Here is a 67572-nt window from a genome sequence, read left to right as displayed (position 1 = left end):
GAGGGGGGGCTCGGGCCCGGTCGGGACGGAGGAGAGGGCCGGCCTCGGGCCCTCGCGGGCCGGCGGCTGCGGGCGGCGAAGCGGTCCCCTCGGGGACACGTGGCAGCTGATGGTAGGTCGGCGGCGGCGGGCGGACGCGTCCGGCTCCGTCCAGACGTGTCCGATGGCGGCGGAGACGGATCTTTTTTAGGGTTTGGACGGGGGAGATCCGGATTTGGAATGGGGAGGTATATATAGGCATAGAGGGAGCTAGGAGAGTCCAAATGAGGTGCGGTTTTCGGCCACGTGATCGTGATCGAACGCTCTAGATGATGGAGAGGGTTTTGGTGGGTTTTGGGCCAAAATGGAGGGGTGTTGGGCTGCAACACACACGAGGCCTTTTCGGTCCCTCGGTTAACCGTTGGAGCATCAAACGAAGTCCAAATGGTACGAAACTTGACAGGCGGTCTACCAGTAGTAAACCAAGGCCGCTTGGCAAGTCTCGGTCCAATCCGGAAATGTTTAATCCCCACACACGAAATAAAGGTAGAAATGACCACCGGAGGAGAACGAAGCGCCGGAATGCAAAACGGACAACGGGGAAAATGCTCGAATGCATGAGATGAACACGTGTGCAAATGCAATGCACATGATGACATGATATGAGATGCATGACAACGATAACAACACACGGGGACAAAGACCCGAACCCGAGAAAATAAAATAACTTAAAGCCGGAAAAGGCAAGAGTTGGAATACATATTGGGAAAGTTACATCCGGGGTGTTACAACCCCCCTCATTATATTATATTCCACCCATAGTGCTATATCCATGGCTCGCGCTCATGTATTGCGTGAAAGTTTATGAGTTTGAGATTACTAAAGTATGAAACAATTGCTTGGCTTGTTATCGGGGTTATGCATGATGAGAGCATTCTTGTGTGACGAAAATGAAACATGACTAAACTATATGATTTTCTAGGGATGAACTTTCTTTGGCCATGTTATTTTGAGAAGACATAATTGCTTAGTTAGTATGCTTGAAGTATTATCATTTTTATGTCAATATGAACTTTTGTCTTGAATCTTATGGATCTGAATATTCATACCACAATTAAGAAGAATCACATTGAAATTATGCCAAGTAGCACTCCGCATCAAAAATTATGTTTTTATCATTTACCTACTTGAGGACGAGCAGGAATTAAGCTTGGGGATGCTGATACGTCTCCAACGTATCTATAATTTTTGATTGCTCCATGCTATATTATCTACTGTTTTGAATGTTTATGGGCTTTATTATACACTTTTATATCATTTTTGGGACTAACCTATTAACCCAGAGCGAGTGCCAGTTTCTATTTTTACCCTGTTTTAGGGTTTCGAAGAAAAGGAAAATCAAACGGAGTCCAATTGACATGAAACTTCATGGAACTCATTTTTGGAAGGAAAGAAGCCCAGAAGACTTGGAGTGCATGCCAGGGGACTTATGAGGAGGCCACGAGGCAGGGGGCGCGCCCACCCCCCTGGGTGCGCCCTCCACACTCGTGAGCCCCTCGTGGCCCCCCTGACGTATTTCTTCTGCCTATATATCTCCATATAGCCTAAAAACATCTAGGAGCACAATAGATCGAGAGTTCCGCCGCCAGAAGCCTCCGTAGCCACCGAAAACCAATCTAGACCCGTTCCGGCACCCTGCCGGAGGGGGAAATCCTTCTCCGGCGGCCATCTTCATCATCCCGGTGCTCTCCATGACGAGGAGGGAGTAGTTCTCCCTCGGGGCTGAGGGTATGTACCAGTAGCTATGTTTTTGATCTCTCTCTCTCTCTCGTGTTCTTGAGATGATACGATCTTGATGTATCGCGAGCTTTGCTATTATATTTGGATCCTATGTTGTTTCTTCCCCCCTCTACTCTCTTGTAATGAATTGAGTTTCCCCTTTGGAGTTATCTTATCGGATTGAGTCTTTAAAGATTTGAGAACACTTGATGTATGTCTTGCGTGGGATACCTGTGGTGACAATGGGGTATTCTATGATCCACTTGATGTATGTTTTGGTGATCAACTTGCGGGTTCCGTGACCTTGGGAACCTATGCATAGGGGTTGGCACACGTTTTCGTCGTGATTCTCCGGTAGAAACTTCGGGGCACTCTTTGAGGTCCTTTGTGTTGGTTGAATAGATGAATCTGAGATTGTGTGACGCATATCATATAATCATACCCACGGATACTTGAGGTGACATTGGAGTATCTAGGTGACATTAAGGTTTTGGTTGATTTGTGTCTTAAGGTGTTATTCTAGTACGAACTCTAGGGCTGTTTGTGACACTTATAGGAATAGCCCAACGGATTGATTGGAAAGAATAACTTTGAGGTGGTTTTGTATCCTACCATAATCTCTTCGTTTGTTCTCCGCTACTAGTGACTTTGGAGTGACTCTTTGTTGCATGTTGAGGGATAGTTATGTGATCCAATTATGTTATTATTGTTGAGAGGACTTGCACTAGTGAAAGTATGAACCCTAGGCCTTGTTTCCTAGCATTGCAATACCGTTTACGCTCACTTTTATCACTTGCTACCTTGCTATTTTTATTATTTCAGATTACAAATACCTTTATCTACTATCCATATTGCACTTGTATCACCTTCTCTTCGCCGAACTAGTGCACCTATACAATTTACCATTGTATTGGGTGTGTTGGGGACACAAGAGACTCTTTATTATTTGGTTGCAGGGTTGCTTAAGAGAGACCATCTTCATCCTACGCCTCCTACGGATTGATAAACCTTAGGTCATCCACTTGAGGGAAATTTGCTACTGTCCTACAAACCTCTGCACTTGGAGGCCCAACAACGTCTACAAGAAGAAGGTTGCGTAGTAGACATCACTATTCGTTCTGATATGTCGCATGTTATTGATGATGCTACTTCTGCTATACATGATACTTATGATGAAACTACTTCTATGATTGATACTACTATGCCACTTGGTGATTTTCTCGAGGAACGACTTGCTAGGGCTAGAGAGATTGAAAATATTGAATCTGATTATGATGATGAAAGTGATGATGAAGAATCACTTGTTATTCCTGAGGGTTATTTATTTGATCAAGAAGCTTCTTTAGCTATTTTAGCTTGCAAAGATAGATATGAACTCAAAAGGTTATTAGCTAAATGGAATAAGCAATCTCTAAATGCTAGGATGAAACCTGACCCTGCTTTTGCTACTTCACCTATCTTTGTTACTGATAAGGATTATGAATTCTCTGTTGATCCTGATATAATTACTTTGGTTGAATCTGATCCTTTTCATGGCTATGAATCTGAAACTGTTGTGGCACATCTTACTAAATTAAATGATATAGCCACCCTGTTCACTAATGATGAGAGATCTCGCTACTTTTATATCCTTAAAATATTTCCGTTCTCATTAAAGGGTGATGCTAAGATATGGTTAATTCTCTTGATCCTGGTTGTGTGCGTAGTCCCCAGGATATGATTTACTACTTCTCTGCTAAATATTTCCCTGCTCATAAGAAACAAGCTGCTTTAAAGGAAATATACAACTTTGTGCAAATTAAAGAAGAGAGTCTCCCACAAGCTTGGGGGAGGCTTCTCAAGTTACTTAATGCTTTTGCCTGATCATCCTCTTAAGAAAATGAAATACTTGATATCTTTTGTAATGGACTAACCGATGCTTCCAGAGATTACCTGGATAGTTGTGCTGGTTCTCTTTTCAGGGAAAGAACACCAGATGAAGCTGAAATCTTATTGAATAATATGTTGACAAATGAAAATAATTGGGCACCTCCTGAGCCAGCTCCTGCTCCAATTAATGATCCTATTCCTAAACCAACTCCGAAGAAGAGAGGTGTTCTATTTCTCAGTCCCGAAGATATGCAAGAGGCAAAGAAATCTATGAAAGAAAAGGTATTAAAGCTGAAGATGTTAAGAATTTACCTCCTATTGAAGAAATACATGGTCTTAATTTACCGCCTATTGAAGAAACATATGATCTTAATCCTTTATTTATTGAAGAACCTCCAGACCTCGATAACCCGACACAGGTAGTAAAGGTAAATTCTCTCTATAGATATGATAGAGCTGAAATCCTCCTACTAAAATTGCTAGTCAGTGCTTGGATGAGTTTGATAATTTTATGTTTAAGATAGAAGACTTCAATGCTTATTTTGGTAGACAATTAAAACAAGATGCTGATATGATTAAATACTTGGGTGATTATATGGCTAATATTAGAGGTGAACTTAAACTTGTTAGCAAACATGCTTCTATGGTTACCACTCAAGTAGAACAAGTACTTAAAGCTCAAAAGGAATTGCTCAATGAGATGAATAGTAAGAAAAATAATTATGTTGTTAAAGTGGCTACTAGAACTGGTAGAATGACTCAGGAACCTTTGTATCCTGAAGGCCACCCTAAGAGAATTGAGAAGATTCTCAGAGAAATAATATTGATGCAGCTAGTTCTTCTAAAAGGAAGAAAAGAAAAATGATAGAATTGTGCAAACTTCTAGTGAACCTATTGCCGAACCACCTGATAATCCAAATGATATCTCTATGTCTGATGCTGAAACTCAATCTGGTCATGAACCTGAAACTAGTGAAATGTTAATGATAATGTTCATGATGATGCTCAACCTAGTAATGATAATGATGTAGAAATTGAACCTGCTGTTGATCTTGATAACCCACAATCAAAGAATCAATGTTATGATAAGAAAGATTTTGTTGCTAGGAAACATGGTAAAGAAAGAGAACCTTGGTTTCAAAACCCATGTCTTTTCCTCCCAAACCATCCAAGAAAAAGGATGATGAGGATTTTGAGCGCTTTGCTGAAATGATTAGACCTATCTTTTTGCGTATGCGATTGACTGATATGCTCAAAATGAATCCTTATGCTAAGTACATGAAAGATATTGTTACAAATAAAAGAAAGATACCAGAAGCTGAAATTTCCACCATGCTTGCTAATTATACTTTTAAGGGTGGAATACCAAAGAAACTTGGAGATCCAGGAGTACCTACTATACCATGCTCCATTAAAAGAAACTATGTTAAAACTGCTTTATGTGATCTTGGAGCCGGTGTTAGTGTTATGCCTCTCTCTTTATATCGTAGACTTGACTTGAATAAGTTGACACCTACTGAAATATCTTTGAAATGGCTGATAAATCAACTGCTATACCTGTCGGCATTTGTGAGGATGTGCCTGTTGTGGTTGCAAACATTACTATTTTAACGGACTTTGTTATTCTTGATATTCCCGAGGACGATAGTATGTCTATTATTCTTGGAAGACCTTTTCTTAATACTGCAGGGGCTGTTATTGATTGCAACAAAGGCAATGTCACTTTTTCATGTTAATGGTAATGAGCATACGGTACACTTTCCGAGGAAACAACCTCAAGTTCATAGTATCAATTCTATCGGAAAAATCCATCGATTATATTTGGAGGTTTTGAATTTCCTCTTCCTACTGTCAAGAAGAAATATGATATACTTATTATTGGGGATGTGCATATCCCCGTTGAGGTAACCTAGTGTTATTCGAAATTTCTCCGGTTTCATGTTAATCGGAATGAGTTTGTTAACAAGACTTGATCAACCTTGTTAGTGGATTCCTTTTGATGAGCATGAGATGGATGAAACTAGAAGCACAACCTTTTGTACGCTCTCTATACTTTCTGTTATTTAGTTGAAATAAAGTAAAAATAAATAATTTGTCTGTCCGTTATCTGATTATCCGTGCAATATAAAAATACCTCGAAAATAAAAATTCTCCAAATGCCCTGAAAATTAAATATGAATTTTTTCTAGAATATTTGAGGATTTATGGAACAAAGAACACACCAGGGGGGCAACCACCTTGCCACGAGGGTGGAGGGCGCGCCCCCCCTTGGCGCCCCCTGCCTCGTGGGCCCACGGTGGCTCTCCTCCACTTATTCCTGCACCCATCCTCTTCTTCTTCCTCCCACAAACACGAAAAACCAACTCAAGCACGAGTTCCAGCCCTCTTTGCTGCCATTTTCGATCTCCTTGCTCAAGCACCTCTCACAAAACTGCTTGGGGAGAATGTTCCTTGGTATGTGACTCCTCCATTGGTCCAATTAGTTTTTGTTCTAGTGCTTTATTCATTGCAAATTTTTGCTGCTTAGGTGACCCTGTTCTTGAGCTTGCATGTCAAATTTATATGGTCAAAAGTAGTTTTGATGCATGATATAGGCCCTAGGCACTTGTAGGAATAGTTGCTATCAATATTATTGAGTTTGGTTTACTTTTATTTTGAAGTTACTAAAAAATTTAGAATTTTTCAGAGGAAGAAATATGCTTAGGAAAATGTTCCAAGGTGGTTCTTCAAAGAAGCAAGGACCCAGGCTTGCAATGTGTGATGCTGACGAAGAGCCACCAAGAAACGCTCCAGTGCGTCCTTGTGAGTGGCCTTCCGAAAATTTTATGGATCGAGCAGGAATTAAAGAAGAATTTAACGCATATTTGCGTAATGCCAGTCTTGAGGACTTTGAGGCAGACAAATGCCCCCAGTATCATGATCTCACAAGCTCTTTTGTGAGGAGGTTTGAGTATTCATCTTCGCGTAATTCTCCTTCAGTCATGTTTGATCTTTAGACAAATCTTATACCATGGACTTAGAGGATTTCACTTTTGCTTGCAAACTTCCACAATGGGGTAGTGTTAGGGATCCCCCTAAATCTGAATTTAGAAACTTTCTTGCTAGTATAACTATAGGGGAATCTAGAGATATAACGCAAGCTACCATAGGGAGCATTCACTTTCCTGCTATACATTATTTTGCTCTCTTCATAGGTAGGTGCATAAATGCTAAGGATGAAGCATGTCACATGTGTGTCCCTGACCTTAGCATTCTCAGGAGTGCTGTGTCAGGAGACCAATCTTATCATATGGGAGCCATTGTAGCTCGTAGGTTGCATCATAATAGATATAATGGAGATTTCTTTGGAGGAATTTATGCAACCCGCTTAGCTAAATTTCTTGAGATAGACGTTCGTGAAGGAGACATGGAGTTGCCTCCTGCTTATTTAGATTTTGATTCTATGGTTTCTCACCATTTTGTCGAGAGGAACGAATCACCTCTCCAGTACCAACTAATCTTTGACAGACATCGTGCTGTCCATATTACTCTCCCTGCTCCTGCTTTCTTTGATTATCAGGCAAGAGGAGGATATACTATTACCGGAGAGGAGGCAGATGAGTACGAGAGGAGAGCAGAGGCCGCTCGTCGCCACACTGCAGCTCAGGAGGCGATAGCCGCTGCATCCCAGTACGACCCCAACAACTATTATTATGGATATCAGCCAGGCCAGCCGTGGCCATAAACCAACTTAGACCAAAAGCCTAAGCTTGGGGGAGTACGTATTTCTCACCGACATTACATTCATGTTCACACACTCATTGCTAAATGTCGGTGTTCATACTTTTTCATTGTATCATCCATACTAGTTTATTTCCTTTTATGCTTTCTTCTTGTGTGTTTAATAAACCTTAAGAAAAACCAAAAAAATTAGTTGTAGCTTTTAATCAGTTTAATTTCCATGCTTGCAGTAGTAATTAAAAAGAAAACCCAAAAAGATTTCTTGTTCTTCTTTTGCTTGTTGGGAGCTTTCCCATGTAAATAGTTTTATTTCTTTTCTTTTCTTTGGGGGTCAGTAGGAGAAGACCATGATTAAATTGTTGAAGTGGCTCTTATATGCTTTATTGTTGATTTAACCAAGAGCCCATATTGCTTTGACTTCTCCTGTTTATTAAATGCTCGCAGATTCCAGCTTAGTCCAATGCACACGCACTCTTATTATTGTTCACATCGTTCGGTCGTGCAAGTGAAAGGCAATTATGATGATATATGATGGACTGACTGAGATGAGAAAAGCTGGTACGAACTTGACCTCTTTTGTTTTTGTAAATATGATGAGTTCATCGTTCTTGATTCAGCTTGTTATGAATAAACATGTTTGCAATGACAATTAGAGATCATATTTGCTTGTGCCATGCTTGATTAGCTATGAGTTATAATGGTTTACCTTGCGTGCCAACATGCTATTGAGATGGTTATGATGTGTTATGATGGGGTGGTATCCTCCTTTGAATGATTTAAGTGACTTGACTTGGCACATGTTCACGCATGTAGTTGAAGCAAATCAACATAGCCTTCACGATATTTATGTTCATGGTGGATTATATCCTACTCATGCTTGCATCCAATGTTTATTAATTTTAATGAATGTACATGGCTGTTGTCGCTCTCTAGTTGGTCGCTTCCCAGTCTTTTGCTAGCCTTCACCTGTACTAAGCGGGAATACTGCTTGTGCATCCAATCCTTTAAACCCCAAAGTTATTCCAGATGAGTCCACTATACCTTCCTATATGCGGTATCTACCTGCCGTTCCAAGTTGTATGTGCCAAACTCTAAACCTTCAAATAATCATCCTGTTTTGTATGCTCGAATAGCTCATGTATCAACTAGGGTTGTCTGTATCTTCCATGCTAGGCGGGTTATTCTCAAGAGGAGTGGACTCCGCTCCTCACTCACGAGAAAATGGCTGGTCACCGGGATGCCCAGACTCATGCTTTATGCAAACTAAATCAAAATAATTGCAAAACAAAACTCCCCCTGGGACCTAATGTATGTTGGAGGCACTCGTTGTTTCGAGCAAGCCATGGATTGATGTTTGTTGGTGGAGGGGAGTATAAACTTTACCATTCTGTTTGGGAACCGCCTATAATGTGTGTAGCATGGAAGATATCGCCATCTCTTGGTTGTTATGTTGACAATGAAAGTATACCGCTCAAAATATTATTCACCTCTATTTCAAAACTGAGCTCTAGCACCTCTACAAATCCCTGCTTCCCTCTGCGAAGGGCGTATCTATTTACTTTTATGCTGAGTCATCATCCTCTTATTAAAAAGCACCAGTTGGAGAGCACCGCTGTCATTTGCATTCATTACTGTTAATTTATATTGGGTGTGACTATGATTGGATCTCTTTTACCATGAATTACAATGTCTAGTCAGTCCTTGATCTTTAAAGGTGCTCTGCATTTATGTTTTGCGGTCTCAGAAAGGGCTAGCGAGATACCATCTTGTTATATCATATTATGATTGTTTTGAGAAAGTGTTGTCATCCGAGATTTATTATTATGGCTTGCTAGTTTATTATGCTATTGATATGGGTAATCATGAGACCTGAGAATTATTGCAAATGTGGTTAGTTATAATCTTTGCTGAAAACTTGAATGCTAGCTTGACATATTTACAACAACAAGAGCAAACAGAGTTTGTAAAAGTTTTTCTTTATTTCTTTCAGTTTGTCAACTGAATTGCTTGAGGACAAGCAGGGGTTTAAGCTTGGGGGAGTTGATACGTCTCCGTCGTATCTACTTTTCCAAACACTTTTGCCCTTGTTTTGGACTCTAACTTGTATGATTTGAATGGAACTAACCCGGACTAACGCTGTTTTCAGCAGAATTGCCATGATGTTGTTTTATGTGCAGAAAACAAAAGTTCTCGGAATGACCTGAAACTCCACGGAATATCTTACAATAAATAATAAAAAATCATTGCCAAAGATGAAGACCAGGGGGCCCACACCCTTTCCACGAGGGTGGGGCCCCCCTACCTCGTGGGCCCCCTAGAGACCTCCCGACTCCAACTCCAACTCTATATATCTGCTTTCGGGGAGAAAAAATAGAAGAGAAGAAATCATCGCGTTTTACGATACGGAGCCGCCGCCAGGCCCTAAAACCTCTCGGGAGGGCTGATCTGGAGTCCGTTCGGGGCTCCGGAGAGGGGGATTCGTCGCTGTCGTCATCATCAACCATCCTCCATCACCAATTTCATGATGCTCACCGCTGTGCGTGAGTAATTCCATCGTAGGCTTGCTGGACGGTGATGGGTTGGATGAGATTTATCATGTAATCGAGTTAGTTTTGTTAGGTTTGATCCCTAGTATCCACTATGTTCTGAGATTCATGTTGCTATGACTTTGCTATGCTTAATGCTTGTCACTAGGGCCCGAGTGCCATGATTTCAGATCTGAACCTATTATGTTTTCATCAATATATGAGAGTTCTAGATCCTATCTTGCAAGTCTATAGTCACCTATTATGTGTTATGATCCATTAACCCCGAAGTGACAATAATCGGGATACTTACCGGTGATGACCGTAGTTTGAGGAGTTCATGTATTCAGTATGTGCTAATGCTTTTTTCCGGTTCTCTATTAAAAGGAGGCCTTAATATCCCTTAGTTTCCATTAGGACCCCGCTGCCACGGGAGGGTAGGACAAAAGATGTCATGCAAGTTCTTTTCCATAAGCATGTATGACTATATTCGGAATACATGCCTACATTACATTGATGAATTGGAGCTAGTTCTGTGTCACCCTATGTTATGACTGTTACATGATGAACCGCATCTGGCATAATTAGCCATCACCGATCCGATGCCTACGAGCTTTCCATATACTGGTTTACGCTTATTTACTTTCCCGTTGCTATTGTTACAATCACTACAAAATACCAAAAACATTACTTTGCTTTCGTTACTCTTTTGTTACCGTTACCATCTCTATCATATTACTTTGCTACTAAACATTTTGCTGCAGATACTAAGTTTCCAGGTGTGGTTGAATTGACAACTCAGCTGCTAATACTTGAGAATGTTCTTTGGCTCCCCTTGTGTCGAATCAATAAATTTGGGTTGAATACTCTACCCTCGAAAGCTGTTGCGATCCCCTATACTTGTGGGTTATCACACACCATTACGTTGTGGTGTTCCAGGTGGCGTGAGTTGCGAAACTATTCCGCGTTGTTTCAAATGAAGTCCAAACTCATAACTCAAATATTCACCTCCACGATCAGATCATAGAAACTTGATTTTCTTGTTACGATGATTTTCCACTTCACTCTAAAATTCTTTGAACTTTTCAAATATTTCGGACTTATGTTTTATTAAGTAGATATACCCATATCTGCTCAAATCATCTGTGAAGGTGAGAATAACAATATCCGCCGCGAGATTCAATGTTCATTGGACCACATACATGAGTATGTATGATTTCCAATAACTCTGTTGCTTGCTCCATTGTTCCGGAGAACGGAGTTTTAGTCATCTTGCCCATGAGGCATCGTTTGCAAGTACCAAGTGATTCATAATCAAGTGATTCCAAAAGTCCATCAGAATGGAGTTTCTTCATGCGCTTTACACCAATATGACCTAAACGGGAGTGCCACAAATAAGTTGCACCATCATTATCAACTCTGCATCTTTTGGCTTCAATACTATGAACATGTGTATCACTACTATCAAGATTTAGTAAAAATAGACCACTCATCAAGGGTGCATGACCATAAAAGATATTATTCATATAAATAGAACAACCATTATTCTCTGATTTAAATGAATAACCGTCTCGCATCAAACAAGATCCAGATATAATGTTCATGCTCAACGCTGGCACCAAATAACAATTATTTAGGTCTAAAACTAATCCTAAAGGTAGGTGTAGAGGTAGCGCGCCGACGGCGATCACATCGACTTTGGAACCATTTCCCACGTGCATCGTCACCTCGTCCTTAGCCAATCTTCGCTTAATTCGTAGCCCCTATTTCGAGTAGCAAATGTTAGCAACTGAACCAGTAACAAATACCCGGGTACTACTACGAGCATTAGTAAGGTACACATCAATAACATGTATATCAAATATACCTTTCACTTTGCCATCCTTCTTCTCCGCCAAATACTTGGGGCAGCTCCGCTTCCAGTGACCATTTCCTTGCAGTAGAAGCACTCAGTCTCAGGCTTGGGTCCAGACTTGGGTTTCTTCACTTGAGCAGCAACTGGCTTGCTGTTCTTCTTGAAGTTCCCCTTCTTCCCTTTACCCTTTTTCTTGAAACCGGTGGTCTTGTTGACCATCAACACTTGATGCTCCTTCTTGATTTCTACCTCCGCAACCTTTAGCATTGCAAAGAGCTCAGGAATCGTTTTATCCATTCCTTGCATATTATAGTTCATCACGAAGCTCTTGTATCTTGGTGGTAGTGATTGAAGAACTCTGTCAATGACACTATCATCAGGAAGATTAACTCCCAACTGAGTCAAGTGGTTGTGGTATCCAGACATTCTGAGTATATGTTCACTGACAGAACTATTCTCCTCCATCTTGCAGTTGTAGAACTTATTGGAGACTTCATATCTCTCAATCCGGGCATTTGCTTGAAATATTAACTTCAACTCCTGGAACATATCATATCAAAATGTCGTTGAAGTCCCGGTTCTAAGCCGTAAAGCATGGTACACTGAACTATCGAGTAGTCATCAACTTGCTCTGCCAGATATTCATAATGTCCGGAGTTGCTCCTCCAGCGGGTCTTGCACCTAGCGGTGCTTCCAGGACGTAATTCTGCTGTGCAGCAATGAGGATAATCCTCAAGTTAGGGACCCAGTCCATGTAGTTGCTACCATCATCTTTCAACTTAGCTTTCTCTAGGAACGCATTAAAATTCAATGGAACAACAACACGAGCCATCTATCTACAACAACATAGACATGCAAAATACTATCAGGTACTAAGTTCATGATAAATTAAAGTTCAATTAATCAAATTACTTTAAGAACTCCCACTTAGATAGACATCTCTCTAATCATCTAAGTGATCACGTGATCCATATCAACTAAACCATGTCCCATCATCACGTGAGATGGAGTAGTTTTCAATGGTGAACATCACTATGTTGATCATATCTACTATATGATTCATGCTCGACCTTTTGGTCTCATTGTTCCGAGGCCATATCTGCATATGCTAGGCTCATCAAGTTTAACCTGAGTATTCCGCGTGTGCAAAACTAGTTTGCACCCGTTGTATGTGAACGTAGAGCTTATCACACCCGATCATCATGTGGTGTCTCGGCACAACGAACTATAGAAACGGTGCATACTCAGGGCGAACATTTATACCTTGAAATTTAGTGAGAGATCATCTTATAATGCTACCGCTGAACTAAGCAAAATAAGATGCATAAAGGATAAACATCACATGCAATCAATATAGGTGATATGATATGGCCATCATCATCTTGTGCCTATGATCTCCATCTCCAAGGCACCGTCATGATCACCATCGTCACCGGCTTGACACCTTGATCTCCATCGAAGCATCGTTGTTGTCTCGCCAACTATTGCTTCTACGACTATCGCTACTGCTTAGTGATAAAGTAAAGTAATTACATGGCGATTGCATTTCATACAATAAAGCGACAACCATATGGCTCCTGCTAGTTGCCGATAACTGTGTTACAAAACATGATCATCTCATACAATAAAATTTAGCATCATGTCTTGACCATATCACATCACAACATGCCCTGCAAAAACAAGTTAGACGTCCTCTATTTTGTTGTTGCAAGTTTTATGTGGCTGCTATGGGCTGAGCAAGAACCGTTCTTACCTACGCATCAAAAACCACAATGCAGTATAGTGATTGCTTTTTGATCTTCAGACAAAACCCTGTTCATTGAATCCGATTCAACTAAAGTTGGAGAAACTGACACCCACCAGCCACCTATGTGCGAAGCACGTCGGTAGAACCAGTCTCACGTAAGCGTACGCGTAATGTCGGCCTGAGCCGCTTCATCCAACAATACTGTTGAATCAAGAATCAGCTAGTGAAGGCAAGCAATATGAATATACCCACCCCACAACTCCTTTGTGTTCTACTCGTGCATATAACATCTACGCATAAACCTGGCTCGGATGCCACTGTTGGGGAACGCAGTAATTTCAAAAACATTCCTACGCACACGCAAGATCATGGTGATGCATAGCAATGAGAGGGAAGAGTGTTGTCCACGTACCCTCGTAGACTACAAGCGGAAGTGTCATGACAACGCGGTTGATGTAGTCGTACGTCTTCATGATTGACCAATCCTAGCACCGAAGGTACGGCACCTCCGCGATCTACACACGTTCGGCTCGGTGATGTCCCACAAACTCGCGATCCAGTAGAGCTTCGAGGGAGAGCTTCGTCAGCACGATGGCGTGATGATGGTGATGATGATGCTACCAGAACAGGGCTTCGCCTAAGCACTGCTACGATATGACCGAGGTGGATTATGGTGGAGGGGGCACCGCACACGGCTGGAAACAATCAACTTGTGTGTTCTAGGGTGCCCCTTGCCCCCGTATATAAAGGAGCAAGGGGGAGGTCGGGCGGCCTTGGGGCGTGCAGAGGAGAGGGGGATTCCTCCTCCTAGTGGGAGCAGGACTCCCCTTTCCTAGTTCAACTAGGAAGGAGGAAGGGGGAAGGAAGGAGAGGGAGGAAAGGGGGGGCGCCGCCTCTCCTCCTTGTCCAATTCGGACTCCCAAGGGGGGGGCAGCCCTAGGCCCTCTCCTCTCTCACCCACAAGGCCCATGTTGGCCCATTAGTTCCCTCGGGGGTTCCGATAACCCCCCGGCACTCCGATAAATATCCGGTGACCCCTGGAACTCATCCAGTGTCCGAATATAGTCGTCCAATATATCAATCTTTATGTCTCGACCATTTCAAGACTCCTCGTCATGTCCGTGATCACATTAGGGACTCCAAACTATCTTCGGTACATCAAAACACATAAACTCGTAATACTAATCGTCACTGAATGTTAAGTGTGCGGACCCTACGGGTTTGAGAACTATGTAGACATGACCGAGACATGTCTCCGGTCAATAACCAATAGCGGAACCTGGATGCTCATATTGGCTCCTACATATTCTACGGAGATCTTTATCGGTCAAACCGCATAACAACATATGTTGTTCCCTTTGTCATCGGTATGTTACTTGCCCGAGATTCGATCATCGGTATCTCAGTACCTAGTTCAATCTCGTTACCGGAAAGTCTCTTTACTCGTTCCGTAATGCATCATCCCGCAACTAACTCATTAGTCACTTTGCTTGCAAGGCTGATAGTGATGTGTATTACCGAGAGGACCCAGAGATACCTCTTCGACAATCAGAGTGACAAATCCTAATCTCGATCTATGCCAACTCAACAAATACCATCGGAGACACCTGTAGAGCACCTTTATAATCACCCAGTTACGTTGTGACGTTTGGTAGCACACAAAGTGCTCCTTCGGTATTCGGGAGTTGCATGATCCCATAGTCATACGAACATGTATAAGTTATGGAGAAAGCAATAGCAACAAACTAAACGATCATCGTGTTAAGCTAACAGATGGGTCAAGTCAATCACATCATTCTCTAATGATGTGATCCCGTTAACCAAATGACAACTCATGTATATGGTTAGGAAACATAACCATCATTGATTCAACGAGCTAGTCAAGTAGAGGCAAACTAGTGACACTCTGTTTGTCTATTTATTCACACATGTACTAAGTTTCCAGCTAATACAATTATAGCACGAATAATAAACATTTATCATGATATAAGGAAATATAAATAACAACTTTATTGTTGCCTCTAGGGCATATTTCCTGCACTTAGAGTGTGCCTAAAAGTGTCTTCCTCATGATTACAAAAGGTGGAAGCTAGGAGGCGGCCGTCCGACCCAAATTTCGGCCGGTTGCCCGCACGACTGTATAATCAACGTCTCTAGACTGTCCAGATATTATCCATCAAAAAGTCAGTCGTCTTCCTCCCTGAAAAATCCTCGTCTCCCCGATCCGATCAAACCTCCTCTTCCCCACGGGCGTCCTCCCCCACCCCCGCTCGCAACACCTTGGACTCGCTGCCATAGCACCCAATGACCCATGGTCGCCGCAACTCGGCCCCCACACCACCCATTGGTATGCAACTTTTTTCAACGCGGGTTCCAACTTTTTGCACCATCGGTCGCAGCAAAATCTTCCAACAGTGTCAACTTGATTCGCCGGTTCCAGCTTGCTACTTCGGTGGTAGCTTCTCCCAACGCCGTTGGAATCTTAGTGGTTGTCGATTGCAACAAATTAGTCATCCACGACACGCCTCTCTGTCGTCGTAGAAGCACTTCCCATTCCCTTGTTGCAACAAAAATGTCTGCCAGTTCCAGCTTCTACCCTACCGGCTGCAGCCCTCTTAGGCACCGCCATCTCTGCTGCAGCTCGATGATTCGATACCACAACATCGCTCTCTCCGATTGCAGCAAAATAAATGTCCAGTTGCAGTGTCATTGCCCCGTGGTTCCAACACCCCTCAACATCGGCCGCCGCGGGTTGCACCTTTGCCGAGTCTCAAAAATGGCGGGTCGTGGCCGGTACGGTCTCAGCGTGGGCGTGGGGTTGCCGTTGCAGCTCCCCGTTATGGATGAAAAAAGAGGGACAAGAGGGCACGGCCATGGCGGCCGCCTGCAGCGTGAATACCTTCGTACCATGTGTGCGACATGGACTCGCAGCATCGGTGAGCGTCACGGGCGGTTGATGTGTGCCTTACACCGGTCATCGACGACGAGCGACGGTGCATAGGGGAAGAAGGATGGCGCGCGCAGGTGATAGTGACAAGAAACTAGCGGCTGTGGTGCACATGATGCTCATGGAAAGGATAAGTGAGGGGACCAGTGGAATCTTTTACTCTTTTTCTTTGTTTATATGAGAAATTATCCCAAATGACAAATGAATAATATAAATAGTTAAACAGTTAACTAGCCTAAACTTTTTATCATAGTACTTTGATAAATTAAGCGGGTGAGTGGCTGGAATCGAACCCGTACCTTCTCCTTGGCAAGGAGATATTTTACCATTGAACTTCGCTCGCTACGGTATATATGCAAAACAGAACTTACACAAAGTATATCATATGCAAACCAGAAATACGATATGATATTGGAGCACCTGAACTTGGACAGCAAGGAAAATATGTGTGGCCTCGCCTCGCGTGCGGTCTTTCTGAGGCGTTTGGACGTATAAGAGCATCTCCAGCCGCGCCCCCAGCAGGTCCTCCCCAAGCGTTTTTGCCGCACCGGGGCCGAAAAATCGGCCCAGTCACGCCCCCAGGAGCCCGTTTTTCATCGGTTTGGGCCGAAACTAGCGCTGGCGGACCCAGACCGAACCTAGCGCTCCGGGGCGAGTGGTTTTGGCGCGAAAGCGAATGGGCCCATCGAGTCAGTGAGACGCCGCTTCATCGCCCTCATCGCCTCCCGCGGGAATCAATGCGAAGGCTGCCATGCCGGTCAGCCTCCATTGATGCCTCTCATGGGCGGCGCAGTGAACGCGCAGCGACGCACGTCCAGCCACGTGTCGCCCGTCATGCAGCCCGTCACCGCCCCGCTATGGCTATAAAAGGCGCCCTCCCCGTCGGTGGACGCCACAGCTCTCATTTCCCCCCTCTCCGACGTAGATAACAACACTCCTCTCTTCCCGCTGACGAGAAACATGGCCGACAGGTACCCAAACGACAGCGCAGCGGCGAACGACTTTGGCCGCCGCCACCTCCAAGAGTAGGAGGCGCGCCTGCTCTACGATGCCGAGTACCCGGCGCCCCCCGAACATGCAGGTGCTGGGGACGTGGCGGCTGAGCGCTGGCGGTGTACCAGTGCCACCGGTGCCCGAAGGAGCGGTGCGGCGTGCCGAGATCACCCGCATCCGCTCTTTCATGATGCAGGCGCAGAGGGACGAGTCGCGCTACGCCGCCGACAGCCACACCCTCTGGACCATGTAGTTCCAGCCACTACTAGGAAAAGGCCTACTAGTGGCGCACCTGTTTTGCCTACTAATGGCGCACTATAGGTGCGCCACTAGCACCACGCCATTAGAATTTTTTACTAATGGCGCACCACGCAGTGTGCCATTAGTATAGCCCATGGTGCGCCATTAGTATGCCTCGCAGGAGGGCATATTTACCCATGTGCTTTGGCACACTAATGGCGCACTAGTGCATGATGCGCCATTAGAGTCCTTTTTGCAGTGCGCCATTAGTGTTCTGAGTGGTGCGCCACTAGTATGAATATTAGGGATTTTTTTCTTTTCTGATATTTTTCACAGGTTACAAAATTTATTATTGGACAGAATGTAGACAACACCACACAACAACAGCAGATTCATCGAATACAATAGAAGATTAGTCTCCGAATACAATTCATCATATTAGTCTCCGAATTCAAAAGACTGAACAAAGATAGAACATTACAAGTCTCGAGACCACGAGTAGCGAGTTTGTCTTCACATTACAAGTCGATATCGATCATCTAAACTACCATCACATAGAAGAGAGTTGCGGTCATCACGATGAGCATCATCGCGATGAAACTGGTCTTCATCCGGTTCCTCCAACACTCCCTCTTCTCTCCCGCTAGATAGCGCGCGTATCTAGATTCCGTCTCCGCCCTAGTGGTGTACCCTTTGTAATTGTTACCGCTGAAACGGTGAACCTATCTCCGACACTCCTCCCAGTCGTTGTAGACTCCGGGAACCTTACCCTTGTACACGACATACGACGGCATCTCTATGCACTAGCCAAACAAAACGTTAGTAGCAATTCACAGACAATACATAAGCAATATATAAGTATGCAACAAAAGGATCGGAAGAGAAAAGCAAGACATTAACAACATGATTCATGGTCCTACTAATAAATAGCATCAATTACATCTAACTTGAATGACTGTCCAAACCAAAGAGACATACAAGTTCATTAAAGTTTAATTACAACATGAGCCAATCGATGTTTCAGAACTACACATAGCATCACTACTTTCGACTCGACTCAAGGGATCGGAGCGTGGATGAAGCCGTCGTCTCTTGTGATGGTCATGAAATCGCGGGCGTTGTCGGCCTGCATTTGTAGTGTTGTGTCTATCTCACTATTGGACGGTTGATATCTGACGTTGAACTGCCCCGAGGTACGAAGGACATCTTGATGGATGATTTCCGCAAACTCCGACTGGATACGAAAGAATTCTTGTCTGATGTCCGCGTCCTGGATTGCCGACAAGCTCGCGGCCCAATCTTTGAGATTATTTGGTAGCAGAAGGTGATTATGGTCCCGTACGATCGCCCGCATGTGATGGAGGGCGTAGTAGGCATCCTTCTGACCGCCAGGCGGCTGCTTGACGCAGCAGAACATCGTATTGTGGGCGAACACGTGCTTGTCGTACCTACAAACTGGCCTGGTGAAGGTGCCTCCAGATCTGGCGTAGCCGGGGAGAACATCATCAAGAACTTTCTTGATATTTTTGTAGTCTTTCTTCGACTGACGGTCCGAGTCGAAATACGTGGCCATGGAATATTTCGGGCTTAAGATGATGAGTGTGCAATGTGTGTCACTGCACAAAACACGAAATGTTAGAAAAAAAAGAACGATCGAAATCTAAGAAATCATATGTTACGGGGTGGTGAGGGGATGACTTACTCGGGAAAGTAAGGCACAAGGAAGTTATCCTTATCTGGGTTTGCCAGAAGGACGCCTTCGAGGTAAGAACTCGTGACTTGCCGGTCCCCAGCGCTGCCCAAGATCTTGGCACGCATGTAGAAGCGGTCGACTATCACGATGTCTGGGGTGTTGTCTCTAATGATCCGCATCTCCATACTTAGCGAAAATAGCCGAACGAAGGTGTAGTGCAGTGGATGAAGGTTAAACATAGCGAAGATGTCATCAAACCGTAGGACGATCGTACCCCCAATGGCGTTATCCACAAAGCCCTTGCCCTCTGGCACCTTGGCCACAAAAACCGGCTATGCCACATCATTCTCTGAGAGACGCCGCTTCTCCAAAGAAAGAACACTGTCATGCAGACTCCGCATAGTACCGGTTGCAGCATTGAGCAGATTAGTCGGTAGCATCGGCCTACCCGCCACATGCACCCTCCTCGAGATATCCTTAGGTGAAGGTGGACCGTCCTGAGCACGGATGGTACTCGGTGCCGGCTGGCTGGCACCCTTGTTACTCTTTCTTTTCCATCCCTTCTTCTTCTGCTGTAATGGGATCGAGTTCTGCTCACAAACCGCCTTCTTGAGTGTGTTGGGGCTGATAATATTTGGCACCTCGGCTATCAGAGGCTCGGTGAAGGCGGCAGCTGGAGGCGTCTCCTGAGAACTGAACGCCAGATGATGCCTATTGCAATTTGGTTTCTCCGCGGTACCAGCATGATCGCGGTCGTCTTTTTCAGGGTTGGGTTCTTGAGAAGGAGGCCCAAAGAATTCGTCACCGTACCCATGTTCGGCAAAGTACTTATCGACGTTGGTAAATGTACCGTCGTCGTTGTCATTGTCGTCTGGATCCTGTGCCATATGCATGTTCGGATCCTGTGCCATAGGGATGTCCGGCATGTCCGGTAGCGTTGCGGCGGTCTTGCCATGGCTTGGCACCGGCACGACTGGCGGTGTTGTCTGTGGGGTGGTGTCCCTCGTCCCCAAACGAATCTGGCTCTTCGGCCAAAGTAGGGGCCAGCTTACGCAGGCGCTGAGGGTCATCACATCATCTTCGTCGGCCCCAGCGGGTCGAATCGGAGGTAACAACTCGTTGAAGCCTGGCAGCACCCGAACCAGTTCAACCCTATACATGGTGGGTGGCATCGGATTACCGTGGAACACGGGGTTGCCCGGTTGAACGATTCTGCCCTTGGCGACATCGATCAACTCGCCGCCCACGAAGTGCAGGAGAGTGCATGGAATGTCGGCGGCGCCCTGCGAAAACATGTAGGGTGTCAGGGATGCCCACTCAAAGGCAAGGAGATGAAGTCATCGGCCGAGAGGCTTAATTAGTTACTGTGATGGCGTCGAGCTCGGCTAATGTCGAGGCACCGCCAACGGCGGGCGTGCAACTGACGGAGGGGCCGCTTGCTGCCGAGGTGCCGGCCGGCGTACACCTGGGTGCATTAAGCTCTATTGCCGTGCCGGCATCGGAGACACCAATACCGCCTCCGCTGGAGACACCAATGGCGCCGCCTGCGCGTTGTGCGAGTTGCTGGCCGTGAAGCTGGGAACCGAGGGCGGCCCCTGTTGGCCGCCTGCAATCCACGTCGTCAGCCCCTGAATCAAGGTAGGCACAATGGCGGTGAGCATCGATCCCAGTTTTTGTTGCACTTGCTCTTGGACAATCTTCGAAATCCGCGCCACTTGTGCCTTGAGTTCTTGAACCTCGCGCGACTGGCTTTCCGAGCTGGTCTTTCTCTCCTTTCGCCCACCAGCGTTATAGTATGACGACCATTTTGTGGACAAGACTTTGACGGCCACACGACCAGCTGACGACGACTTACTGAGCTTATCCTTGTTTTTCATTATGTTCAACGCCCTATTTAGAGTGTTGTCCCAAGGGGTGCTCTGAGACGACCCCGCGCTACTGCTTTCAGTCTCCTGCGGAAGGAATGTGAACCATTTAGAAATTTGGCTTCATTAATTAGAATGCAACCATATGGAACTAATTACGCGGGGGTGTATTCCTTACCAGAACAAGCTCAAGCGCCCTGGTCTTCAGATCCGTGGTAAGCTCCTTTGTTACCGGGTCCTCCTTGTACCGGGCCCTGACATAGTTCCTGGTCTGCTTGTCACGGTATTTCTCGAAGCGGGGTGGTAGGCCTTGCTCGGCATGCTCCGCGTCCTCCTTGTCCCATATAGGCTCTGCCACTCTGTAACCGCCGAGACCGAGTTTGTGTTCCCCTAAGTTCAACTCCCGCATTTCTTTCCCCCACTGACTTGATTCGGAGGTTGCGCTGCTCTCGCACCTGATCTTGAACTCCTTGTAGTCATCTTCGTTGATCGAAGATTTTTCGCCTTGATCTTCTCATAACTATCACCTTTGTCAATCATTCTCTTCACCGCGCTTCTCCAAGTAGACATGGTCGTGCTCATCGTCGTGAGGGCGGCACTGTTCACTTTATTCCTTGAGAGGCGTGTGTTTTCAAATTCAGCGGGGAACTTGTATTGTTCGTGCAGCTTCGTGAAGAGGAGGTTGCGCAAATTCCCTCGGTCCTTATGCCTTACGTTCTCGGTGTTGATCGAGATGGTGCTTCGGAGAATGCACCCGAGCCGAACCGAGTACCCCTTGACTATTTCTTTGGGCGTCGTTGGATGCCCGTCGGAGTTCACTTCAGTAAATTCCTCCTTGACGATGCGGAGCACGTTCAGGCGTCGGTCCTTCCGTTGCCTCTTCGGTTGGCTGCCATCTGTGCGTGCGCTGCCATCATCAGTGGTGGCATCCTCGGCGGCACCATCAGTGGTGTCATCCCCGACGCCACTAGGGGTTGTGTAGTCAGGATCGGTATCTTCCGCGGCGTCCTCATAGCGGTGAGGTTCTTCCTCCATCTCCTGGGACAGCTCCCAGAATGCCTTGCCGCCCGAACCGCCGGCCTCATCGTTGTGGGCCATGTTTCGCTCTAAATAGGAAAAAAGTTTGGTCAAAAAGTTGGTTATTGTCAAGGAACAAGAAGGGTTTGTGAGGAATTATCATGGTCTCATCATTTAGGGTTTGTCGACACCGAGGCATCCTAAAAGCTAAGGTTTTATCATTTAGGGTTTGTCGACGCCGAGGCACACTAAAAGCATAAGCTTTCATCATTTAGGTTCTTATCAACACCGAGGCACCCTAAAAGCCAAGGTTTTATCATTTAGGGTTTGTCGACGCCGAGGCACCCTAAATGCTAAGTTAAGTTTTCATCATTTAGGTTTTATTGATGCCGAGGAATCCTAGGTTGACTTATATATATGGGTATCTTCTAATAATATACCCTATCAAGAAAAGGGAAGCAAAATTTCTAAGTATGGCAGTTGCTTTTTCGTCTGTCCACACATGAATTCATCATATGTGTTTAATGCAGCAAGAATAAAGGGGCAGTTGATCCTACTTAATTAAGTACTCCCTCCGGTCCTTTTTAGTTCACATATAAGATTTGTCTGAAGTCAAACGTCGTAAACTTTGACCAAATTTATAGAAAAAAATACCAACATTCAGAATGTGAAATCAACAACATTAGATGCGTCATGACTTTAGCTTTCATATTGTATAAATTTAGCATTGTAGATGTTAATATTTTTTCATATAAATATGGTCAAACTTTACAAACTTTGACTTCAGACAATCCTTATATGCAGAGTAAAAAGGACCGGAGGGAGTACTAAGATACCTCGGCCCATGCATTAGTCGCAAGTACCCCATATGTCCTACTTTTAGCAAAGTCATGCTAAAATTCACGGAAAATTTCAGCATGACCTTTGCTGAAAATAGGACATATGGAGTACCTGAATTTGCCAGAATGGAAGTTAATCGACATTCCGACAAACTCAAGGGCCTCTCGGGGTACAACAACAACATCACAAGTTGACAAAATTCCCAAGTAGTACAGCAGCAGCATCACAAGTAGTACCAATGAACATATAGTCCAGCAAGTTGAAAAGGCTGAAGTTCTCAGCATGAAGAATCACACAACACAGCACCTACATTATGATGATACATTTGGAGATTGCACATACAGTTTTCACATAAGCATAATTCTTCTGGAGATTGCACATACAGTTTTTGATAGCACAGCACCTATGACAGCACATACAGTTTTTCACATTTGTAGATTGCACATACAGTTTTCACATAGAGCAATGTTCTTTTCATTTCACCTTCCATTTTTTTTTTGCAATTCAACTCACTTCCTTTTCTTATAGTTCACCAAATCAACTACACAATTACACTTGGAAGGCAGCTGTTGTTGCTTTATGGTTGGAGGCTAATTCTGTTGTCTTAATAAATCTCCCTTGCTGTAGAGAAATAAGCTAAAATGATTGTGCACAATAGAAACAATTACTAAGCTAGCAAGTAGTAATTTTATGAGCTGCAGTTAGTAGGTGTGTATATACAGCTTACCTAAAGTAGACTGAAGATTAGCACTCAATTCTCCTAACTCCTTGCATCTAAAGGAGGTCAAAGGTTAGTACTACTCTACCAATCTGCCTATATATGTGTCAAGTGAGGCCTCGTTGATTCATGCTTTTTATGATCAGGTTGTGTTCTGCGATCCGAGTGGCCCTATATACAGGCCATAGTGAAATAACATTAAAGTAGTATTCCTTTGTGAAGGGTGGACCTTGTTCGTTACTGCTCCCAAATGAAATGACACTTTGACATGGCTGCAATTTTCAGTGTCTAATTATCTATAATTTTTCAGTGTCTGCTTAGGAGAAATAGGTTTCAAACTTCAGCTTGCTTTGTATAAGGAGACTAAAAAACTATCTAAGGAGTTCTTCAAGTTCAAGTTACAGCCTGCATGACATTTTCCTACACAATGCTTGTTGTAAACAATTACTTAAAGTAAACACTTTTTTTATCTTAGCTTACTTACAACAGAATGCCTATCTTTTTGGTTTTCCAATTCCTTTTGTTTCATTTTCAACATTGCTCTATTTGTAATTAATAGCACTGTTCAAGAAAATGTGTATATGCAATCTACAGAGATACCGCTGGCCATTGACCATGAAGTAGGGGATACATGTGTGCATGATGATGCAACATTTTCTGATTAAATGCAGTCTAAACTGACTTTTAGACTGATTTTCCATCAAAATTGAAACTGAAAATTACTCTAAAACTAAAACTTTAACTGACTTTTAGACTGAATTTTTACTCCAAGAGTTTTTATATTTAGATCACTTTAACTGAATTTTAGATTGAGTTTTAGATTGAATTTTAAACTTTCTTGCAATATAAGCTTGCAGTACCTTGCATCGAGGAGGAAGAGGAGGGGGATGTGGTCGTGTGGTCCTCGCCGTCTGTGTCCAGCACCTCGGCCTTGCTCCCCTCCCTGGATGATGCAGCGTCCAGCCCCGACACGCCCAAATCTGAAGACAAGAAGAAGAGTGGCGGCGGCGGCGGTCACCGATGAGCCAATCCGGGTCTCCAAGGGGCTGACTGCACACACAAACACACTCATCGAGATTGGTCAGTCAGAGCCGCGGCCGACGAGGGGAGGGACGAAGCGGGAGGCGAATGCAGATGCATGGAGGGAGGGGAGGAGGAGGAGAGGGGCGTGGCTTACCGAGGGGTGCGATGTGGATGGCGTCGAACTTGGCGGTGGAGAAGTATGCGCAAGTGACAAGGAGGAAGCCAGCGACGAGGCCGATGCCGAAGTTGCGCGGCTCGACGGTGCGGCTGAAGGCCTTGAGCAGCCTGACTGTGTCGTGGTGGTGGGCATAGGAGCGGGGCAGGCCATCGGCGGCGAGGACCAAGAGGGCGATTGAGGAGTGGAGGGAACGAGCGGGGGAGGCCGTCGGCGGCGAGGACCGAGACGGCGAGGCGGGGTGCGGGGGTCGTCGGAGCGGCGGAAGGAGGGGGCGTGAGGGTGTGGCGAGGGGGGAGTGGATCTGGCGAGGGAGGGACGAAGGGATCGGGCGACTAGCTATAGGGGGAAGATTACTAATGGCGCACCCCCTGGCGGTGCGCCATTAGAATGTTTTTTATAGCAATGGCGCACCCCCGGGACGGTGCACCATAAGTAATCTTTTTTTAGATAGCAATGGCGCACCAGCCAGCGGTGCGCCATAAGTAATTTTATTATTATTATTTTTTGTTGCATTTAATAATTTTTTAGAAAATGAATATGAATATGAAACAGTAATAAATTTTTATAAAAACAGTAATATTTTTTTAAAAAATATCATCAAATTTGTTATTTGAAAATATTTATGAATATAAAAAAATATCATCAAATTTGTTATTTGAAAATATCATCAAATTTGTTATTTGAAAATATAATCAAATTTGTTTTTTTTGGATTTTTAGTTGCATTCATTTGTGACGGTGGAGCGGGGGAGGGTGCGGGGGGGTCGTCGGTGGCGGTGGAGCGGGGGAGGGTGCGGGGGGTGCTCGACGGCGAGGGGGGTCTGGCGAGGGGGGGGTAGCGATCGAGATGGAGGGGGATCGAGATCGAGTATCCTCATGAATATTCAATATTTTTTCATATTGAATATGAAAAAATATCATCAAATTTGAAAAAATATTCATGAATTCAAAAAGTCCCCATGAAATTTAAAAATATTCATGAGTTCAAAAAGTGCCCATGAAATACAATCGAGAAATGAAGGCTACAATTTAAATACAATCGATCTTAGCTAGCTATCAGTTCACAATCTTCTTGCCCTTCTTTTTCACAAATGGAGTTCTTCTGTGGAACGGACGTCCTTTAGGTAGAGTGGTCATGCTTCTTCTTGTGGTGTATGCTGCTACTTCATCGTCGTCGTCATGTTCCATCTTCGGGTCGCCGTACTTGTCGAAGTCTTGCTCATTGACGACTCCATCCATTCCGATGATCTCCCTTTTGCCTCTCCTCACAACAACACGACTGGGCTTTGACGGGTCGGTAATGAAGAAGCATTGGTCCACTTGGGAAGCCAGTACCCATGGCTCATTTTTCACGGTGACGTTTACGCCCGCGGTCTTGGATTTGGCTTCGGGTATAACCATGGTGGTGAAATACCGGTCTTCTTTTAGGACGCTCTTGGCCCATCTGACACGGAACATCGGGACCTTCTCTCCAGCGTAGCTCAGCTCCCAGATCTCCTTGATCCTTCTGTAGTATCTGTCCTTGTCGTTACCGGTGTAGGATTCCATCGTTACCCCGGAGTTCTGATAACCATCGCTCTTCATGTCCTTGTCCTTGGTATAGAATGTGTAGCCGTTGATATCGTACGCCTCATAGGTCATCAGGTTGTGCTCGGCGCCCTGTGACAAGGCGAATATGAGTTGTTCTTCCGCAGAAGAATCCTCATGTAAAGGGTACGACAAAAACTTCTGCTTGAACCAACACATGAAACATGAGTTGTGCTCTTTGATTATATCTCCGTCCGTCCTCTGTTGGCCTGGTCATTGTACGTCTTCTCAATAAAGGTTTTGTGCTCTACCACCCAAGGATCGACCACGTGTATGTGTTGTAGCGCGACTAGGTTTGCTCTTTCAAAGTCGGTGAGTCGACCCTCGAAGTTGACATGCATTTCGCGGCGACCCTCGCGGTGACCCCATCCAGCGAGCCTGCCGAGGTGCCTGTTGACGGACAGACCAATGGGGTTCTCGATGCCTAGATAATTCGTGCAGTAGGAGATGCACTCTTCGGTCAGAAAGCCCCTGGTTATGCTTCCCTCTGGACGTGGCATGTTGCGAACGTATCCTTTGATGACACCATTCATCCTTTCGAACGGCATCATGCTGTGCAGGAACGTCGGCCCGAGTTGGATGATATCCTCTACGATATGGACCAGCAAGATGCACCATAACATCGAAGAATGCGGGCGGAAAGTACATCTCAAGCTCGCATAGTATCACCATGATCTCTTCCTGTAGCCTTCTGAGTTGCCTCACGCCAACCGACTTCCAAGAGATGATGTCGAAAAATTTGCATAGGCCAAATAGCGTTTCACGGACGTGCGCGTCCATGGTCCCATGGATTGCAATTGGAAGTATCTGCATCATTAGCACGTGGCAGTCGTGAGACTTCATCCCGCTGAACTTCTGCTTCGCTGGGTCTAGGTATCTGCTTATCTTCCCCGCGTAACCATAAGGAAGTTTTACTCCTACGAGGCAGATAAAAAACCGCTCGATCTCCTCCTGACTTAGAGTGAAGCACGCGAGAGGGTAGTCATTTCCGGTCTTCTTGGCCTTTTTGCCTTTGCGATGACTTTCCGTGTCCTGCTTCGCCTCATCATCATCATCATCATTAGTGTGAAGCTTCTCCCTGATGCCCATTGATTACAAGTCTGCCCTTGCTTTAGGCACATCTTTGGTCCTCTCTGGCATGTTGAGCAGGGTATCAAGCAGACTCTTGCACACGTTCTTCGTGATATGCATGATATCAAGGCTGTGAGGCACACGGTGGATCTTCCAGTACGGCAAGTCCCAAAAAACAGACCTCGTTTTCCATACCTTCAACAGCGGCTCTGGCGCCTTTCGCTTCTTTCCCGGCTCTGGCGCCTTTTGCTTCTTTCCCGGCAGTGGGCAATCTTTCCAATTTTTCAACAGCTCGTCTATTTCCTCGCCGCTCCTTGTACGCGGGCGTCTTCGGGGTTCGGTTTCACCATCGAACAGATCCTTGCATTTTCTCCATGGGTCATCATCGCGAAGCCACCTTCGATGTCCCATGAACACGGTTTTCGAAGACCCGATATCTCTATCTAGCTAGCGATACATTGTGTCATCCATGCACCTGACGCATCCAGAAAATCCATGGACCACCTGCCCCGCGAGATATCCGTAACCGAGATAGTCGTGCACCGTCGTGAGCAGTGCGGCTCTTATAGGGAAATATTCTTTCTCTGCGGCGTCCCACGTATTGGCTGACGTTTTCCACAGCGTGTTTAGCTCCTCTTTCAGCAGCCCCAGGTACAGATTGATGTCGTTCCCTGGTTGTTTCGGCCCTTCAATTAGCATACTCATGTGAATGTACTTCCTCTTCATGCACAACCAGGGAGGAAGGTTGTACATCCACACAAACACAGGCCAGGTGCTATGTGTGCTTCTCTGGCTGCCAAACGGATTGACTCCATCGGTGCTCGCGCCCAGCACGATGTTCCTTGGATCGTCCCCAAATTCTGGGTGTTCGAAGTTCAACGCTTGCCACTGGCTCGCATCCTTAGGGTGACTCAGCATCTTGTCTTTTTTATTTATCTCCGGATCATTTCCGTCATCTTCTCGCTTCTTCTCCTCCCTATCCGCGTGCCAACGCAGGAGCTTTGCTAGCTTAGGGTCCGCGAAATACCGCTGCAGACGAGGAGTGATCGGAAAGTACCACACAACTTTTCGAGGAGCTTTCTTCCTCTTCTTGTATCGAGTGACGCCGCACACCGGACATATGGTAGACTCCGCGTGCTCGTCCCGATAAATGATGCAATTGTTCATGCACACATGGTATTTCACGTGCGGTAAATCCAGAGGACACACGATTTTCTTCGCCTCCTCGAAACTGGTCGGGCGCTTGTTCCCCTTGGGAAGACATTCGTGCCAGAATGACATGTTCTCGTCGAAGCATGCGTCAGTCATTTTGTGTTTTACCTTCATCTTCAAAGCCATGAGCGTTACTTTCAGGCGGGTATCCTCGGGCCTGCATCCTTCATACAATGGAGTAACCGCGTCTATCTCCAGTTGATCCAGCTTGGCTTTCTCTCGGGCGGCAGCTCTTGCGTTATCCGTCTGCTTGAGAAGCAGCTCTTGAATATGAGGGTCCTGCACCCAGCCTCCATCGTCGTCTGCTCCGGCATCTTCATCTTCATGATCATGCCCTTCGTCTTGATCTTCCTCATCATCATGTCCGACATCTTCTACATGATGACTGTGTACAGCATCACCGTCGTGATCATGTCCTGGAGATTCTTCGTCTTCTCGCCCGCCCTCGCCGCGGTGGTTGTCTTGCTGCCCTTCCTCATTTCTTGCCCGACCCCCATGGACGACTTCATAGTCATCTTCATCACCTTGCCACCGATAGCCATCCATGAAACCACGCAAGAGCAGGTGGTCCCGCACCTGCCCGGAATCCGGATCCGCAATAAGGCTCTTCAGCTTGCATCTTCGACACGGACATCTTATCTCCATCTCGTTCTTTTGAAGCATCTCGGCCTTCGCGAAGCTCAAAAACCTATTCACGATGTCGTCGGTCATCGTGCGGACCATGGTCGCCTGCGGGGTAGAGCAAAACGATATTTTAGAACCAAGAAAAATTTTGGCATGACTTTCCCTAAAAACAGGACCAAAAAGAATGCATAGTGCCAAAATTCTCGCCGAAACGGAAATGAATCAACATTCCGGCAAAATATTGGCAACTATCGCATTTTCAAATACCGGTACCTGCAAACACAAACATATATGCAACACAACAAACATATGCAACACCACAAACATACATAGATCTAGCTAGGCCATAAAAAGTGCATGTGCACGTTGTTGAAGGGAGAAAAAAAGTAGATCTACAACATAAAGATAGCTTTCCCCTTACTTACCTATCAAAAAAGGTAATTTAACCACTTAATTTGGATGAATCTATGGTGCAAATGAAGTGAGGAGGAGGAGGCAGCCGACACAAGCTTGGAGGAGGAGGTGGAGAGAATAAAGTGGGGAAAGTGAGTGTGTAGGTGTGGCTGTCCAAAATATCTAGCTGGTCCCAGGTTACTAATGACGCACCACCCACATATGCGCCATTAGTAGCCCTGGTTACTAATGGCGCACCAGCTTGAGGTGCGTCATTAGTAGTTTTGCAAAAAAAAGTGGCGCACTGTGTGGCGGGTGCGCCATTACTAGTTTAACTAGTAATGACGCACTCTGCCCTGGTGCGTCATTAATATTTTTGGAAAAATAATAATAAATCTTTTTGTTACTAGTGACGCACCATGTGTCTGGTGCGCTATTAGTGTCTATCACACTAATGACGCACCACATGTCTGGTGCGCCATTAGTGGCCACATCATCTATAGCCCTTTTCCTAGTAGTGAGCGCCGTCGCGAGGAGCAGATCACCGCCACCAACGGTGTCATCCCCCGCGGCTGCTTCAACGCCGACAGTCGACGCGAGTGGTGGGGCGTGCCAGGCCGCACCCTCGAGGCCGTCCTCGACCACATCGAGACCGGCAACGTGCAGCGCCTCGAGTACCCGCAGCGGCCGACCTTCTCTTGCCGCCGTGGTAGCTCTTGGACACCGCGGCGGATGGAGCCGGGGTCGTCCTCGTCGTCGGGTTCTGACTCACCGGCCGCTCCGCCCCGTCAAGCCCGAGCCGGAGGAGATGCCGCTCGGGCGCCGCACCCGCAGCGGTGCCCTCGTCATCAACGAGGGTGCCCGGCCCTCCCCGCCTGGTCCGACTCCGGGGAGGCGCTCCCTCCGCCTGGTCCGGCCGAAGCCCGAGCCGGGGCTGCTCCCGGTGAAGCCGGAGCACGTCGAGATGGCAGCTTCCGATGACGAGTCCGCTCTCAAGTGGGCCAAGAAGGACTACGTCCGTGAGCAGGTCCGCCGCCAGCGCCGAGCGTACAGACGGCGGCGGCGGACGGTGGCGGCTAGGTGTAGTTTAGGCGTAGTTCAGTCGTAGTTTGCATGTTTTATGTACAAATTTAAATGAAGTTTCGCCTAGTTCGTGCAAATGTCGCCGAGCTTGCATATATTTTGTACATAAATCGCCGCACCTGGAGCGATCGGTGGACCGATGACTGAAAACTAGATCGCCATCATACGCCAATCTAGCGCCGGCTCATTTTCAGGGGGCTCTTTTTCGGCGGTCTGGGAGACCGAGTGGCTGGAGATGGTCCAAGCGGGAGAAACAAACATGGCGGGGACGGGAACTACGGCGACGAGGTTGGCTGGACCACGCCTCCCACCACACCAGCAATTGGGCCTGCCCAGGGGCCCACCGTGCACAAGATCTCCCTCCCAAACCACGGACGGACAGATCCCATACGCCACCAGCACTTTTCTCCTCCTGACGTAAACCTTCTCCAACCCTGTTTGTGCCAACTTGCGCCTCCAACCGCCTCCTGTACACCACGTCCACGCGCACAGCCGCGACGGCACTCACGAGAACGCGGCGCTACTTTATTACACAGTTTTACGGCCCAAGTAGTATTTTATCGCCTATCTTTTGTTTCTCGGGGAAAAAGTAATCCTGTTATCTCCTCGCGTCGCCCTCGGCACAATAATAAAAGCGCAACGGCACCCAGCGATCTAGGCCTCCTCCTCGCTCACATCGCCTTACCTCGGCTCGCGTCTGCTACACTTCCTCTCCCGGCCCGGCTAGATCTCGCCGGCAGGAGATGGCGGACGCGAAGCAGCAGCAGGCCGCGGCGCCCACCGGCGTCTGGAAGACGATCAAGCCATTCGTCAATGGCGGCGCCTCCGGGATGCTCGCCACCTGCGTCATCCAGCCCATCGACATGATCAAGGTACGGAATCCTTTTCTTGTTTCCGGCTCACTCGCGGTATACGATTCCGTGGCTGGGTTTGTTGAGTAGCCCTAGATCTGTGGTTGGTTGTGGTGGATGCGCGGGACGCCGAGTGATGGATCGGGTTGATAGATTTCTGCGCATCTCTTGGTTAGATCTGAGTAAGACGAGTGCACCCTCGAGTGAGCTCCCTTAACGGAGGGGAACTTGTTGTGCGCTAGTCTGGGACTGCGGGTGGCTATTCTTGTTTCTTAGATCTGTGGAAACTGTCACATCATGAGTGTAAGTGGGGGTGACACAATCCGTTATTGTTATCTACAGTCAAAACTGCCCGATGTGGTAGCTTAGATCCTCCATGGAGATCCCACTAAATCTGTGGTGTGCTATTATCTTACTTACCAGAAGATCTGTGTGTCGGCGTGGCTTTACTGATTCTTAATGAGTTAGCAATAGTTCGTTGATCTTGAGATGTTGTTCTGTTATTACTATTTGCTGCTGGAATGTTCCAGCATATACATAATTAGTCCACACCACTATGTTTTGGAAGCATCGACCAACATGCCATCATAGTTAAGTGGGTGATTTGCTGGAGAGTTGAGTCGAATGTTATGTCTTACGATCACAACAAATAAACCATGTTAATAGCTTTTGCTGAAACACGGAGATTGTGTAAATATCTATTTCATATAGCTTTTCCTGTTTTTGGTTTCAGGTGAAGATCCAGTTGGGTGAGGGATCTGCAGCTCAGGTCGCAAAGACCATGTATGCTAATGAGGGCCTTGGTTCCTTTTACAAGGTTTGTTCTTGCAGATGTTTTTATTCATATTTTGCAGAACTGTTCTGTGTGTTTTCTGCTGGCGTCTGTACATTTGCCATGTACTAGTGTCAGTTGCTCAGTTCACATGGAAAACACGGCTTACAAACATAAATTAAACGTGTAAATGTTATCTGGTATTCACAACTATCGTTTCTTATTTGTGCATGTTTTCTCACCTTGAATATATTGGAAGAAGATTATAGTAAACATTTACAATCACAAAAAAAGTTGTAAGTTGATATATTGATCATTGTTTGGAATTTGTGAGAACTCAAAAGTAAGAGATCAAGGAAACCCAATCTTTGGGGCAATAGTCACACTGAATCCAATTTTTTTGAAATTTCAGCACATAACCATAGCTTCTATGGCAAGATCTACTAATCAATCTAAATAGTACCATTTGCATCACCAATTATATTCTCATTATATCCTCTTGCAAATCTCCAATTTTGTATAATCATAAGCCCAATTACTTTAATCTTCCTGTGTCCTTGCCATGTGGGCGTGTCTTGTCAGTTTTTGTGATCCCATAAACTGTGGTTATGTGATAAATTTTCCAAAAGCTGGTGTTTTATGAGACTACCACCCAGAGCTTGGGGTTCCTGGATATTCACTCCAAAAGTAAAGAACATAATGTTTTTCTAGATCGAAATACCACATGAAGCATGAGAAACCACAGTTTCCATTCATGCACATTTAAGTAGAGGAATACATCAGAGATAATAAATAAAAATTAGAGTTACTAAGCTTAGCAGTGATTGTAGGAGTCTAATCTTTATCTACAAGTACAACCATTGGATGGGGAAGTACGGAATTGAATACAGATTTTGCATGGCTCAGATCATAAGTATCCCATCCTATCCTCTGTTACATATCTATCTTTCAGACCTTTGTTTTTTGTAAATGATGTTTGTATCGATGATGCTGGTTTTCTAGTTTGATCTGAACACCTCAATGACATGTGCTGGCATTTCACCTACAACAGCACATTATTTTGTGCTTCTTGAATTGGTTTGTTGCTTCAAGTTTTACATTTTTTTTGACAGGGTTTGTCAGCTGGTTTACTAAGGCAAGCGACCTATACGACAGCTCGTCTTGGATCCTTCAGGTTTGTATAACGTGGTTGTTTAATTGATAGAGTACTATAAATAGTCATTGCTTGCACAATAATTGATGAAGCAATATCTAGTTGTCTAGTAGGATCTCTGTTGTTTTGAAATAAATTCATATGACTGGATAATTACCATGAGGTATTATGTCTTTGGCTTGTAGTTTTTTGTTATCAAAATGTTAATTATACTTGGCTGTTGCCATAACTAGAATTAATGTTTATTACATTATAATGTCTGAATCAGCTGTATCGTTATGAAGTTGGATTAGTTCATTTCACTGAGGAAAAAAAGTTTTATTGTTGCATTGATTCTAGTTGATTTATCCTTATTTGGAGTTTTGTATTTGGTAATATTTCTTGTCAGGGTTTTGACAAACAAAGCAATTGAGGCAAATGATGGGAAGCCATTGCCACTTGTTCAGAAAGCTTTTATTGGTCTGACTGCTGGAGCGATTGGCGCATGTGTGGGCAGTCCTGCTGATTTGGCACTCATTAGGATGCAAGCTGACTCGACCCTACCAGCAGCACAGCGGCGTCACTACAAGAATGCATTCCATGCACTCTACCGTATCACCGCTGATGAAGGCGTCCTTGCGCTTTGGAAGGGTGCAGGCCCAACTGTGGTGAGAGCCATGTCACTGAATATGGGTATGCTTGCGTCCTATGATCAAAGTGTTGAGCTGTTCAGAGACAAATTGGGTGCTGGGGAATATCAGACTGTTATTGGTAAGATTATTGTTTAGGATTCTTTCTTTTCGTTGCTGTTTAAGATTCTTTACACTGTTAGGACAAGACGTTTGCTGATGTTCCTTTTATATAGGCCAATCAGTGAACTTACAAAATTTCCTAACTTTTGGTTTGCAGGAGCCAGTGCCATTTCTGGATTCTGTGCGGCTGCTTGCAGTCTGCCCTTTGATTACGTGAAAACACAAATTCAGAAGATGCAACCTGATGCCACTGGCAAGTACCCATACACTGGGTCTTTGGACTGCGCCATGCAAACCTTGAAGACCGGTGGCCCATTTAAGTTCTACTCCGGCTTCCCTGTATATTGTGTCAGGATCGCCCCGCATGTCATGGTAAACGCTGATTAGCTTAGAGCGCAAGGCCTATGGCAGACAATCATAGCCATTTGTTTCCAATCCGTTACAATGCAGCATACTCATGTGATTACTTTTTGCAGATGACGTGGCTCTTCTTGAATCAAATCCAGAAGTACCAGAAGAAGATTGGCATATAAGATCTCCAGTTGGAGACGAGAGTATCAATCCTTATTCGACACATTTAATAACTTTCCAGCAGCTTTGCACTCCCGTGGTTGTTTTTGGTAGACAGAGTTTTAAGCGATTTTTACCGTAGCTTACATTTGCTGTGGTACTCTTGACGTTGTTACAATAATCACATTATTTGTTGTAATTGGGGCAATTTTTTTGGCGGGCATACTTCTGTAGGTTGGGCACAGCCATGAGACAATATTACTACTCCCTCCGTTCTAAATTACTCGTCGCAGAAATAGATGTATCTAGAACTAAAATACATCTAAATATATCCATACCTACGACAAGTAATTCGGAACAAGTAATTCGGAAGGAGGGAGTACCTGCTTGTGCCATCTTGTTTTGTATGGTATGTGCTCAATTTTATCTGTGGCTCGAAAAAATAAATCCTTTCTACCTGTGCCTTGCACCATATTATGCTCTTAAATAAATTGTGTTTTTCCTATCGTGCAACTATTCGACTCCGCCTCACCTAGGCCTCTTGATATTGATGATGATTGTTGTCGTTGCGTGAACTTGCCACTGGGGTTGTTCGGTGGTCAGACGTTGGCATGTGCAGACCCCTCCTTGTTTGAATAGGTACTAGTAAATGTGCCCGTGCGTTGCAACGGGCAAACAAAAAAACTCAAAAAATATATAATGGCCAAATAAAACAATTCAAGTTCATCAAATTGTGCCAATCTGATGTAAATCCTGCAAATCAACTCAATAATTAAGAATAACTCATGCAAGAAAGAGAAACCTGAGCTTAAGAAAAAGAGGAACTTGCACACCATCCTGCTAGAATGTGCTTGAATGGACGCTCCTTCTGCACATGGTCCACAATCGTCTAGTGGAAAAATAAATCAAAAGGTCAATGTTTGTTTACCCACAGGGAGATCAATGTTTTGTTTTAATGTTCTACGGAGAGGTTGTGGCCCATGCCTCATGACAGGGAGATCAATGTTTGTTTTAATGTTCTACGGAGAGGTTGTGGCTCATGCCTCATGACATTTACAAGAGGAAAATTCAAATCATCTCTAAGTGCTAGCACTTAAAAGAAGGTACAGCCTTAGAGGTTCACTCTCAAGTAAAATACAAAATACGTAATCAGACCTGACAATACAACTCAATAGCCTCTATTGTGTAAGCTTGGTTCCCATCCCATGGCAAAGGTGGAGAAATTGCTGAGAACATGTTTGTTAGTTAAGGCCAACATGAAAGAAAACTAATTAAAATATCTGTGCGTTCCTTTTTTTCTGATGAAAGTACTCCCTCTGTAAAGAAATATAAATGCGTTCAGATCATTACTTTACAGAGAAAGTATGTAGCAAAAATGCACGTGTGTTGCAACTGGAGGAAAACAAATCACACGCCTTTAACCCAAGCTGTGATTTTAGGCATGAAATTATATTGTTGTTCATCATTTACAAAAACTGAAACATATAAGTATTCTGATGTTCTACAGATTGTTATAAGTTGATGGTCATATTGAACAGCAAACTTGTGTGCCTTTACTATAAAACATAAGCTATTTCAAATATGAAACTTGGAACGTAGCTTGACAAAAGTTGGAAGAGTCCAGTCAGGCTAGACATGGATTGGCATGGAGACTGAAAGACCAATCTCCAGTACAGGTGCGATAGCAAAGACCATGAGATTCTTATTTCTTTCCTTGAAATTACCAGTTCCGACTGTTTAATTATTTATTTACTATAAGCAAGTGAGTAGATATGCAAAATAAAGGGAGAACAACTCTATAATCGTACTATGAAATGACCAGTAATGTTTTCCGGATCACAAAATTCAGAAACATGACACTGAGTGGATGAATACCCTAAACACTGACAAATTTATGGCTATTTTATTGTGAACAGTTAGCTCTTTGAAGTGTAGTTCCTGATCAGTTTAGCAACTGAACATGGATTGAGCATATTTATTATCTTTTTAATCTGCTTTAGCTTACAATTTGTACTGAATATAGTTCATCAGAATTTAACACTACATGGGAAACTAAACTGAACGAGACCTTGTATGTAAAGCGTACCTGATGCCTTGAGCTTACTACATAAATGTAGAGACAAAAATATCAGGCATAAACTGGTTAAATTGCAAGACTTCTGACTGATATATATATTGAAGCCCTGTCGCCAGAATAATCTATCAACTTCTGTTCCACCTGGCTCAGATCGGCTTCAGTGTAGATCGCATTGTACTGGATAATCCCCACGAAATCAAATGAACCATGGACCCTTGCCTACTCCTTAGCTGTGAACACCGGCAGCTTGGAACATCAGGTACACATGTTTAAGGTGCAGATCCAACCTTGAATACACTTGTTTCATCATTTGGATTTTCTAAATAGAGGTAACAGTTTCACCAGAAAATTAGAACGTGTCTCAGTCCGTTGTACGCATGACATCAGACAGGTTCTGGGCGGAGGCTCATGAACAGTAGAACAAGTTCACCAAATATGGATTGATAGTGAAAACACTAAAGAAAGAATCGAAAGTGTTCCTTGGCCATTACAAATCCATGTACATGAGGGGGGGGGGGGGGGCACTGCTAGCAGCTAGCTCATAGTTGTCGATGCTTCTTGCTGCTCCTGTTGTCCTGCCTCAATCACATGTGCATGTAACCAAAGAAGAATCGGAGAGATAAAATTAAGGGCAGAGAGCATGAGGACGATAAGAGAACATGCGTTGTTAAGCCACCATCGGCCCGAGCGCCATCAGCAGGCCGCACACATCAAGCTCTCCATCGCGCCACATCAATCTTCATCGGGAGGAATCTATGGTCTGCCTTGTACTGCAGGATAGCCAGAGACATTGATGAATTAATACACACGAGCCATGTTCGTCAACAAATTCAGTCCGTAGAACAACAAAACACCACTTATCCAAGCTAAAATAAATGGTTTGAGAAAAATAGAATCGATGTTGTGTACAGAAACTCTTAGCTGATCACACTGGAACTGTGTCTTTTACTTGGTTCTCAAAAAACAAAATAGTACCCTGAAACATTGGTACTCAAATTTAGGTGCACTGCTAGGAGTACAGAAACTAATCTAACTAATTTGAATATCAGACATTTTCATTTATATCAGATTTCAGAAAAGTTTTAAAAAGATTGCCTCTATCTTTATATATCCTTATAAGGAAATTAATAATCTTGCATTTTCAAGAATGGAAATGAGCAAGTGATCAGCTAAGACAACAATTGCGTACCAATCAATTAAAAAATACAACCTTTGTTCATTATAGCAATCATATATTATCAGACGGTGCCAGTTTAAAATACTTGTACCATCAAAGAAGACACACACCATCTGATATTTCCCAGAGCTCTGAAAGTAAAAAACCAACAAGTGCAAGAATTGGAACAGAGAAGAAGCTTACCCGGGCAAGTGGGCATGATGCCATTGGGGCTGGATGCGATGCTCGAGGCAGTAGAGCTCTCCCATTCTCTCTTGCCAAGCTCTACCTTCAATACCAGCCGCAGAGCAGCCGCCCGTGCTGCTTTCGAACTCTTCTTCCGTGCCACTGCAGGCGGACACTCTTTTTCAATCTCTCCCTCCGTTCTGCTGGTGCAGACCAGCCCGTCATGCCGCCCTGCCAAGCTCTCCCTCCGGCCCCTCATTGATGAAGTAACCTCCGCCCAAAAGAAATCAACACAACATTACCAATATGCATAAATGAAGCTACACCTAGAGCCATAAACTGACAACTATACAAAGGAGCAGCTGATTAACATATGGGCAATATTCTCTAATTTAGCACAGAAAGGACAATTGACTAACTGGCATATGAGCACTACAAAATCTCGCCATCCATTACCACTTTACCTATCAAATTGAGTAGCAATACTAATTTTAGCAGCAATAGGCAGTGTATATCAGGAGTTCAGGACCCATCAGCAGCATACATATATCAATGTTAGCAAATGAAGCGATCAGCCACAGCATGTTTTCACCACAACACGGGCCAATAAGAATCTACCCAGCGCTGCCACAATATATGACTTGCAGATTAGAGAAGAGCCAATAAAAAATCTACCATCATGTTGGTACATGCGCTTGATTGATGAATGTTCTACCTATTAGTGCTAAGCAAGCATTGCACTAAAAAGGACCGTTGCATAGTGTCGGCAACTAAAACGACATCAGGGTTCCAGATGGGAGGCTGTGACCTGTGAGGTTGCCGATGTGATGGAGCAGATGACTTCGAAGAGCGGCAGCAACTGGATCATGACTTGGGCGAGGAATCCATGGTGGTCATTCTCGTCCACCACGACGGCTCTCCCCTTCGCTCGGCCATTGCATCGGCAACTCCCCAGCGCTTATCTACGGCGCCGGTCGCCTCCACCACCACAGCGCCCCTCCCCGCGCTCCCACCACACCGCCACACAGATCCAACTCCCCATCGCTGTCGCCCCTGTCAATCCCCATCGATCTCGATCTGGAAAAAAATTGTGAGGGATGCAGCGGATCCTGTCGATCTTGTGTCCATTCGGGGGTCGGGGAGCGAGGACGGGCACCGCGGAGCAAGGGATGGAGGTGCGGCGGCGGAGGGACCGTCGTTCTCGCAGAGCAGGGGGTGGGGCGCAGCGGCGGAGGAACCCTCGTTCTCCTGTGGGCAGCAATTTTAACGACGGAGTCTGGGCTGCGTACGAAACGTTTTTTCACTTACGGTCAGACTGCGGGTTGATTACTAAAACCTTTAAGGGCTTTTTTGCAAAATTGCTGACGACGTACGGCCAGAAGCCATCGCTGGTTTATTAGTAGGTAAGAGGTAAGATAAGATATATAGCTCGATGATTGACTACAGGTATATATAGCCCCGAGAGGGGATGCGTCGAACAGACTGCTGATTGATTACAGGTATATATATAGCCCTGATCCCAGGGTAGTAATTCCCCCCTCTCCCACCACGGGGACACCCCCACGTGAGCTTGGAGATGAGAGGGAGGGGAGGGAATCCCGTTCAGAAAATTGTCAGAAAAGTATCAAATTTCTTAGAAAACATTATAATATTCAAAAGCCATGAAAAATAACACAATTTTTTATGAAAATATTATATTAGTTCAAAAGTAACTATCTTTTTTCTCTAATTTCATTGCAAACTTCAGGAATGACAAGGAAAAAACAGAAAAACATGAAACAAGTATAATCTGTAAAAAAAAACACTTCAATCCACATCAAACATGCTGACATAAGTTATACATGTTCAGTCGCACAAATAATGGCACTGCGAATAAATTTAGCGTGCTAATCATGGTTTAACAGAGGAAATGCTAACTAAGGTAGAAATCCAGCAAGAATAATCATTTAGTTCCATTATCAACATGTATCTGTGTAAATCATCCATGCCAAAATGTGTTGCTGCTGGGATAGTCACTACTGAAACTTTCAAGATCAACTTCTTTGAACATTTTCATTGGCTAGCTTTAGGAAACCTGCAAAGCAAAAAACAACAACGTAGTCACTATACATTGTAAATTTTAAACTATATATAAGCACATATATTTATTTATATCCATGTTCCCAATGAAATAGATGCAAACATAATAAGCACACACCTATTTGTGTTCTTATATGTATAATATTGTTCTCTTTAATTTCTAGATGACCACGGCATGAAAGCCATCATTTCGCAAGAAACGAATGTTAGACTGAAACTAGTTTGAAAATAGCCTTCAGAGCTTTTCGATTGTATAAACACTATTCCAATTGTAATATTGTATGACGGGACTGAATGACAAGCTTGTCAGAGCTTTTCTCCTCGATATTGTATAATATTTAAAGGATTACTACTGACCAACTGCTTCGCTTTGTATAATCTCGTCGTGAAACTAAATTCACTAAATTTATCCAGAGCTGCAACTGAAAAACGGGCTCAGAGAAAGACATTGGTATACGATAATGAAAAATGAGCTACAACTGAAAAAAATTCCACCCCACGAGCGATCAGAGTGGACGCCAGAATCGCTCCTGGCGACTAACTACTCTAGCTAAACTCGCTAACAGATTGACTGAAGAAAGACTGAAACTGAAAACTAGACACTAGCTAAAAACGCTGCATGGCAGCAAAACACAAGCGCCTACCATGGCAGAGAAATATACTAGGTGCAGATTTGGGTTTATTCCAACATACGGCAAGTTCATGGCCGTCTCCATCGGCTGCGGGCTGAACCCGAAAGAGAGCTACAGCGCCAAGGACGCCGCCAAGTGGGGGATCCTGAACTGAATCGTCAAGGATGGCACTGCCCCCATCGTCGACATGTTCAATGTCGCCAGCGCCGACATGATGGACATAAGCAGCTAAAGCTGTAGAGATGCATTAACACAAAAACACAAGATAATTCCCAACGAAAAACTGACAAGAGCATGAACTCATTTGTATACACCCTCTGTTTTCTCCACAAGATATTCCTCTGCTTATGAGTTAACATGTGCAAATTCATGAACAAATTGAAAAATGCCCAATGGAAGAAAACACAAAACTGCACCTCTAAATTGGTACTCCCTCCGTTCCAAATTACTTGTCATAAAAATGGATGTATCTAGAACTAAAATACATCTAGATACATCCATATCTGCGAGAAGTAATTCGGAACGAAGGGAGTACTTCAAAATTACATACCTTATGTTTTCTCCTTGGTAGCAATTTTCTCCTTCAATCAGTAAAGGCCGTTTTCTAACAGTACATTAGTAATTGATGACTTAATAGCACTGCATCGATAATACTATCAATTGGCTTTGCTGCAATCACATCATAAGTCAAAATTCTTTACAAAAAGATAATATCAATTCAGAAGTCAAAATATATATAAGCACATATTCTTATTTATATGCATCTTTCACAAACAAACAGATCCAAACATAATAAGATGTTGTTCTCTCTTTGAATAATCCGCAGGAAAACTCAAAATCTTAATAGCACATGGTTTCATCTTTTAATTACTTTGCCACTAACATACTTTTTACAAATAAAGCTTGAAGTTAAGACAACAATAGATCAACTCAATGGCGTACGCAAAAAGTGTAAAATGGACAGAGATAATGGAGTGAATGTCCCCTTGGGTCCATAGAGTTTAAACCGAAGGCCAATTATCAAGATTACATATGCTCAAACCTTGGTTCCATATCTTGGTACAAAAGGGAAGAACTTGAATGAGAGTAATTTTAAACTAAACAGTTACCATGATACTAATGCTACTTTCATTAACGCAATTAAATTCCAATAACTGGTACGTTTATGCTACACCGTTATTATAGGCAAGACAAGCATACTTCAGGTTATCCTAAAGATTCTAAGTTAAAATTAGGACAAAGCTAGTACAGGCTGAGTAGTCCCCTTCAGAAATATACTAGAACATTGTGTGTAGATTAGCATTACAAGGAGGTAGATGTGATTGTGCTCACTTGTGAGGTCAGGATAGTCAGGTAGAAACACTACTGCAAACGATGGATGTTCTTCGGTATTGGTTCTTGTGATACAAAACTCAAACAGGAGAGGAGGCTCTTGGATCTGTACAAGCGCTCGTTAGTGCGTGTAGCAGGGAAGGAAAAAATGGTGGGTGGAAAAGGAGGAGTAGGGGATAACCTTGGACGAAGAGGAGCATGATCTCCTGGCCGTCGTCATCATCGGAAGGTGAAGATCTTGGGGGTGGAGACGAGATCTGGGAAGTAGTAGGATGGCGACCCCGGTCCCGTCGCCCCATCTGGAGGGGCAGAGCGTCGAAGGGAGGAGGGCAGGGGTGTCGCAGTCGCCGGACGGAGGAGGCAGGAGCGGTGGACGGAGGAGACTTGAGCGGTGGACGGAGGAGGTCTTCCAGTCGCCGCCGCCAGTCGTTCATGAGTGCGAGACAGAAGAAGCGAGGGTTTCCTCCCCGATGTCTCCACTCGTGGGAGCCTTTCCGGGGAAAGGCCGGGGAAAGGCCAGGGGTACCCCTTTCTCGTGGGCGTCCAAACGCGATCGTGAGAATTCCGGGGTTTATTCTGTCCGTGGTTTGTCGGCCCGGGGAAAAGGCAAGGATCCCAGGGGGATTCGCTGAAACCAAATGAGGCCTTAGCGGGACAATTTTCCCCATGACCCAGTTTTCTCTGTAGTGAGCGACGAACATGACGGAGATCCACTTCCATCTTCAACTGTCGGCGGTGAGCCCGTGGGATCTCCCTCCTTCCATCTGCCACTCCGGCGGCAGGGAGGTGTGGAGATCCCCGGTGCTTCGGCGTCAGCCTGTAGATAGTTCAAGAATAGTTTTGGTGGCGGCGCGGCTTCGATGGCGGCGGCAGCGGCGCTCCGACTAATATGTCAAAGTAAGACGAGATTGAATGAAAGTGAATGGACGATTAGTTCGGTTTTCTATTTATTCTCAAGTATATACATCTGGAAAATGTGGCATCCCCTCGAACAGGTGCCTGTTGACAATAAAGAGAGGAGACATGACTATTCGGGGTTGGACACACCCCTTTGCTAATGACTATTCACTAATTAGCATGTGCTAATTAATCTACTAATTAATTTCTAACACTCCTTGTACATCCCCGCTTCTTGAATGTTTCATCATTGAGAACTTCTTGTACATAGATATTAAATCTTGATAAATCTTGCTCGTTAAGGCTCGGTTTGTTAAGCTCGAAAAGATTAACGAGCAAAAAAACCCTGCTCGGCTCATTCGTTTGAAGCTCTTTAAGCCCGTGAGCGCTCGTTAACAAATTTTCACGTAAGATGAAATATGTGTTGTGTTGTTACTAACAAACTTAGTGTGAAACTTGTTGGCTCATTTGTTAAGCTTCTTAAGAAATTGATGATTGACTTTGTTCATTAAGAAGTGACCCACGAGGATAACAAGCCGAACTATCGAGGGCTCATTAAGCTCGCGAGCTACGAGCTTTTGTTCCACCCCTAACGGTGTGCCAGGTCGCACTTTGTTACGTTCACGTCTGATACTAGACCCTCCATTAAGTGAACAACCACCGCCTCGTAAAATTTGTAAACAATCCCACGGCTCAAATTATTGGAAACGTGGGCTGCACCAACATGCATTATTATTTATATTTTCTATGTGGGAGTACAGTTAATCCTCAAAACAAAATGTGAGAGTACATTCTTTATGGAGTACTACTATTGCCAGCTCCTCCTCTGTCGTCCAAACTCCATGACAAGCAGCTCTATTACATTGTTTCATGGACATGCGGGACATCAAGCATCCGGGACCGCGTGCCATCCACCAAATCACAGCAAGGTGCTGTAGTCGAGACTCACCAGTCACCCCGGTGTGGCCGTCATGACCCATCATATCACAAAACCCACACCTTTACCAACAGTGGTAAAGTGGCCTCGAAGATGGACGGGACGAAGCAACCATCATTTTACTGGAACGCTCGTTGAAGCCCTTTCTCCCCTATCTTGAAGAAAACCTCACTCCAGGCTACTCACTTCTGTCATTTTTCTTCTGTACCGACGAAGGAAAGGTGGGAAAATCAGTGATGCTACTCTATTTTCATTCGAAGAATCTTCTTTTTCCGAAGCACCCACCGATTCTCACTGCTTACTCTTTTCCCGTTTTCATTGCGGTTGTGGTTTCTTTTTGATTGCTTTTTGTTTGTCAGTTTATTGATGGATCCTGGAGCATTAGGCAAAGAGTTGCCGGCGGACAACCCACTCGAGACAAAAATCTTCAGGAAGCGACACCGGCCAACGAGTTGGCGATGTTGGCGGGCCAACCCATGGAGATGAAGAAATCCAAGAAACAAGCACTGGCCAAAGAGTTGACGACGTTGGCGGATGAACTCCTGAGCAAAGAAAGCTGGAAGAATAGCAAGGCCGCCACCGTGCCTACCCCAGAAAATCTAATGGCCACCTATGAGAGGCCCGAGGCCAGGTTTGAGGAGATAGTCGCCGTTGAGAAGCAGTATTTCCCTGACAAGACGATCACCCCATTCAAGGAGATGGCCTCGGGAGGGATGGGATCCCCTGGTGAGCTGCACAAGGTAAAAAATGGCTTACCATAGTTGTGGTTTTTGATTATTTGCAATGTGCTTACTAATATGTTAGGTTGTGCCAGTGCCGGTGGACATCACCCCAGTGATCGATTCCCATGCCGCTATCCGTCTTGTGGACATCGCCCCAAAAATTGATTCCCATGCCGTTGTCTGTCCTGTGGACATCGCCCCAGAGATCGATTCTCATGCCGCTGTCCATCCTGTGGACATTGCCCCATAGATCGATTCCCATGCCACTGTTCGTCCTGTGGACATTACCCAAGAGATCGATGACAAGAAATAGTTGGTCGCGTTAATTCTTCAACGTAGTTTGCATTGTGTTTAATTATCAGAACGATGCGTGTTATCAAACCATCTTAGGGCTAGTGCACTGTCTTGTGTGGGCGGTACTTGCTACTTTTGTTTGATAGTGCATCATGCTAACCCTCTCCGAGTTATGGAAACAGATGTATCCTCACTAGTTTTGATGTAATATATGACATGCTTAGATGTAAGTTTGAATTGTTTATCATATAAGCAGGGCTTGTTTGGTGATTCTTGGCGTCAAACCTCAACTAATTCCGCACTGTGTTAGCAGGCTAGCTAATGTGTGAGCTACTATAGTACTTGCAAATAATCACCGAAGAGAGACGATGGGGCTGATGAGCTCGTGGTACGCTTATAGGTATGGTCATTGAGCAGACAATAGTCCACAATTATACATAATTCACATCAAACTCAAAGAGTTGGTTCGCGGATACATTCACACTAACATCCAACATTAAGAACAAAATTGGCACGTACCTGTAACATGCATGAATTCATATTTTTTCGCTAGAAGCGTGAATGTGTAGTTATGTCGTACTTTCGGAGTGGCTACAGAGAGTGCGTACATGTGCTAGAGAGGGGTTGGGGGGGGGGGGTGGAGAGAGATCTAGAGACAGAGAGAAAGACCCTCCATTTCTTTCTAGTCGTCAACAAAATCATAGCAGTATAGAGACGTACATATCCTAGAACATTGGTGTTGGGCAGGCTAGTCTGGCCTAGTGGGTTTGAGTGATATGACGTGCTACAGTGGCGTCCAGTCTTCGCATATGGTAGCAGTATTGCTGGTACAGTAAGTTTTCTTGAAGAAGCGGATTCAACGAAGTCATGATGGTTCCTTCATCCGAGCAACTTACAGTGGGAAAGGTTGGGCCTGCGATTTGATGGCTCATTGGTCATTTATTACTGCGGCGCTACGACTGTGGTGAGTCTCCCCTGTAGTACTGTGTGATGCACTCTAATTTTGGTGCATGGCAAGTGGACCAGGATGGTCGACGTCCCACATATCGGCGAATGAATGTATTCTTTCCGATATCGAGGACTAGCAAGGAAACCGGGCGGTATAATGCCAGTGCTCTTTTATAGTACTATTCATTGTTTATTTTTAATGAAAGCTATTACCTCCACTCTTACGACAGAGGAGTGTAAAACACGGCAACCCAGTGAACTTGGCATGTGCACAACTCCCTTCCTCCGTGAAAGACTTTACATATAGAGATTTACACATTGATCAAGAGGAACCGGAATTCCATGGTATAATTAACGCCCAAAAGTAGTAGACTTATGTGTGCATGCGACCATTGAGATAAGAAGATTAGATGAAGGTTGTTGCATGCTGTAATTAAGGATAGACATGCAGCCTATAGCTAAAGCATAAGTTGTTGCATTAGTCAATTAATACCAATTAGATTAAAGGCTAAGTGCATTGAAAGTGTAGATGTACACTCTTTGTTGGAAAAAAATTCTAATGCTAGATGTACAATTTTTCATGGACCGAGGGAGTAGTTCATAGTAGTGCTACTTGGCTTAGCGATTGATTAGACAATAGTCCACAATTATACATTAATGTACAGACGCGATGCATTCCAAGTTCAACATTCACATCAAACTTAAAGAGCTAGTTCACGAATACATTCACATTAGGGCAACTCCAATGGCGTTAAGCGGGCTAGTTTGGCCTAGTGGGTTTGAGTGATATGACGTGCTACAGTGACATTCAGTCTTCACGTGTGGTAGCAGTATTGCTGGTGCGTTATGTTTTCTTGAAGAAGCGGATTCAACGAAGTCATGATGGTTCCTTGGTCTGATGACTTGAAGATTTTGTTAACTTGACTTGATGACTTGAAGATTTTTTGACTTGATGACTGAAGATTTTTTGAAATAAGGTGATGACTTGAAGATTGCTTACCACACCTCCTGTGGATTGACGAGGACATGAACAACATGGTAGAGCATCTTCACTTGTTCCATTTTTATGTAAGAAAGCGTCTACAATCTTATGAGGGAGGAGTGTGAAACACGGCGGATCTGATTTTGATCGAGGGATAATTGTTCCCTACAAAATAATGGAGCACCGTTAGGGATTATAGCATGACGGCTTTCCTATAAACCGGATGAAATTTATTATATTTTTCACATTAACTAGATGAAATTCATTACATTTCGAAAACTTTTCCTATAAACTGGACAAAATTCATTACAATTTTTGCACAAACCATACTAAAACCTACTCTAAACCTAATCTAAATGATCGTCGGCGCCCGACCACCATGTCCGGCCATGAGCCCCGAGAACTGACGCTTCGGCTATTGCCTTCGCCTCCTCCTCATTCGCCTTGGCTCTGTCCAGATCCTCCTCCATAACCTCCTCCTTCGGAGCACAATGTTCTGAAGATTTCCACTTCCACGTCACCGTCAAGCGGCTAATCGGTTGCTGATGTTTATCCCACCAAGCTTGGCATCGACGAAGGGGAGGAGCTGTGGCCTTCCTGGGACCAAAGAGGCGGTGACCTACCATGCACTACTCTTCCTCGCTGCCGGCTGCGCCCGTGCAAACGTGCCGACTTCGTGGTTGTGGCGGCGGAGGGCGACCGAGGGGTCCTGCGATAGTATGTCCAAGAGAGCTTCGGAGCGCGCCCAGAGCAGAGCCCGCGATGTCCTTCGTCTGCTCCGGCGACTGTACGTCCCAGAGAGCTTTGAAGTGCGAGGAGGCCATGGTTGGAGTTGTGCCGACAGAGGAAGGGATCGGAGGAGAATGGCTGTGGGTCTTTGGCTATGGCCGGGGCTGAAGTTAATATAGTGGGCAAATGGCAATGAGCCGTGGCAGACGGACGGACGGCTGGCGCCGGAGTAGGTTCGTTGGCAGCTGCATGTCATTAATGTGGGCGGCGGACAGACGGATGGCCGTGGTGTCGTTAACGCGAAGCAGTCGCTTGCACTGGGATGCCGTGTAGGTGTCGCTCTCTCGTCCGTCACGCTGCTGCAATGCCGACACCAGTGAGAGGTCGCGTCGGGCATGAATGCCTTATTGACATTTTGGAGAGGTGCTGAACGTTTCAGGCAGGAAGCGCGTGTGAGCGAGGGAAGGGGTTTCGGTGGGCCAGGGCAGTCAAACGCAGGGTGGTGGTATATTGTTTTTGTAGTTTGCAAAAGTACTCAATTAATGTGGCAGTTGACTTTTTTTTATGATCAACATACACCCTACAAAGCACCGTGTTCACATTTGGCACTTTTTCGGGTTAATTTACCATATTTAGGCCATTATGTGCATTTTGTAGAAATTTACTACCACCGTGCTGATTTATTGGCCCCCTTAGATTGAACTAAGAAAATAATAATGCATGTCACAAAAAATTATAGCGTTGGATTCGTATTTAAACATAGTTTCTAGTGGTATTATTTGTAGTTATATGCATTAACATTTTGTTAGATAAATCTAAACTCAAAATTTAGCATAAAATATGAAGGGACCAATAAACCAGGACGGAGGTAGTAGTGCAGAAACATAAAATCCCAGCTACATCTACATGGGTGTGATGATAGGGACGTGGAATGCCGTTCGATCACGGTGCACGCGTGCGATCCACGTGGCTAGGGTGGTGGATAATAAGAAAGCAACCCACAATAGGGTCAACACACACATTTTCTAGAGGCTACCGAAATTAACCGTGTGCGATAATAAATGACCAGGCTTGAAGGAGAATCCAAATTTCCTTCGTCGTCTGTCCTTGAGCTCTTGACAAACCAATGAACTATACGGTTGTCCAGCCATCATGCCTGAGAGCTCTCTCCAAGCGTCGTTCATGTCACTGCACCGCACACTAACCGGTAAGGAAGCGATGGCATCCCGCCGTGCCAAGTTCCTCGCTGCCCACGCCCGCACACAAAATGATAAGGAAGCGATGGCATCCCGCTGTGCCAAGTTCATCGCCGCTCGCGACCTCACACCTATGTGGACGAACTTTGAAGCTGCCAAGGCCAATTGGGTAGAGTAAGAGACTGCCAAAGCCGCACAGAGGGAGCAGAAAAGGCAGAAAGCACTCAAGAAAAGAGAGTCCCACCGCCGTAAGAAAGAAGAGGACGCACACGCTGCTAAGGAGAGCTCGACGGAGATCCAAGCATGGTGGGGTGTCACCGACAAGGCCAGGAAGGAGAACAATGGCGTCTGGCCAGCATGGCCCAATGCCTCCACCTGCTAGGATCGTGGCTATAGCTACCACGACGTTGCGGAGAGATGGGAAGATATCCAACCATGGCGGGGTGCCGCTGAGAAGAACGACAAAGATAATGATTATGTCTGGCTGGCATGTGAGAAGTAGTAGTACTAGTAGTTAGTGTCTGTGTGTCTGTGTCACCCGTACATTTGTTTAATTAATTACGAGCATCTACCAGTATTAGTAACTATGGTAGTTTTTAGAGCAAATTACCAGTATATAGGAGTTTAAGTTGGTATGTATTATTAATGTACAATGTCGATAAGCGTCATACTTTTAGGCCTTTGAGCATTGCTTAACATGTGTTCACTGAAGTTTTAGAGCTAGACCCTGGCCCTAAATCCACTCGGCAACGTCCGCCCTGTAAAAAAATTGACCCAACTGGGTCATAGTGGCGCACCCGTAGTCACCCAAGTGCCCCTCAATGTCGGCATCTCAAGGGCGTCAACTTGCAACTACGGCCACACCGTTCTGGAGAGACCCCCAGGAAACATCACTCCAATTCCTCAAGGGCGCCAACTTGCAACTACGACATGTGCGGTAATAAACTTGCTGCTATTCATACTCCGCGGGTGTACAGTATTGCTGGTACAGTAGTTTTCTTCAAGAAGCGGAATTCAATGAAGTCATGATGGTTCCTTCGTCCGAGAAACTTATAGTGGGAAAGGTGAAAGTGCTAGTGATCGACTAGAGGGGGGGTGAATAGGCGATTTTTATGAAAGTCTTCAAAACATGGAAGTTTCGAAGGCAAACGATAGAAATAAACCTATTACCAAACAGCGGAAGGTAGACTACACTAGGCAAACCATAGTCAAGTATTCAATGAAGTGAAAGCATAATGACTAATTGAAAATGCATTATATCGACTAGAGGGGGGTGAATAGGCGATTTTTATGAAAATCTTCAAAAAGTGGAAGTTTCGAAGACAAACGATAGAAATAAACCTATTACCATGCAGCGGAAGGTAGACTACACTAGGCAAACCATAGTCAAGTATTCAATGAAGTGAAAGCACAATGACTAATAGCAGCTAGGTAGTAAGGATCAGGTAGAAAGATATTATGAAGCCAAACAGAACATGCAGTCACTCAGTGAAGATAGAAGATAATGCAATCATACAATGACTTCACAAGGACCAACAGTAAGTAAAGGGAAGGGAAGGATGAAACCAGTGACTCGTTGAAGACAATGATTTGTTGGACCAGTTCCAGTTGCTGTGACAACTGTACGTCTGGTTAGGGCGGCTAGGTATTTAAACCTGAGGACACACAGTCCCGGACACCCAGTCCTGAACACGCAGCTCAGGACACCCAGTCCTCACCGTATTCCCCTTGAGCTAAGGTCACATAGACCTCGCCCAATCACTCTGGTAAGTCTTCAAGGTAGACTCCCAAACCTTCACAGACTTCGTTCACCGGCGATCCACAATGTCTCTTGGATGCTCAGAACGCGACGCCTAACCGGCTGGAGGATTCACAGTCCTCAAGTGTAATAAGTCTTCATATCACACAGACAAGAAGACTTAAGTGATGCCTAACACTCTTTGGCTCTGGGTGGTTAGGGCTTTATCCTCACAAGGAATTCTCTCTCAAAGGCTTCGAGGTGGGTTTCTCTCAAACGACAAAAGTCATACTCTAACTCTGAGCAGCCAACTGTTTATGGTTGTAGGGGGTGGGCTATTTATAGCCACTAGGCAACCCGACCTGATTTTTCCGAAATGACCCTGGGTCACTAAGGAACTGACACGTGTTCCAACGGTCAGATTTCAAACTCACACGGCAACTTTACTTGGGCTACAAGCAAAGCTGACTTGTCCGATTCTGGACAAGATACGCTCTCATAGTCTTCACTCGAAGACATAGGTTTTGGTTAAGCATCACTTCAGTCATTCTGACTGGTTCTCTTGGACCCCATTTAACAGTACGGTGGTTCCTATGACTCAACAAAGAAGAAGAAAAAGAACTACGAAAGATCTAAGTCTTCGAGCTCCATAGGCTTCATGCGATGTCTTCTCTTGTCATAGTCTTCAATGTGAATATCTTCATATACCACCTTTGACATCAATGTCTTCATACGTTTTTAGGGGTCATCTCTGGTAGGAAAACTGAATCAATGAGGGACTTCTACCGGTGTTATCCTGCAATTCTCACAAACACATTAGTCCCTCAACTAGGTTTGTCGTCAATACTCCAAAACCAACTAGGGGTGGCACTAGATGCACTTACAATCTCCCCCTTTTTGGTGATTGATGACAAACTAGTTGAAGTTTTCAACGGGGAATATAATATGTGAAATTGTAAAGGAATTGTCTTCATTAGTTGCAAGGGCTCCCCCTGAAGATGTGCATATAAGTAATTTGCTTTTGGAATGCAAATGCACATGGCAGGTTGTACTCGTGGAGATCCTCTTCAACTTATGATGACAATTCATTATGCATGAGAAGGTATGTGAAGATAATGACATGCATAATGGAAAATGGACGTCTACAAAATGATCTAAGTGCGGAATTTATCATCGCACATGCGGAATTTATCGTCGCATCACGAAGTAGCAAATAAGTAGCAGATGACCATCGAGTTTAGGTGTTACAACTCAAAGAACCAAATGTATCAAAACGAGAGTTGTAAACACGAAGCAAAATATAAAGCAACCGCCCATATGGACCCGCTTGAAGACTATCAAACTCATATGCTTCTCCCCCTTTTGTCAGTAAGGACCAAAAAGGTTTGAAGACATAGAGCATCTACTCGTTCCCATGAAGAGTAGGTGAAGCTGCAGGGTCGTCGGTGGTGTTCGGCGGTGCAGAGGAACTTGGAGCAGTGTCGAAGCGTGCTGAAGGAGGTGGTGGTGAAGTAGCATCGTCTTCGTCCTCGATCACTCTGGCATTCACAGTTGCAGCAGAGGAAGAGAACTCAGAGTCTTCAAGAGATGGAGTTCGTCGCAGCACAGCCCTTCGAGGAGGTGTGGAGTCAAACTTGAAGCGTTCAGAGAAGCCATCCTCTTGAAGATCATCTTCAGAGCACATCAGCGTCAGCCCTTTCCATGTGCGTCGAGAGGTTTCATGGGCAACAAAGGCATTCTTGGTGGCAAGATTGCGAATGCGGTTGACATCCACCAAGAGGCTTTGCATTTGGCGCTTCAGCCAGTCATGATGCCTATCCTGTTTCTGATGAAGAGCCACCAGAAGCTCTCGGTCATTGAGAACACGAGTGCGCTTCTTAGGTCGTTGGGCAATTGTGCTATAGGTGGCTTCAGTAAGGGCAGGACGTGGTGCACGTGTAGTTCCAGCCAAAGGATACACACGAGTGACTGCTTCAACTCCTTCAATGTTCTGAGAAAAACTTTGATGCTCCGCATTCTGAAGACTTAGAGGTTCCTTGGCAGGCTCAGGATAAATGGCGTCAACAGACATATCCACATCAGGCAGAAAGATCCGATGATTGCGAGCAGATGGTTGATATGAGATAGCGGAGTGAAGTTTAATCAGCCGCATTATCCATGGAGCGTAGAACTTCAAGCCAAAAAGATCAGAGCCTGATGCAGCAAGTTGGTGGATGAAGAAGTCCTGTGCATTGAAGCATTTGCCATGAAGAATATAGAAGACCAAAGTCTTCATTGCACCTTCCAGCTTGGCATGTGGAGAATGTCCTTTGATGGGCCAGAGAGTTCGCCTTATGATGTGATAAATAGTCCTGGGTAGATACTCAAGGTCTTTAACAAAGAATTCCTTGGGATATGCAGCATCTTGGGGTAATGGCTTCATCATACTGAGCATCTGACTCATGTTAGGTTCAGGCTTCTGAAAGATGCTCTCCACAGCTTCACTGTGAAGCTGACAGCCATGTTCGTAGAGATTGCCAGGAGTGGGGAGACCAGTGAGCTCAATGACATCAAAGGCTTTGGCTTCATGATGAACATTTCCTGTCATCCACTCCAGGACCCAAGTCTTCGGACTCTGTTGTACCCGTGGATGTGAAGTGTGGCATAGAATTGGAGCAGCAACTCTTCATTCCAGTGCTCTTGGTCGGTGATAAACGGCAGCAATCCAACTTCTTTGAAGCAATCCAGAGCTTCTTCCAGACAGGGCAGACCAGCTATTGCTTCAATGTCAAGACGCTTATGGGGGAAGATGCGGCCTTGATTGTACAGAATGCAGGAGTAATAGCTTCACTGCGGATAGCTCCAGAACCGATCAGAAGATATTCTTTCCCTTGAGTAGGGGTTCCTGGAGCTATTGAAGAAAGTGTTGTCTGCTTTGAAGCCATTGACATTGAAGGATCCAGGTGCTAATGCAGGACCTGGAAACCTGGGCAATATGGGGATTGGCTTCTGTACCTGAGGCCTGTGCTCAACATGATAGTCAAACTAAGGACCAGCAGCAGGCGCGGGAACAGAAGTTGTAGCATCATTGGCTTCGCTGACTTCTGGTGCTTTTGTTGGTGTAGGCTCCACATTGGCTTCAGCCATGACAGCGGCAGTGGCGTCAGTGGCAGCCTCAAGATTCTCAACCTCCACTTGATGAGCTGGAGGGTCGGCCACTGTCACGTTCTCCTCGAGAATAGCTTCTTTGTGGGATGGGGGAGTAGTAGCTTTTGGGGTTTCTTCTTCATTGGCTGATGCAGCCGGAATGTCTTCAGCAGTATTAGCTTCAGACTTAGAGACTGGAGGCCTTGGTCCTTTGCGAAGCCTGCGTAACACTGGCGACACCTGTGGAGTTGGAGTTGGCTGGGCTGTAAGTGCATCTAGTGCCACCCCTAGTTGGTTTTGGAGTATTGACGACAAACCTAGTTGAGGGACTAATGTGTTTGTGAGAATTGCAGGATAACACAGGTAGAAGTCCCTCATTGATTCGGTTTTCCTACCAGAGATGACCCCTAAAAATGTATGAAGACATTGAAGTCAAAGGTGGTATATGAAGATATTCCCATTGAAGACTATGACAAGAGAAGACACCACATGAAGCCTATGGAGCTCGAAGACTTAGATCTTTCGTAGTTCTCTTTCTTCTTGTTGAGTCATAGGAACCACCGTACAGTTAAGTGGGGTCCAAGAGAACCAGTCAGAATGACTGAAGTGATGCTTAAACAAAACCTATGTCTTCGAGTGAAGACTTTGAGAGCGAATCTTGTCCAGAGTCGGGTAAGTCAGCTTTGCTTGTAGCCCAAGTAAAGTTGCCGTGTGAGTTTGAAATCTGACCGTTGGAACACGTGTCAGTTCCTTAGTGACCCAGGGTCATTTCGGACAAATCAGGTCGGGTTGCGAAGTGGCTATAAATAGCCCACCCCCTACAACCATAAACGGTTGGCTGCTCAGATTCAGAGTACGGCTTTTGTCGTTTGAGAGCAACCCACCTCGAAGCCTTTGAGAGAGAATTCCTTGCGAAGATAAAGCCCTAACCACCCAGAGCCAAAGAGAATTAGGCATCACTTAAGTCTTCTTGTCTGTGTGATCTGAAGACTTATTACACTTGAGGACTGTGCATCCTCCAGCCGGTTAGGCGTCGCGTTCTGAGCATCCAAGAGACATTGTGGATTGCCGGTGAACGAAGTCTGTGAAGGTTTGGGAGTCTACCTTGAAGACTTACCAGAGTGATTGGGTGAGGTCTGTGTGACCTTAGCTCAAAGGGAATACGGTGAGGACTGGGTGTCCTGAGCTGCGTGTTCAGGACTGGGTGTCCGGGACTGGGTGTCCTAAGGTTTAAATACCTAGCCGCCCTAACCAGACGTACAGTTGTCACAGCAACTGGATCTGGTCCAACAAATCATTGTCTTCAGCGAGTCACTGGTTTCATCTTCCCTTCCCTTTACTTACTGTTACTCCTTGTGAAGTCATTGTATGTTCGCACTATCTTTTGTCTTCACTGAGTGACTGCTTGTTCTATGTGGCTTCACAATATCTTCCTACCTGATCCTTACTACATTGCTGCTATTAGTCATTGTGGTTTCACTCTATTGAATACTTGACTATGGCTTGCCTAGTGTAGTCTACCTTCCACTGCAGGGTAATAGGTCTATTTATATCGTTTGTCTTCATAACTTCCACGTTTTGAAGACTTTCATAAAAATCGCCTATTCACCCCCTCTAGTCGATATAACGCACTTTCAATTGGTATCAGAGCAAGATGCTCCCTTGTTCTGTGTGATTCGGTTTTACCACCTGGAGTTTTAGCTATGTCGACTGCAGGGATAATTAAAGTCTCCGCTGCGTGCCCCGTCTTTGATGGAACTGAATATCCCTACTGGAAGAATAAGATGCGCATGCATCTTGAAGCCATTGACGTCGACCTATGGTATGTCGTCAAGAACGGCGTTCCCAAGGCTGGAGAAGGTGTCACTGCTGCTGATGTCAAGAAGTTCGTTCAACTGGACTCTACTGCCAAGAATATCATCTGTGGTCATCTGACCAAAGGACAGTATGGCCGTGTGAGTGCTTTGGAAACATCTAAGCTGGTCTGGGACTGGCTCTCCAAGGTCAATGAAGGCGTCTCAACCTAGAGAGATCAGAGAATCAGTGTCCTTCGCAACCTCTTCAACCGCTTCAAGCGAAATGACAATGAGAATGCCCGGCTCACATTTGACCGACTCACTGACATCACAAATGAGCTTCAAGCCCTCGGGGCTACTGAGATCACCAAACATGAAGTCGTCAAGACACTACTGAGATCACTTGATAGTTCGTTTGACACCCTAGCCCTGATGATTCAAGAACGTCCTGATTTCAAGACACTCGATCCGTCTGACATACTTGAGAGGCTCAACACACATGAGTTTCAGCTTTCTGAGAAAAGAGATATCTATGGTCCAAACTATGGGCGAACTCGTGCCTTGAAGGCAAAAGCTATCTCCTCATCTGAAGAAGAATCTGATAGCAGTTTGGATGATCCTGAAGACATTGGAAGGGAACTTGCTATGCTTGTGAAGAAGTTCCAAAAATTCACCAAGAAGAAAGGTTTCAGAAAGTCTTCCCGATCAAGCTCAAGGAATGATGAAGCTTCTGCTCACGACTACAAGAAGAAAACATGTCACAAGTGCAAGAAACCTGGCCACTTCATCTCTGAGTGTCCACAGTGGGACAATGAGAACAAAAAGAAGAAGAAGAGCAAGGAATATGACTCTGACGACAACAAGAAGAAGAAATACTCAAAGTCTTCTTCCAAGTCTTCCTCAAAGTCTTCATCACACAAGAAGAGCTTATCTGGCAAGGCACATGCATTTGTTGGCAAGGAAATGGATTCAGAGGAGGAGTCCGCTTCTGAGGAGGCGGAGGTGGAGTCTGAGGAGGAGTCCGATTCAGGCGTCGCAAGTCTGGCTACAGCATACGTTGCCAAGTCCATCTTCAACACTGAAGACAATGACTTCATCACCGACACCGATGCAAATGACAAGGACTACTCCGCTTCTACCTACTGCTTCATGGCACGCGGTGCCAAGGTAAACACACGCACTACTCACTATCAAACATCTAGTGACGATGACTCTGATTGTGGTTCAAAACCCAGCTACAAAACACTTGCTAAAATTGCAACTGAACAACAGAAATCTATGGAACATATTCAAAAACTGTTAGACAGAAGCGATGATCTGTTAGGTGCTGAAATGACTCGATCTGAATCCTTAATTGAAGACATAAAAAATCTTCACGTTAAGTATGAGGAACTTGAAAGTCATCATGAAACTCTCTCAACAACTCATGAAAAGCTTTCCTATGATTATCTTCAAAGGAAGCAAGATCTTGAGAAATTGAGAGCGGCTCATGAAGATCTTCAAAAGGAAAACGAGTCACTTCGCGCCAAACAGATCAGTTCCGCTCAGGAAGGATTTGAACCACCATGTCTTAAATGCATTGAGCGTGATAATGCTACTTCTGTTGCTGAATGTTCTACTGCTACTACTGTTGCAATATCTTCAACTGTTGATGTGGTAACTAACCCCTCTGCTGAGGATACCACTGCTATTGCTGATGAGAATTCTAGGTTGAAGACATTGCTTGAAACAGGGATGTACAAAAGTCTTGAAGGGCATCAAACACTATGTGATGTCCTCAAAAAGCAGATTCTGAACCGAAACCCGAGGAAAGAGGGTGTTGGGTTCGTAAGGAAAATGAATGCTGATGGCTCTTACTGGAAACCTGAGCAGTACCCCAAAACCATGTGGGTTGGTGCAAAGGAACCTTCAGCAGATCCATCCAATCTATCTGGCTTCACTTGTGCTAACCCCATTATCATTGATGAATCCCTTGATGCAAACTATAAACTGTTTAAGAATCAGAATGGTGAAGTGTTTGCCAGGTACATTGGTACTAACTGCAGGAATGGACCGCCTATGAAAAAGATCTGGGTTCCAAAAAGGTGTCTGGAGAATCTTCCTGTGAATATCATCATGACACCTCACGTGAAGAAGAAAAACCTCAGACCAAAGGCTTCATACGGTCCAAAGGCTTCATACAGACAGAGGACTCACCTGAGTCGCACTAACGCAAATGTTTTGCAGGGAAACCATACTCAGGCATATGAATATGAGAGCGGTTCATCAAACCACCATGTTCATAAGACCAAGAACTATTCTGCTTATTCTTATGAGTACTATTGTCTGCCTGCAAGACGATTTGCTAGGGATCCAAAGCCAAAGTTCTCAGATGCTGCACTTAGACTTATTGCTTCTAAGCCACCCTTGAAGATGTGGGTGGCTAAGAAAGCTTAACTCTCTTTTGCAGGGAAAGGTCTCCAGCAGAAAACCAAAATCGTCTGACGCTATTGCTGGGGACCTTAAACATCTTGTAGGGCGCAAGATCAAATGCCCGAATGGTCTTACTATGTACTTCGTTCCTGAATCACTTGCTACTCTCCCTATTAGTCCTAATCTGGATCTAAGCTTTCATAACCCACTGGCTCGTCAAATGTTTTTGCTTCACAATGCTCTTCGTGAAGCCTATCCCCCTAACTGCACTGTAGGGTACGACACCAGCGTCTTCAGAATGGATTATTGATAGTGGGTGTACAAATCACATGACTGGCAAAAGAAGCCTTCTTATGGGCTCAACCTTACGTCCATCCGACAAGAGCCACATCACATTTGCTGACACTGGTAAAAGTAAGGTATTGGGTCTAGGTAGAGTTGCAATCTCAAGGGATCAACACATGGATAAAGTCATGATTGTTGAATCCCTTGGCTTCAACTTAATGTCTGTCTCAATGCTTTGCGATTTAAACATGATCGTAATATTTGGAAAATATCGTTGCCTTGTTCTAATGGAATCTGACAAGTCTCTAGTATTTGAAGGGTATCGAAAAGATGATTTGTACATGGTAGATTTCTCAGCAGGACCACAGCTTGCCGTATGTCTTCTAGCAAAAGCTTCAGAATGCTGGCTCTGGCATCGGAGGCTTGGGCATGCTGGCATGAGGAACCTCCACACCCTGGCAAAGAAGAAGCGTGTCATAGGCATCGAGGGTGTCAAGTTCAAGAAAGATCACTTATGCGGTGCCTGTGAGGCAGGAAAGATGACGAGGGCCAAACATCCCTCGAAGACAATCATGACCACTACTCGACCCTTCGAACTGCTTCACATGGATCTTTTCGGTCCCACTCATTACTCAACTCTTACTACTACTGCTTGTCTCTATGGCTTTGTCATTGTTGATGATTATTCTAGATATACTTGGGTGCACATAATCCTTTACAAGACTGAAGTGCAGGATGTGTTCAGACGCTTCGCCAATCAAGCAATGAACAACTATGGCGCCAAGATAAAGCATATCAGAAGTGAAAATGGGACTGAATTCAAGAACACTGGCCTTGATACATATCTTGATACCTTGGGCATCACACATGAATTCTCAGCCCCGTACACGCCATAATAGAATGGGGTCGTCGAACGCAAGAACAGAACACTCATTGAGATGGACAGAACGATGCTAGATGAATACAAGACTCCAAGAAAATTCTGGCCTGAAGCCATTGATACTGCATGCCATACAATCAATCGTGTTTATCTTCACAAGCTTCTGAACAAGACATCTTATGAGCTCCTTACTGGCAAGAAGCCAAATGTCAGTTACTTCAGAGTATTTGGCGCCAGGTGCTGGATCAAGGACCCACATCACACCTCAAAGTTTGCACCAAAAGCACATGAGGGTTTTATGCTTGGCTATGGAAAGGATTTGCACTCCTACAGAGTCTTCAATCTCTTTCATTACAAAGTGGTTGAAACAGTGGATGTGCGGTTTGATGAGACCAACGGTTCACAAAGAGAGCAACTGCCAAATGTGCTAGATGAAGTTCCATCCAGTGAATCAATCAAGCTAATGGGAACTGGAGAAATTATACCTTCTGAAGCTCATCCTGAAGAAGAACTTATCATCTCAGCACCTGATCAACATGAAGACAATGCTCAGCCTGAAGACATTCCTTCTAACAACGACAATGATCAGCAAGAGCAAAATCTTCGCCCTGTACATCCTCGCGTTGCCAATGAAGTGCAGATTGAAAGAATAATTGATAGCATCAATGCACCCGTCCACTCACTCGTTTAAGGGCAACTCAACTGGCAAATTTCTCTGGGCACTTCGCATTCGTCTCAATAACAGAACCCAAGAAAGTTGAAGAAGCCTTCATGGAACCTGAATGGATTCAAGCTATGCAAGACGAGTTTCAACAGTTTGAGCTGAATAATGTATGGGAACTGGTCAAGCGTCCCGATCCTCGGAAGCACAACATAATAGGCACCAAATGGATATACCGCAACAAGCAAGATGAGCATGGTCAAGTTGTCAGAAACAAAGCTTGTCTCGTTGCTCAAGGATATACTCAAGTGGAAGGCATTGACTTCGATGAAACATTTGCTCCTGTGGCTAGACTTGAAGCCATACGCATACTGCTGGCCTATGCAAATCATCATAACATACTTCTATATCAAATGGATGTGAAGAGTGCCTTTCTCAATGGCAAGATTGAAGAAGAAGTGTATGTTGCACAACCGCCTGGCTTTGAAGATCCAAAACATCCTGACATGGTATACAAGCTCAACAAGGCACTGTATGGCCTCAAACAAGCCCCTCGGGCTTGGTATGACACACTCAAATACTTCCTGAAGAGCAAAGGCTTTATACCTGGTTCCCTAGACCCCACTCTCTCTTCACGAAGACATATGATGGTGAACTGTTTGTGTGCCAAATATATGTGGATGACATTATCTTCGGCTGCACCAATCAGAAGTACAGTGAAGAGTTTGGATATATGATGCAAGAGCAATATCAGATGTCCATGATGGGAGAGCTGAAGTTCTTCCTCGGTCTTCAAATACGACAACAACGCAACGGCATCTTCATATCTCAAGAGAAGTATCTCAAAGATTGCCTGAAGAAGTTTGGTATGCAAGACTGCAAAGGCTTCACGACACCAATGCCAGCCAAACATCATCTGGGTCCCAACGACAATGGTAAAGAGTTCGATCAAAAGGTATACCGCTCCATGATTGGTTCTTTACTTTATCTATGTGCATCTAGGCCAGATATTATGCTTAGTGTTTGCATGTGCGCTCGATTTCAAGCGGCACCAAAGGAGTTGCATCACTTAGCTGTGAAGCGAATTCTTCGATATTTGGCTCACACGCCAACTCTAGGATTATGGTATCCAAAGGGCTCAGAGTTTGATCTGGTTGGATTCTCGGATGCTGATTATGCTGGTGACAAAGTTGATCGCAAGTCTACATCAGGCACATGTCACTTTCTGGGACAATCACTTCTATGTTGGTCTTCAAAGAAGCAGAACTGTGTATCTCTTTCCACTGCTGAATCTGAATACATTGCTGCTGGATCTTGCTGCGCTCAGCTTTTCTGGATGAAGCAAATGCTCAAAGACTATGGCATTCATCTGAAGCAAGTGCCACTCTACTGCGACAATGAAAGCGCCATCAAGATTGCCAACAACCCAGTTCAGCACTCGAAGACAAAGCACATTGAAATTCGTCATCACTTTCTCAGAGATCATGTTGTGAAGGAAGATATTGATATCATACACGTCAACACTGAAGAGCAATTGGCAGATATCTTCACCAAGCCCTTGGATGAGAAGAGATTTTGCAAGTTACGGTATGAGCTAAATATCCTGGAATCCTCAAATGTCCTGTGATCAGGCACACATCCTAACCCTTATGCATATTGATGACTTAGATGTACAACACACGAAGTAAAGTATATTTTCAATCAATGAAGACATACATTCTAAGTGTGAATACATTAATGTGGAATTTGACTTTAGAGCGCCACGATAATTGTGCGCCGTGTCTAGGTCTAATACTTCCTATACGGTGGGTAACGCCACCACCAAATGTTCTATTTTGAAGTGTTTCACTCATGGCGTTACCTTGCTATGTCTTCACATTTGGTTTGGCTTCAATCTCAACATGTCTTCATGATTATCTTCACTATGTTGATTATATATATATATACTAGTGTTCTGTCCTCTACAGCATTCACTTATAGCTATGTCTTCCTGTTGAATCTTGTGAACTAAGTGAATGTGATCGGACCCTAACCTCTCTATGCTTTCTATCTCAAATTCTACCTCTCCAAATCATATGCATTCTATTGAAACTGTCGAATGTCTTCTCTGCGTCCTTGTCAGCAGAAGATACAGAGACAACCATTAAGTCCGTTTTCAATGCTCATTCCTCCACATGAAACCCGGAGAAGTAGGAACGACCACCCGATAATCCAGGCGTGCGTGGGACGTGGAACAAACCCCAAAATTCCGCACAATGGCCACATGTTCCTCAGATGTGAATCGCCAGGGGCACCTGTGTAATAATGCAGTGCCGCCCCTGTACCTATAAATACACACTTCACGACGGTCATTATCTCTTCTTCCACTCTCGCACGAACCCTAGCGCCACCGCTAGCCCTCGACGACTGTGACGCCCCCGATTCAACCGTACACTAATCATACACGCAAACGTGTACGATCAAGATCAGGGACCCATGGGAAGATATCACAACACAACTCTACAAATAAAAATAAGTCATACAAGCATCATATTACAAGCCAGGGGCCTCGAGGGCTCGAATACAAGAGCTCGATCATAGACGAGTCAGCGGAAGCAACAATATCTGAGTACAGACATAAGTTAAACAAGTTTGCCTTAAGAAGGCTAGCACAAACTGGGATACAGATCGAAAGAGGCGCAGGCCTCCTGCCTGGGATCCTCCTAACTACTCCTGGTCGTCGTCAGCGGGCAGCACGTAGTAGTAGGCATCTCCAGTGTAGTAGGAGTCATCGTCGAAGGTGGCGTCTGGCTCCTGGGCTCCAACATCTGGTTGCGACAACCAGGTAGAAGGGATAGAGGGAAAAGAAGGAGAAAGCAACCGTGAGTACTCATCCAAAGTACTCGCAAGCAAGGAGTTACACTACATATGTATGCATTGGTATCAACTGGAATAAGGCTATTATATGTGGACTGAACTGCAGAAAGCCGGAATAAGAGAGGGATAGCTAGTCCTTTCGAAGACTACGCTTCTGGCAGCCTCGTCTTGCAGCATGTAGAAGAGAGTAGACTGAAGTCCTCCAAGTAGCATCGCATAGCATAATCCTAACCGATGATCCTCCTCTCGTCGCCCTGTGAGAGAGCGATCACCGGTTGTATCTGGCACTTGGAAGGGTGTGTTTTACTTAGTATCCGGTTCTAGTTGTCATAAGGTCAAGGTACAACTCCAAGTCGTCCTGTTACCGAAGATCATGGCTATTTGAATAGATTAACTTCCCTGCAGGGGTGCACCACATAACCCAACACGCTCGATCCCATTTGGCCGGACACACTTTTCTGGGTCATGCCCGGCCTCGGAAGATCAACACGTCGCAGCCCCACCTAGACCAACAGAGAGGTCAGCACGCCGGTCTAAACCTAAGCGCCCAGGGGTCTGGGCCCATCGCCCTTAGCACACCTGCACGTTGCGTGGGCGGCCGGAAGCAGACCTAGCCTAGTAGGCGTTCCAGTCCAATCCAGCGCGCGCCGCTCCATTGCTGACGTCACGAAGGCTTCGGCTGATACCACGACGTCGAGTGCCCATAACTATCCCTGCATAGATGGTTAGTGCGTATAGGCCAGTAGCCAGACTCAGATCAAATACCAAGATCTCGTTAAATGTGTTAAGTATCTGCGAACGCCGACCAGGGCTAGGCCCACCTCTCTCCTAGGTGGTCTCAACCTGCCCTGTCGCTCCGCCTCAAAGTAACAGTCGGGGGCCGTCGGGAACCCAGGCCCACCTCTACCGGGATGGAGCCACCTGCCCCTTCAGCCCCCAACTCCGAACAGTACCACGGGTAATGTAACTGTGTAAAGTATATAGAATATGCCCGTGATCACCTCCCGAAGTGATCACGGCCCAGTAGTATAGCATGGCAGACGGACAAGAGTGTAGGGCCACTGATGGAACACTAGCATCCTATACTAAGTAGTAGGATAGCAGGTAATGGTAACAACAGTAGTAGCAAGGATAGGCTATGCATCAGGATAGGAACAATGGAAAGCAGTAACATGCTACACTACTCTAATGCAAGCAGTATAGAGAAGAGTAGGCGATATCTGGTGAACAAAGGGGGGGCTTGCCTGGTTGCTCTGGCAAGAGAGAGGGGTCGTCAACTCCGTAGTCGTACTGGGTAGCAGCGGCGTCGGTCTCGGTGTCTAGCGAGAGAAGAGGGGGGAGAAACAATAAATATTTAAGCAAACAAATGCATAGCGATGCATGACATGACAAGTATCGGTGCTAGGGGTGCCCTAACGCGGTATGAGGTGATACCGGTGAAGGGAGGAATCAACCGGGAAAGTACCCCCGGTGTTTCGCGTTTTCGGCAGAGGAGCCGGAGGGGGAAAGTTGCGAGTTTGATATGTTAGGGGTCTGTGGCGAACGAACGGGCTGCGTATCCGGATTCGTCTCGTCGTTCTGAGCAACTTTCATGTTGAAAATAATTTAATCCGAGTTACGGATTAAAAGATATGTTTTTCTAAAGATTTTATTAATTTCTGGAATTATTTTTAATTCGAAAAATAATTGCTAAATTGCTAGGCGCACCCAGCGCAGTGTACACAAAAGTGTACCCAGTGACTGATAGGTGGGCCAGAGGGACCCAGTTGACCAGTCAACATTTGACTGGTCAACACGGGTGGGACCCCCTGTCATTGACTGTTTTAGTTAATTAGGGTTTAGGTTAATTAGTTAGGCTTAATTAGTTGTCTTAGTTTAATTAATCAAAATTAATTAAGTTAATTAATTCTTTAATTAATTAATTAATTAACATTATTATTTTCTCTTTTTTTTAAATACGTTCTGGGGTGGGGCCCCATTGTCAGTGGGCCAAAGGGCCATAGCGGGCGTGCGGGTGGTGGTTAACGGGGCCATGGGGCGATGTTGCCCGAGCAGGCGCACGCCCAGGGGCAGCGGACCCGGCAGGGCGCCGGCGCAGGGGAGGTCAGTGGCCATGGCGAGGCCATGGCCGGAGCGGGGTCCGGCCAGCGAGCGGCGACGGGACTGCAGAAGCGGGGCGGAGGGGTGTGGCCGGACGCGGCCACGACGGGCACGCACGGGCCGACAAGTAGGGCCGTGGGAAGCGGGGCCGCAAGCAGGGAATGGCGAGGCACGCGTGCGCGCGTGGTGACCGGCGGGCGCGGGTGCCGGCGTGCTCCAGGGGAGTGCGGGCGCGGACAGAGCTGAGGGGGGGGGTTCACAGCGGAGCTCGGCGGTGCGAGGCGTGGCACTCGCGACGCGCGGGTAGGCGAGGTCGCGTGAGGGAGAGGGAAGGGGAGGGCGGAGGCCGTAGCCTCACCGGGAATTGTAGGGACGGGGCAGCGGGGGGGGGGGGGGGGGGGGCGAGGTGGAGGTCGGTGTCTACGACGACGCGGTGCAGGCCGGCGAGGAGGAGTCGAGGAGGCAGACGCGGCAGGGTCTAGTGTAGGCGTCGGGCGGCAGCGGCGACGTTGTTCCGGGCGGCGAGGCACTCCAGGCGGCGGCGATGGATGCCCGATCCAATCGGGATCGGGAGAGAGGGAGAGTGGGGGGGAGCGAGTGGGGCGACGTGGTGGTTAGGGTTTCGGTCGACGGGGGTTAAGGGGAGTGGGGTGGGCCGGCCTGGTGGGGTGGCCGGCTGGGCCGGTTGGGTTGGCCCAGTTGGGCCACGGCCCAGGGGGGTTTCTCTTTTTTTCTGTTTTGTTTTTATCTATTTGCATTTCTGTTTTTAAACATTTTAAATTATTTAGACATTTTATAAAAATGTGTTTGCTGCACCATAATTACCTTTGTAATATTTGGCAACCATCGAACATTTTTGTTTCAATTTTTGAAAACTTTTATTGCCGACATTAATTTTAAATTTGAATTTGACGCGGTTTGAACTAACAGACGTTTAGCAACAGTAATCGGAATGACATGGCATGATTAGCATGGGATTACTGTAGCAAGATTATCCGGGTGTTACAAATCTCCTCCACTACAAGAAATCTCGTCCCAAGATTTAGGAGGTAGAAGGAAACAGTGCGGGGTATTCATCACGAAGACGATCCTCGCGTTCCCAGGTGGCTTCGTCTTTAGAGTGATTCGACCACTGGACCTTGAGGAACTTGATCGCCTTCTGACGTGTGCGGCGTTCAGCTTGGTCGAGAATGCGGACCGGATGCTCTTTATAGGAGAGGTCTTGTTGCAATTCAAGCACTTCATGATCCACTGCTCGGATTGGGTCCTTGAAGCAGCGTCGGAGTTGTGACACGTGGAACACATCATGAACCTGAGAAAGGTTCGGCGGAAGCTCCAGTTGATATGCCACCTTTCCACGCCTTTCGAGAATAGTGAAGGGCCGATATAGCGGGGAGCTAGCTTTCCTTTGATCCCGAAGCGGTGTGCACCCTTCATTGGTGTAACTCGAAGATAAGCCTTTTCGCCAGGTTGGTAGACCATGTCTTGGTGATGACGGTCATACTGACTTTTCTGACGTGACTGAGCAGTCTTGAGATTCTCGCGAATAATGCGAACTTGTTCTTCGGCCTGTTGGATAATATCCGGACCGAAGAGTGGACGTTCCCCAGTTTCTGACCAGTTCAGAGGGGTTCGACACTTTCGTCCATATAGCACTTCGAAGGGGGACATCTTCAGACTAGCTTGATAGCTATTATTATAAGAGAACTCGGCATATGGAAGAGATTCCTCCCATTTCTTGCCGAATGAGATTACACAAGCTCGAAGCATGTCTTCGAGAACTTGGTTGACACGTTCAACCTGTCCTTGCGACTAAGGATGGAACGCAGTACTGAACGATAAGATGAGTCCCCATAGCTTCTTGGAAACTTGCCCAGAATCTTGAAGTGAATAAGCTGCCACGGTCTGAACTGATAACCAGTGGAATACCGTGAAGTGAAACAATTCTGGCCATGTAGAGAGTAGCAAGCTGACTAGCAGTGATTGTCTCTTTGACCGCCAGAAAATGGGCAACTTTGGAAAGCCGGTCAATGACGACAAGAATAGCATCATTACCTTTCTGCGATTTGGGAAATCCAGTGACGAAGTCCATTTCAACATGGTCCCATTTCCATTCAGGAATAGAGATAGGTTGCAGAGTTCCAGCAGGCCTTTGATGCTCTGCTTTGATTCGGCGACAAACGTCACACTCAGCAACATAACGAGCAATGTCCTGCTTCATATTAGACCACCAGAATCTTTGACGAATATCCTGGTACATCTTTGTACTACCAGGATGGATGGACAGAGGCGTATCATGGGCTTCTTGCATAACCCTTTTAGTCTTATCCAGGTTTTTCTTCGAACATGGTACCACTAGGCGGCCTTTGAAATACAAGGCGCCATCGTCGGCGATAGTGAAGAATGAGGGCTTTCCTTCTGCTAGATGGCGTTTAATCTTATGGACTTCAGAGTCATAACCTTGAATAGTCTTTATACCAGCTACGAGATCTGGTATGACAGCCAGGGTATTTAGAGAACCCTTAGTAACAACAAGAAGATTCATCTTGCGGAACTCCGGGGGAGGGGGAGCGAGTG

At 45.4% G+C, this 67572-nt stretch overlaps 1 protein-coding gene and 1 long non-coding RNA gene across 4 annotated transcripts; one reads left to right on the top strand and one right to left on the bottom strand.

The window, feature by feature from the left end:
- Positions 1 to 31528: 31528 nt before the first annotated feature.
- On the top strand, positions 31529 to 35446 carry LOC123041637 (mitochondrial dicarboxylate/tricarboxylate transporter DTC). Its single transcript, XM_044464226.1, has 6 exons — positions 31529 to 31829; positions 32542 to 32625; positions 33693 to 33754; positions 34122 to 34483; positions 34622 to 34836; positions 34941 to 35446. Exons 1-6 carry the CDS (start codon positions 31701 to 31703, stop codon positions 34995 to 34997), a joined length of 909 nt encoding a protein of 302 aa, XP_044320161.1. The 5' UTR covers positions 31529 to 31700; the 3' UTR covers positions 34998 to 35446.
- Positions 35447 to 40183: 4737 nt separating this feature from the next.
- Positions 40184 to 43005, bottom strand: LOC123041623 (uncharacterized). Of its 3 annotated transcripts, XR_006418579.1 has the most exons (4): positions 42618 to 42995; positions 42437 to 42542; positions 41166 to 41773; positions 40184 to 40467 (listed from the first exon to the last, which is right to left on the bottom strand). It is a non-coding gene; the product is annotated as an uncharacterized lncRNA (long non-coding RNA). The 3 variants fall into 3 exon arrangements; XR_006418580.1 differs by having other exon boundaries at positions 41117 to 42542; positions 42618 to 43005; XR_006418578.1 differs by having other exon boundaries at positions 41166 to 42542; positions 42618 to 43001.
- Between the last annotated feature and the right edge of the window lie 24567 nt (positions 43006 to 67572).

The sequence above is a fragment of the Triticum aestivum genome, chromosome 1A (genome assembly GCF_018294505.1).
Source record: "Triticum aestivum cultivar Chinese Spring chromosome 1A, IWGSC CS RefSeq v2.1, whole genome shotgun sequence".
Lineage (NCBI taxonomy): Eukaryota > Viridiplantae > Streptophyta > Magnoliopsida > Poales > Poaceae > Triticum > Triticum aestivum.
Note: the sequence above shows the minus strand (reverse complement) of the source record. Positions and strands in the feature narration are given on the sequence as shown.

Bases quoted from the DNA above. Each gene is read 5' to 3' on its own strand.
- LOC123041637 (XM_044464226.1), top strand. From the start codon at position 31,701: ATGGCGGACGCGAAGCAGCAGCAGGCCGCGGCGCCCACCGGCGTCTGG. The intron at 31,830-32,541 runs GTACGGAATCCT...TTTTGGTTTCAG, and splicing joins AGCCCATCGACATGATCAAG to GTGAAGATCCAGTTGGGTGA. The intron at 33,755-34,121 runs GTTTGTATAACG...ATTTCTTGTCAG, and splicing joins GCTCGTCTTGGATCCTTCAG to GGTTTTGACAAACAAAGCAA.